Here is a 71,498-nt window from a genome sequence, read left to right as displayed (position 1 = left end):
CATACCAAATGATCATGCCCAATAAAAACTCAAAGTTTTCAAGTTCATAAGTTGCTAGACACTCAGCTTCACTTTTTGTTTTAGGATCTTCACTAGTTTTTGCTAATTGCAATAAAGCATTTCTTAACTGAGGAGCTTGGTATTTTATTGCTTTAACACTGTTAACACGACTTTCCCATCGTGTTGGAGACCATGACTTAAGTGTGAAGCCTGGTACATTGTCTTTTCCTAAATTTTCTTCTAAAATTTTCCAACGCTTTGTCGAAGAAGAGAAAATTGTGTAAATACGTTGCACAACTCTGAAAAATGAAATTGCTTTTGGACAAGAGTTACCCATATCACAAAGCACTAGATTAAGACTTGACAACCACAAAAGCGCATATACAATGCTCTAGGATTTACTTCTAATAGTCTTTTTTGTACTCCTCGTTCTTTCCCCTTCATATTAGCTCCATTATCATAGCCTTGCCCTCTTACATCATTAATATCGAGCTCAAGATTCTTTATTGCATTTGTAAGTTCATCAAAAAGTCCTTTCCCTGATGTATCATCTACTACTAAAAATTCTAAAAAGTGTTCTTCAACTTTTATCGGGATTGATGAAATATCCACACACCGTAGCACAAGAGACATCTGTTCTTGATGGCTTACATCAGGAGTACAATCAAGGATTACTGAAAAGTACTTTGCTTCCTTAATTTTTTTAACTATCATAGTTTTAACCTCAAGTGCTAATAGACTTATCAATTCATTTTGTATATTATGACCAAGATAATGAGTATGAATTTCACCATGTTGAAAACGACGAATATGTTCTTTTATTACACGATCAAACTCTGCAATCATTTCAATCATGCCTAAAAAAATTCCATTATTTTCTTCATAAAGCTTCTCATTTGTACCACGGAAAGCCAAGTTGTTTGTTGCAAGAGTTTTCACTAAGGCAATAATTCTCAATAGCACACCTCTCCAATGCTGCCTCTCTATCTCAATTTGTTCTTGTACCTTTTTATCAATTGTTTTACCTTTTTTCAATCTCTCTTTTAAATCTGCCCAAACAATCATACAGTTAACGTGTTCCGTATTTAACTCATGTCTTTGGAGACTACTACTAATATTTTTCCAATCTTTACTTCCTTTACTAGCTAATTGACTCATGCTACTGTTAGAACTAAACAATTTGCAACAAAAACAAAACACTCTATCTAAGTCTTTTGAGTAGACAAGCCATGTCCTCTCAGGCGTGCCTCGACTATTTAGTTTTTGAGCGTAATGTACTGCGGAAAAATGCCTAGCATTCTCATCTTTAGGATAATTAAAACCAAACTCCTCCCTAATTGGAGCTCTTTCAACCAAAAAATCTCTCAAGTTTGTACTAACATTTTCCCAGTGCTTTGGATCATATATATTTGAAGGTCCAAATTCTAGATTGTCATTAAGACCTTCATTTTCTTCAGGAATATGTGAACTATGCATTTCATTATCGATAATATTTTCATCTCCATCAATTTGTTCCGGGTCTTTTCGTTATTTTCTAATTGTGTTAAATTGCTTGGTGGCTCATTTACTAACTCTTGATTAGAACTACTTGGCACATTTTCTTTAGTTTTAGTGACATACTTAAGAAGAGCCCCTTTTGCGATTGAATCAATTCTTCCTCTTTTCTCTTTCTTTTGAGTTTGGTATATCCGAATCAAATTTTCTTGACATACTTACAATAAAAGGACATCAAAAAAAAATAATGAACAAGAGAAAAGAACAAAATCACCCCGATTTTTCTGAGAAAATTAGTGCCCTTTTAATTTCTTTTTAGTGTGTAACTCTATTAATAGGCGCCAAAATGCAAAGAATTTCTGAAATTGACAACAGAGAATAATATGTAAATAATAGATTCATATCAAAAAAGAAATTATCAATTTCACATTAAAGAGTATAAATTGATTACCTTCCAAATACAAAAGTATTAAATACCAATTTGTGAGATTGTGAGAATGTGATTTTAAGATATCAATGGCTTGGGAGTGAAAAATGGAAGTAGTAAGAGAGAGAGAGACGTTGAGAAAGAGATAATTAAATTTGTCTTTAATTAACTTAAGAAGAAGTGGAAAAGGTGCCATAGAATGTGGAGATTTTGCATTAACCGTGGGATTTTCTATTTCCATTTATTCTTTCCAGTTAAGAGGTCTAACTAGATGAGGACACTCCCACAAAAAATTAGACTACTACGTGTTTTTAGCCATCAGATTTGGCATATAGTTTTGAGATACAAATTATGTAGTGGACCACTGGATATTATTTCCTTTAAACCAATTCAATTCCCGAAATTTAGTGCGGTGGGGAGAATTGGAAAAAACAAATAGACGACATTGTCCTTTTTTGTGTTTTGTTTGCCTTTTAAAAAAATGGTAATATCAAACATGTGCAAAGAGAAACAAGGAAATTTTGAGGCCTTCCAAATCTAAGGCCTTAGGCGGCCGCCTAACTCGCCTAATGGATGAGCCGGCACTGAGATCAGATAACTGGCCATTTATTTAGTAACCTGTATCGCAAGTCGGGATTTTCATCTTGTCCCAATTTCAGCCGACCTATATAAAGGATACAGCATAAACAAGAAAGGATATATAGCATAAAGAGAAGGAGTCAATACGGTCCGAATTTTAATTTCGCTTGCAGCAAATAAAGATTGGCCTTTGCACCAGTTTGATGTGAAGAATGCATTTCTAAATGGAAATTTGGAGGAAGAAGTATACATGGATATGCCTCCAGGTATGAAGAACCATCCTAAAGATATTGGGAAGGTGTGTAAACCGAAGAAGGCTTTGTATGGCCTGAAACAGTCTCCAAGAGCTTGGTTTGGAAGACTTACGTACACAGTCAATGACAGTTTTTGGGTACAAACAGAGTAATTCTAACCATACCTTGTTTATCAAACACAAAGATGGTAAGATTACAGCTCTAATTGTATATGTTGATGACATGATCGTTACAGGGGATGATCCGAAGAAAATAAATGAATTGCAGAAGTATTTGTCGGAAGAATTTAAAATGAAGGATCTGTTGGAATCTTCATGTGTATTTCAAATACTTGTGTGTTGTTTAGTCCCACATTGGTGAACCACCACTAGGAAGTGAGGTATATGAGGTGAACCTCTAACATAAGGGCGTGCCCTTAGGGTACAAAGGCTTTTGTGTTAGGAGGGAGGACTCACCCAAAGCCACACACGCGCCCGCCCGCACCGAGCCGAGTCGTGTCGTGACGTGGGCTTGGGCTTGGGCTGTTTGTCACCACTAGGAAGTGAGGTATATGAGGTGAACCTCTAACATAAGGGCGTGCCCTTAGGGTACAAAGGCTTTTGTGTTAGGAGGGAGGACTCACCCAAAGCCACACACGCGCCCGCCCGCACCGAGCCGAGTCGTGTCGTGACGTGGGCTTGGGTAGTGGATTACCAATTGCCTAAACTTGGTTTTGCTTTTGCAACAAGTTTCGGCTAAGCTAGAGTTCTACTTCGATTTGGTTTTGTGAAACCGAATTAGAGAGGTGTCCTTCTCCATCTATGATTCGATCATACCTCTATATAAACAACTGCTTTGTGTTCATAAGAGATTAATTACTGAACGTAGAGAGAGACGCGAAGAGAGAACTCGTGTATCTGATCTTCTTTCTTCTATATATTGAGAGAGAAGACAAGTCGTCTTTGCCTCCATACACACCCGCCAATAAACAGAGGATACTCCCTTCTCTCCACCCTACACGAAACAGTTAAGTCTTCAATTACTTAAATCTTCTTCTCTTCTTCTTGTCAGCCGCCAGAGAGAGTTATATTGTCGTTCTAGAAGGTAGTCCGTTCTAGTGCAAAATCGATCGCTGTTAACCATTGAATCCTGTAAGGAAGACGCCACTGTTGCCTTTTTCCCATTGGAAGGGCTTAAATCTTTCCTTAAGGACGACTAATCCGCCTTTTGGTTATTACCTTGTTATTCTGTCCTTGTCTTCTATTGTTTTCTTTTATCGCATACAACAATCTTAAGGAAAGAACAAGATGTCTACACCGTTGACACCACGCCCGATCAAAGAAACTAATGCAGAGAGTCATGGAAGTAACTTCGTCTATGAGAGATCCTGCACCTCTACTGAATGCTCGCAATTTACCTAATGTGTCAAAGATTGAATCCTTCAACGGTTCACACTTCAAGAGATGGAGAGAAAGGGTGTTCACAGCCCTAGATGTACTCAACTATGCAAAGTATCTCACTGATACAGCACCCGTGGAGGGTTCTAATGATTTCGAAAAGAAATCAAGCTGCTTGGCTCAATGGGAATAAGGTATGTCGTCATGCTATTTTGAGTACCTTGTCCAATGAGATTTTTATATTTATTGTTCAAATAAGAATGCACATGATATATGGGAGAGTTTGAACAAGAAATACATAATAGAGGATCTTTGGTACTTTCGAAAATATGCTATTGGGAATTTTCTAAAATTCCATATGAGAGAGGATAGAGATGTAACGCTCCAATCCATGATTTTCATGTGCCGATTAATGATTTGAAAACTGAGGGTATTAATTTACCCGAATCCTTTGTTGCTGGATGTTTGATTGAGAAACTCCCCGAGTCTTGGAAACACTATAAAAATAGTATGAAGCATAAGCGTAGCGATGACTCTTGAGGATGTGATCATTCACATTCACATAGAGGAAAAGAACAAGACTTCGGGATGAGGTGTTGTATAAGGAATTTCATTCTAAAGCCAATATCGTTGAAGGTAATCCCAGCAAATCTAACAAAACCTCTAAGAAGCAGAAGTCCAACAAAAATAAGAATTTCAAGGTCAAAGGCACTTCTTTTAAAAGGAGTGGTACTGGCAATGGAAATTGTTATGTTTGTGGTAAACCTGGACATAGGGCTTTTCAGTGCAGACACAAGAAAGACACTGATGATCCTCCCAATGCTAATCTAGTTGAGGGAGATGATATTGTTGCTGCTGTCGTGTCACAAGTGTTCATAGCCACTGGGAAGAGGAACTGGGTACTAGATTCTGGTGCCACACGCCACGTCTGTGGTGATGTTGAAGCCTTCTCAGACTACATACTAGTGAAAGATGAAAAGGTCTATATGGGTGACTCTAGGTCTGTTCCTGTTGAGGGAACAGAGGCAAGGTTCTTCGAAGTTAACTTCGGGAAACCCCTTTCACTTAGTAATGTTCTTCATGTTCCCCGAGATTCGTCGAATCTGATTTCCGTGTCCCTACCGGGAAAAGTCAAGGCCAAGGTGACTTTTGAGAGTGACAAGTTTGTTCCGACAAAGAATGAGGGTTTTGTTGGTAAAGGTTATTGTAATAACAAAGGTCTTTTCATGTTGAATGTACTTGACAACATTATTATTAATAAGAATGAATCATACGCTTTATTTGCTTGACTCTTTTAATATATGGCATGGTAGACTAGGACATGTGAATGTTCAAGATATATGAAAAGGATGAAAGCATGTGGTTTATTGTCTAATATTTCTGATTTTTCTAATGATAAATGTGAAATATGTCTTTGAGACTAAAGCCACGAAGAAACCCAATAGAATCGTGTCTAGAGATAAAACCGAATTACTAACTCTTATTCATACGGTTTGGGTGAATTCAAAGTACCATGTCTAGAGGGGAAGTTTTATTATATTACATTCATAGATGACTTCTCTAGGTACACCATGGTATATTTACTTAGACACAAGCATGAGGGCAGTGAGATGTTTCTCAAGTACAAAGTCGAAGTTGAAAACCAAATTTTAACCGTAAGATTAAGAGACTTCGGTCCGATAGGGGTGGAGAATATGAGTCTAACCCCTTCCAGGACTTTTGTGACAAGAGTGGCATTATTCATGAGACTACTCCACCATACTCTCCTGAGTCTAATGGAGTAGCCGAAAGGAAAAACAGAACACTTAAAGAGATGATGAATGCTATGCTTGTAAGTTCTGGAGCTTCCCTGAACTTGTGGGGGGAAGCAATCCTATCTTTAGCAGGCTAAGCAGATACACTCATTGTCCTAGTCAGGAACATTGGAGTGCGTTAGAGAGATTAGCCAAGTACTTGAGAGGAACAATGAATTACGGCATAAGGTTTAGACAAACTCCACCTGTGATAGAGGTTATTGTGATGCAAACCGATATCCGATTCTCATGATATCAAGTCCACTAGTGGTTATATTTTCACCCTAGGTGGAGGTGCGATTAAACTTGGAAATCTTCTAAGCGGACCTTGATAGCTCGTTCAACCATGGAGTCCGAGCTTATTGCTTTAGATAAAAGCAAGTCTTTGAAAGTGAGCTTAGAAACCTCTTGGCGATCTTCCTATTGGTACAAAACCGCTTCCAAATTGCATATGCATTGTATTTGTCGGCCGCAATAGCAAAGGCAAAGAGCAAATTGTATAATGGGAAAAGCAGGCATATTCGTCTGAGACTACAGTCTATAAAGCAGCTGCTGGAATCTGGAGTTGTGGCTCTAGATTATGTGAGGTCAGAGTTAAATTTGGCCGATCCTCTGACAAAACCACTTAACAGGAGACAAGTGGTTGATACGTCGAGGGGGATGGGACTTTTGCCTTAGATAGAGGGCTTATTAATCGACGGCAACCCCACCTATGTGATTGGAGATCCCATGAAGTAGGTTCAAAGAAAAAAACAAGTCACCTCGTCGCTCTGGTATGCTATTGTCTTTATTTGAGACGTCCCACCCTATGACTAGATAGCATTATTGTATACTTTGTATAACTTGAATAGCAATGAGAAAAAGGATGAGTTATTTTACTCTTAATGGAATCCATAGTCCATTATTTTTATGAGATAGTGTATTTTAACTGCTATGTACACTTGATGGATATCCACCTACGTGAATGTAGAACTGGTCGGTTCTTATGAGTATTCGTGCAAATACTCTAGAGCATTCACATAACACGAAGCCTTGAGGGCCAAAAAAAGCAACAATCGCTTGAAACAGGCATATAATGAAGGAGCAATGTGGGTGCATGTCCTCTATTTTACTACAAGGGAATGTTGGTTCAAAGATTTTTAATCCACCACTTTCACGTATTATAAGACATGTTACCCTATGACCGTTCAAGCCCGAAAAAGCACCAAAGATCTTATGCATTGTTTTTTCGATTCTCTCGGCATTTTGTTAACCCATTTCTTTTGTAATATCCTATTCCAAAATAGTGGGGACTATAAGTATTTTGAAATAGTGGGGGATTGTTGGAATCTTCATGTGTATTTCAAATACTTGTGTGTTTGTTTAGTCCCACATTGGTGAACCACCACTAGGAAGTGAGGTATATGAGGTGAACCTCTAACATAAGGGCGTGCCCTTAGGGTACAAAGGCTTTTGTGTTAGGAGGGGAGGACTCACCCAAAGTTATTATTCCCCGCCCTCTCAAGACCAACCGAGCCGAAGTCGTGGTCGTCGTGGACGCTGGCTTGGGCTTGGGCTTGCTTTTGTCTAGTGGGTAGTGGATTACCAATTGCCTAAACTTGGTTTTGCTTTTGCAACAAGTTTCGCTAAGCTAGAGTTCTACTTCGATTTGGTTTTGTGAAACCGATTAGAGAGGTGTCCTTCTCCATCTATGATTCGATCATACCTCTATATAAACAACTGGCGTGTTCATAAGAGAGATTAATTACGTGAACGTAGAGAGAGAGCGCAGAAGAGATAACTTCGTATATCAAGTCGCCTTCTTTGCTTCTATATTGAGAGAGAAGATAGAAGTCGTCGGTTGCCTCCATACACACCAAATAAAACAGAGGATACTCCCTTCTCTCCACCCTACACCTAAAACGCTTAAGTCTTCAATTACTTAAATCTTCTTCTCTTCTTCCGTCCCGCCAGAGAGTTATATTGTCGTTCTAGAGGGTAGTCCGTTTCTAGTGCAAAGTCGACCGCTGTTAACCATTGAATCTGTGAGGAAGACGCATCATTTGCCTTCTCGCACCATTGAAGGGGCTTAAATCTTTCCTTAAGGACAGCCTAATCCGCGCCTTGGTTATTACCTGTTATTCTATCCTTGTCTTCTATTGTTTTCTTTTATCTGCATACAACAGGATCTAGGACAACTGAAGTATTTTCTGGGTATTGAAGTTGTAAGGTCTAAAAAGGGGATTTCACTCTCACAGAGGAAGTATGTCCTAGATTTGCTTGCTGAAACAGGAATGTTGGATTGCAAACCAATGGAGACACCCATTGAGATGAATCATGGACTCGTAATTCATCGTGATCAAGTTCCTACTGATAAAAGAAAGTATCAGCGTCTTGTAGGAAGGTTAATTTATCTCTCTCATACTAGACCTGATATTGCTTATGCTGTGAGTGTGGTTAGTCAGTTTATGCATTGTCCTAATGAAGAACATATGGATGCAGTCTCTCGTATCTTGAAGTATTTGAAGAAAGCACCTGGCAATGGTTTACTGTTTGGAAAGTATGATGTATTGGACATTGTCGGATACACAGATGCAGATTGGGCTGGTGATAAAACTGATAGACGTTCTACATCAGGATATTTCACTTTTGTCGGTGGAAATCTTGTAACTTGGCGTAGTAAAAAGCAGAAAGTTGTTGCCAGATCAAGTGCAGAAGCTGAATTTCGAGGTATAGCACAGGGAGTATGTGAAATGTTATGGATCCGTACTGTCTTGATGGAATTGGGCTTCAAGCTTCAAAAGCCTATAGATTTACATTGTGATAATCAAGCCGCCATTCAAATTACACATAACCCAGTTCAGCATGATCGAACAAAACATATGGAAGTTGATCGTCATTTTATTAAAGAAAATCTTGACAGGAAAGTTATTCATTTTCCTTTCGTAACCTCAGAGAAGCAATTAGCTGATGTTCTTACCAAAAGTGTATCCCACAAAGTGTTTGACAGCTCAGTTGACAAGTTGGGCATGATTGATATCTATATGCACCAACTTGAAAGGGAGTGTAGAAAGTTGTATGTTATTTTTCATGTATAGAGTGCGACCCGCGCTCAGATAAAATAATGATGGAGCGCGACCTGCACCTCAGGCATGACCGAGGTCCAGTAGCTAGAGCGCGACCTGCGCTCTTCTCCAGCACAAACAGAGTGCGACCCGCGCCCTGTGTTTCTCAAGCCACCAACTGTTTTGTTTCTTTGTTTTGTAACCTCTATATAAACACTTGTAACCCCTTTATAATTCAATCAAGTAAATATACAACTGAATTGAATTGAATCTTTTAGTTCTACACAAAGTGTCATCCTTCCTTCAAAGAGGGAGGGATATCAGGCTATCCGCTATGAGTCTATACAACAAAGGTAAAGGCTTATTGTTAACAGCATATCCTGAAAGCAATCATCAAAGCTTCGCAAAGAAAGGTTTCCTCTTTGGAACATGAGCTGAAACTTCTTCGTTTAAGTCATCAGAGAGAAGCATTGCAGAATTCCATGTAGCTATATAATCCAACCCACCCCTGATCTGTAGTTATTTCCCTACTTCTGAGTAATACCTCCTTTGTTCCAGTAACGTCCAGGGGTGACTTCGCTGCTATACCTGTCATTGTTTCCTCTGTGTTAGTACCAAACGATAAACCAAATATCATAATAGAATTCTAGTTAGTCAATTTATGAATTTCTTGGGAGAGATGATGTGGGATTATCTAAAATTTGAACTTTCCTTTGCAGGAAATATGCATGGATGACACATGATTTTGTTTTGACATTGCGCGCGTCATTTGCAGATACTGACTGAATTTTCAACATTGTTTCATCCTAAATTTGGAACTACATGTGACAGAGGATCCGAAGATGCTTGAACATCAGAATAGCTCCATTGCATACGAGTACGAGATAATCAAAGATAAAAAACCTTAGATTCACCGCAACTTAAATCTATTTTTCTTTTTATCAGCAAAACAAGATAGATATAACTATTAGTGATAACGATGCAGTGTGAGAGATTCACTCTGTAGTGTAAGCCTCAATCACAGCATCCCGCCTAAATACAAGTTCTTCCAACTTCAAACCCCTACAATTGGGTAAATAGAACTCTGAATCCAACCCTAATGACTTGCATTTAACAATAAACTACTGGACATCATCACTAGAAGAATACAAAATTTTGTTCAGAACTCATCCGTTGTTTACAGAAATCCAAATTCTTATGTAGCTTTCAGTATATAAAAATATCACAGATCATCTTCGACTCAACACATGACACTGTTTGTAACTCCACCAACAAAGAAGCCGATATACATTTAAAGAGTGAGCATGTCAAATCCCTACTACAAAGCATCAAATTTGTAATTACGAAAGAACTCTACAAACAACTGTGTTTCCCCATTCAAGACTACAGAGTCGATGCCCATGGACATGTGATTATCCACAAGGTACATCTGCTCACTAGGCATCTATTGCAAGCAAAGTACAGTACATCACTTGTGGAGCGAAGATTCCTGGCTCCAGGAATCAAGGGGGAGCGAATGTTACCAAACGAAAAGTTACTTAAGAAATTATGTGACCATAACCTAGTTTTCATTTTATCTCCAAACTGTGAAGTGGTTCACAATACCCAAAAGGGTAGAGCATATGTTTATGAAAGAAAAATGTCGGTTCGACGGTCTAAAATCCTCACAAAAACCCAAAGAAGCGTTGGCTTGGCTTGGCCTGGCCTGGCCGCTGATTTGATATCCAAATACTGTAGTCACATACATAACTACCTAACTACCACATATTGACTCCAATGGCTACTCCCCTTCCCTGAACTTTAACAAGATGAACACGGATGGCTCAGTCAAAGGAATCCCTGGGCCTGCAGGTATTGGAGTCATTTTAAGAGATGAAAATGCACGAGTATTGGGAACTGTTAGGCTGTTAAAAAAGGCATCCAACCAACTACAAGCTTCATGAATGGGTGTTATGCTATAGTTGAAGGTGCTGAAAGAGCCGTAAATGAGGGGCAGCTGAACCTATGGATAGAAGCAGACTCTACTGCTGCAATTCATGCTTTTGGTTGTAAGGAGATCCCTTAGAAGCTAAGCAGCAGATGGAATCATGTTCTTGGATGAGTTGGATCCTTGAGTCACGTTGTCATTTCTTCTTCATGGAGGGAGGTCAACTTTTCAGCTGATGCTCTAGCCAATTGTGGGGTCATTCTAGGGCCGAACAATAGTGAAGGTTCTTTTTGGTAGGCATCCACTATTATATAAAGTAAAGGACTCCCAAATGATCTACGTTAGATTGAAGAACCAGTAATTAGGGGGCCCTGTAGGCATTCTACAATTTTTTCTTTGTTCTTTACCCCTTATATTCTTTAAGTCCTCTTTATCCATTAATAGAATAGTACCATTCTGGTTATATTTTTCTGACTGAATTAGATTTCCACCCCCAGCAACTTTGCCAATTAGACTTCCACCCCTAGTTTTTCGATTATTAGACTTCCACCCCCAATTTCACAGCATGACCAAGTCAATTCTCTTTGACTAGATTCTGTCTGTTTCGTGTTTGTGCAATGTCAAATCTACCCTTCACTATGTAAAATGTCTAAAATACCCATGGACTCTTCCAAGACCAAGATCATTCCAATTGCCACGTGTCATCATCTTATCCATTTAATCCAACGTACACCAAAAAAATTCTTAAATGACACCCACTACCCTTGCTTACCAAAATTTACCGAAATGCCCTCACTCATGTTTACCTCTTCTTCCACGTGTCATCATCGTAACAGGCATCTTAAGTTAGTAAACCAACATCTCAAACCACTCTATCAGCTATATAATAAAAAATACAACATAACATAAGAACAAAAGTACTGTTCATCTTCTCCATCTCTCCCCCACCTATGTGATAGTCGGAGGTTATGTGTATAAATAAATTTAATGATCTATATACTCTAAGTCTCTAATACTCTTTTGAACTTGCCTTAGCAACTTGAACTTCTCTACAAGAAGTATCAATACATACTACTGGATAACAACATGAAGACCTTAGGTATGGTGTCTTGAATCCTGATCACACGAACGCAATCTCCACCAAGTCAGCATTCATCACTGTGACCCGAATTCAGAAACACCACCACCAAGTACAAACTATGAAGTTTTGCATCTGCATTAGAACAATTTAGCTTCTTAATAATTCAACAACACGAGTTGTAATGAGAACACTCTTACAAGTTCACTGAATTTTAGACAAACAACAAATAAAAATAGAGAGTCGACAACCCTAACTCACTTCCCCTTCCAGCATCTCTGCATCTCACAATCTGTTGTGCATCCACTGATGAAGTATTCCAGAAGTATTTCAGCTTTCTCATTCCCGAAAAGCAATGAAAATGTCACACAAAAGTCAGAAAATTACAAAAGTCCAAGATAACCCAAGACTTTATGCACATTATGGGTAATGAAGTATATATAATACCTGTTTATTAAGAAACTTCTCTAACCTTTATTTCTAGTTCAGTTTAGTATTTCTGAACTCTTTTATTAGCAACTTTGTATTGAATTTGAACATAGACCTGCAAATGATTGTGTTACTTACTTCAGCTAAGAAGACTACATATGTAGAAGTGGGAATTGAAGTAGGAACCTTCAAATGGGATTCCAGAATAAGTAAAAGGGCTTCGACAAGATTTAGTACTAGAACACATAAAACTGGTTTTCGATTATTAACAAGGTCAACGCCCTGAATTTCGGTATCATAGCTCACAAGTTTGCTTACAATCTTAAAATTATGTTCCACCTTCTTTTCCTGGATAATCCACATATAACCAGTAGTTCTTACAAAACAGACTTCGGTTATGTTCTCAAGAGGAAGAAGGCCAAGAGGGAGTCCAAATTCTTTAAGAAGAGCAATGACCATTTTTGTGCCCTCTTCATGTCCCTTCTTGACAATTCCTCCTTCCTTCTCTGCCATGTCTGATAACTTTAGTTTGTGTGAGTGTTTACTTTGGAAGATTGATTTACACAATGGGTGAAGGTGCGATCCATTTATACTTTGGAAATAAGTATGTGGACAAATATAAGAGATACCCAATTATTTGGGTTTCATGATTTGGATTGTAACTTGTTTATTTGGAGTGAAATCATTTTAACTTTTGTAGATCATTATCTTGTGAAGAGATGAATTTGAACTTGAAATTCGTTAGTAATCAAGAATTTTGTGGGGGTAGATCATTAAATTTATTTATACAGATGACCTCCGACCATAACATAGGTGGGGGAGAGAGAGGAAGATGAACAATACTTTTGTTCTTACATTGTATTTTTTATTATATTATCTTTGAAAAGAAAAGCTGATAGAGTGGTTTGAGATGTTGGCTTACTAACTTAAGATGCCTGTTAGGATGATGACACGTGGCAGAGGGGGGGGGGGGTTTTAAACATGAGTGAGGGTAGTTCGGTAATATTTGGTAAGCAAGGGTAGTAGGTGTCATTTAAGAATTTTTTTGGTGTACGTTGGATTAAATAGATAGGATGATGACACGTGGCAATTTGAATGATTTTGGTCTTGGAAGAGTCAATGGGTATTTTTGACCTTTTACATGGTGAAGGGTAGATTTGACATTGTACAAGCACAAAACAGACGGAATCTAGTCAAAGAGAGTTGATTTGGTCATGCTGTGAAATTGGGGGCGGAAGTCTAATAATCGAAAAACTGGGGGTGGAAGTCTAATTGGCAAAGTTGCTGGGGGTGGAAATCTAAACTGCTATTTTTCTTGCTAAAGAACTAAAAACAAGTTGAGCTAAACTGCTAAAGTTTAAAGGAATTCAAATCTACATATCTATGTATGATTAGTACAAATCAATATTCCTTTAAAGAACATTATGTAGGACAATTACGGTCAAGTCATTATACAAAGGGTTACAGAAAATTGATTTTATCAAAAGAACTCTCTGATGCACATACAAAAACTTGGTAAGGCTGTCTGTGGGGTCTAAATTTCAGGGATAATTTGTGACTCGCAAGTTCTTCTACTACGGAAGTATGCAAGACAAGGAGGGGCATAAAACTAACACAAATCAACCATTTCAACCCATTCACACTATCAGAACTTCCTTGCACACTCTGGCGTCTATTTTCTTGCCAAATCTCTCCCCCCCCCCCCAAAAAAAAAACCCCATATGCTTCTTTTGTTTGAGTGAGCGGAGGGGGTCCAGAATGTCAATTGGTTGGTGTTCGTCTGACTGTCCTCAAAACTCAATCTCTCTCCTCTTCTTCGCCAAACCCCACCCCCCCCAAAACGCACCCTCTGTCGCTCTCCCCACTGCCTAGCAGTTATTCTAGTTATCTACTTGATCAATACATCATTTCATTTTTCAGTCACGAGTCATGAATAATACCAATGTATAACTTGCAGTCATGAATAATAAACCCAAAATTTGGAAAAACAAATTCATAAATCATACAATTATAATAATCATACATGACGCAAAATAATAAAAATCTTCAAAGTAGTAAAACAAACATACCCTCAGCAACAGCTTCAAGTTGTTAGCCATGAGATGCTCCTCCTCAAAATGCTTGAAGTTGATATGCCCAGGAATTTATATTGGCACGTCACAAAATTGTCAATTCCATGCAACTGACGTATTTCGAAGAAGTACTAGTAGAGTTTCTCACAGTTCTGTGTTTTTTACTTTTGAAGAAGCGTACCAGTAGAGTATTTCACTGTTCTTTGTTTTTCTGACATCTAGTTTGTTTCACTTGTATTATGTAAGGATGTAACATCTCTATCACCATCTCTAGAATCTACATTTCAATTATAATTTCGAAGACTGTACTTGGACGGTTGGTTTGGTGCCGAACGATAAGTAAAATTTCTTGTGTCAGCGGAATGAGATATGGAAAGAAGACACTTTCCACTTTCCAGCCATTATTCTCGTTTTTCACATGCACATCACGGAAAAAGCAATGCAAGTGATGCATAGGGTGGAATCACTTTCCACTTCCAACCATGTCATGCGATTTCAAGTATTGGTGATCAGTATTCTTATTTCCTCTACAAATTAATAGTTGATAACATGTCAATCACCCAAATATACTGATCTCAACACAAAACACTCAAGAAACATCTAAAGATCAGATTACTGGCCAATCATTCAGTAACCTGTATAGCAATTCGGGATTTTTATCTGGTCCCAATTTACGATACAGCATAAAGAAGAAAAGATATATAGCATAGAGAAAGGGAGTCAAACAGGAAAAATGTGCCAGCCATCACATGCGTGACTGATTTTATTAATACAAGATCGGTCCAAAGGTGCCTGATTTTATTATTACAAGATCAGTGCAAAAGTGCATCCCCCCTTGAAGTGGAAATGTGCAAAAGGGATATCAGGTTATCAGCTATCCACTGAGTCTATACAACAAAGGTAAAGGCTTATTGCTAACAGCATATCCTGAAAGCAATCATCAAAGCTTCGCAAAGAAAGGTTTCCTCTTTTGAACATGAGCTGAAATTGCTTCGTTTAAGTCATCAGAGAGAAGCATTGCAGAATTCCATGTAGCTATATAATCCAACCCCTGATCTGTAGTTATTTCCCTACTTCTGAGTAATACCTCCTTTGTTCCAGTAACGGCCAGGGGTGACTTTGCTGCTATACCTGTCATTGTTTCCTCTGTGTTAGTACCAAACGATAAACCAGATATCATAGTAGAGTTCTAGTTAGTCTATTTATGAATTTTTTGGGAGAGATGGTGTGGAGTTATCTACATTTTGAACTTTACGATGCAGGTAATATGCATGGGTCACACATGATTTTGTTTTGACATTGAGTCGTTTGCAGATACTGAATTTTCAACATTGTTTCATCCTAAATTTGGAACTACATGTGAGAGAAGATCCGAAGAGGCTTTAACATCCGAATAGCTCCATTGCATAAGAGTACGAGATAATTGAAGATAAAAAACCTTAGAATCATTGCAACTTAAATCTGTTTTTATTTTTATCAGCAAAACAAGATATTATATATTATATTAATGATAATGATGCAGTGTGAGAGATTCACTCGGCACAGCAGTGTAAGCCTCAATCACAGCATCCCACCTAAATACAAGTTCTTCCAATTTCAAACCCTACAATTGGGTAAATGGAACTCGGAATCCAACATTAATGACTTGCATTTCACAATAAGCTACTGGTCATCATCACTAGAAGAATACAAAATTTTGTTACTCGTAAGTTGTTTACAGGAATCCAAATTCTTATGTAGCTTTCAGTATATAAAATCATATAACAGATCATCTTCGACTCAACACATCACAATGTTTGTAACTCCACCAACAAAGAAGCCCATATATGCATTTAAAGAATGAGCATGTCAGATCCATACTACAACTATCTAATTTGTAATTACGAAAGAACTCTAAAAACAACAGTGTTTCCCCATACAAGACTGCAGAGTCGATGCCCATGGACATGTGATTATATCTGCTCACTAGATATCATCACCGTCTATTGCAAGCAAAGTACAGCACATCACTTGCGGAGTGAAGATTCCTGGCTCCAGGAATCAAGGGGGAATGAAACTTACCAAACGAAAAGTTACTTAAGAAATTCTGTGACCATAACCTAGTTTGAATTTATCTCCAAACTGTGAAGTGGTGGACAAAACCAAAAGGGTCGAGCATGTGTTTATGAAAGAAAAATGTCGGTTCAACGGTCTAAAAACCTCACTAAAACCACAAAGAATCGTTGGCTTGGCTTGGCTGCTGATTCAATATCCAAATACTGTAGTCACATACGTAACTACCTAACATATTGACTCCAATGGCTACCCCCTTCCCTGAACTTTATCAAGATGAACACGGATGGCTCAGTCAAAGGAAACCCTGGGCCTGCAGGTATTGGAGTCATTTTAAGAGATGAAAATGCACAAGTATTGGGAACTGTTACCAAAGGCAGCCAACCAAATACAAGTTTCATGAATGAGTGTTATGCTATAGTTGAAGGTGCTGAAAGAGCTGTAAATGAGGGGCAGCTGAACCTATGGATAGAAGTCGACTCTACTGCTGTAATTCATGGTTTTGGTTGTAAGGAGATCCCTTAGAAGCTAAGGAGCAGATGGAGTCATGTTCTTGGATGAGTTGGATCCTTGCCTCATGTTGTCATTTCTTCTACATGGAGGGAGGTCAACTTTTCGGCTGATGCGCTAGCCAATTGTGGAGTCATTTTAGGGCCAAACAATAGGGAAGGTTCTTCTTGGTAGGCATCCTACAATTTTTCTTTTGTTCTTTACCCCTTGTATTCTTTGTTAACGTGTGTATGAAGGTTGGCACAGCAAGCTGTAGATCTTGTTGTATACTTAGCCAGTTGTATATCGTACGTAGATACTCTATAGTTGGATATAACTCTTGTGTAGATATTTACTTTCTTTCCATACTTTGTATTGCATACATTTGAGAAAGATCTTCCTCAACTGGATGAAGACTTTCCATCTACTGCACCGTTTATCTATATAATACAATCAAAAGAGTCTCTCTAAAGTAATTTGGAGGTAGACATCAAAACACTCTTAATTCTAACTTTAGATGGTATCGGAGCATTCCGATTCTATTATATAGTTTTTTGTTTTGTTCCCCTCCTCCCTCCCAAATGACGACTCCTAACGACAACACTAATGGCTCTCCTGACAGTCTAACCATTGATCCCTATTTCATCCATCATTCAGACAGCCCAACTGTTGTTCTTGTTACGCCTCATCTTTCAGGCGATAACTATTCATCGTGGCATCGTGCTATCACTAAAGCTCTCAACGCCAAGAACAAACTTGGTTTTGTTGATAATTCGATCAAAAAACCCGATGACAAAGACACCAAAAGCTTACGCCAATGGGAACGATGCAATGACCTTGTGGGGTCTTGGATTCTCAATTCAGTATCTACCGATATCCGTGGTAGTATTCTCTATGCAGACACTGCAAGAGAAATTTGGGTTGATCTTGCTGAGCGGTTCTCACAAACCAATGCTCCAAAAATCTACCAGTTGAAGCATCTATTTCTTCTTCTTTTTTTTGCTGGGATTTTGCAGATCCCCATCTGTATTATATAACCTCTCATAAATTTCAGTTACATCTTCCTCTACTATAGAACTTAATCTATTTCTTCTTTGAAACAAGACGATATGTCTGTTTCGGCGTACTATACTAAACTCAAATCGTTATGGGATGAACTCAATTCCTTTAACACATTACAGCCATGTACTTGTGGTGGTGGAAAGGCACTCTCTGGTCGACTTCATCAAGACAGAGCAATGGAGTTTTTGCAGGGTCTCCATGATCGCTTTTCAGCTCCCCTCAGTTAGATCTTGTTAATGGATCCATTTCCTAATGCGACTAAAATTTACTCTCTCATCAGGCAAGAAGAGAAGCAGCAAGAAATTCATTCTCTTTCATTCCCTATCACTGAAGGAGCAGCACTAACCACACTCATTCAAATACGAATCCTTGTCGTCCCGTTCATAATGGGTTTCGCCAGAACAACAACAATAATAATCGTGGCAAGCCACATTATCATTGTGATCACTGTGGAATTGATGGTCATAGTAAAGAACGGTGCTTCAAACTTAATGGCTATCCGCCCAAGACTAAACCACCGGCTTTTACAAAGGAACAACATAGTAAGTTATTAGCTATGATGGCTTCAGGTAACATTTACTCTGGCACCTCTGGGCTCACAGGTATTGCTCTTTCTGGTCCTCCAAATTCCATGCTTCAAACCATATGTGCACTCCATTAACCTTATTCACCTCTTACAAAGCATGTCAAAAGCCATATTTTGTTCAACTACGTGATGGAACTAAAGCCCCTATTCTACATGTTGGCGATGTCATTCTTTCATCTTATTGTAATATTAGTCCTATTGGGCCTATACTTGGGCCCAACCTATGTACATTGTAACTCTGTTATTATAAATAGAAGATAGGTCTCACTTTGAGACCCAACTTTTATTGTCTCTCTTTCTACATGGTATCAGAAAAAACAGGAAGAGAGAAGTAAGGAGATCGAACCCTAGCCACCACCCTAGCCGCCACCCCTTTCTTTCTTCATGGCCCGGGCAGCGACGCATGTTGCACCTGACCTGTGCCAATGAGCGGCTCATCTGAGCGCCTGACTTGTGCTGCCTCCTACTGTTTTCCGGTAGGTTTCTGGCGTTTATCACAGTTTTCCGATATGTTTCCGGCGTTTATCACTTTTTTCCGGCAGGTTTCCGGCGATTATAACTTTTTTCTCACATCAAGGTACTATTCTTTGCACTATATCCCTTATCATGACAGATAAAGATTCTAAAGGTACAGATGATGTCTCCTTGTTGAATAATTTCTCTTCTTGAAAAAATTACTTTGCTCTTCTTCTTAATGGGCGGAATTTCCTCTTGGGCTCGCTACGTTTCGGCTTATTTTTTGGGGGCCAAAGGGAAGATGGATTGGCTTGTTCCCAACAAGATGATTTGTCCAATTAATACAAACCCTACCTACAATAGTTGGTCCATGACCAATTGTATGATTCTAAGTTGGTTGTTCAACTCTATGGAGTCTGATGTCTATGAGATGTTTACCTTTTATGAGACTGTTGATGGTTTGTGGGCTGCTCTCTCCGAAATGTATGCTACTACGAACAATGAGGTTCGAATTTATGAGCTCTACCGTGAGTTGGGTCAGGCTACACAGGGGGCTCTTTATGTCTTAGCTTACTTTGGGTACTTGAAGAAGCGCTAGGAGGAGCTTTCTGCTTACACTTCCCTATCCAGTATTACTAATATGACACCGACTATTATGGCCGCTCTTCAGAAGCGTGAGGAGAAGCAGAGAGTTCATCAGTTCCTTATTGGTCTTCACTCTGATTTTGAAGCCATTCGCACTCAAGTTCTCAATACTGCACCTCTTCCATCTCTTGGTGAGGCGTATGCCGTTATTGAGAAACATGAGCGTCGTGTTCGGATTACTTCTTCTCCAGTGGTTTCTGATGCACCGTCTTCTGCTGATCAGATGGCGTTTGTTGCTACTACTCGACCCCAGGGGTCTTCTGTTGGCTTTCGTTCTACTGTTCCATCCGGAACACTTCGTGGGCAGCTTTTGTGATCATTGCAAGGGCAGTGGCCACCTTATTGACAGTTGCTATCAGTTGCATCCAGAGCTTCGTCCCAAGAGGGGGTCGAGGGGCTTAGGAGGCAGCAAGCCTCGTATTGCAGCTATTGCTGATATTTCTGGTAGTCATCATTCAAGGGGAGTTTCTGAGGATTCTGGGACTTTTACCCAAAGACAAATTGATCAGCTTATGCATGCTATGTCTCTACGTGAGGGGACATCTAGTACTTCGCCATGGCTCGCGCCACGGTGTACATCTATCGCTCCATGTTCGTCCCGCCTCCATCCGGTTTGGGTCCTTGATTCCGGGCAAATGATCATATGGTTGGTGAGTCTAGATGATTGTCGATAGCACACCCTTTTCACATCCGTCACCGCTATGGGATGGCTCATACATCACTATTACCCGTAAGGGTACTATTCAGTTATCCCCTGCTATCTCTTTAGAGTCAGTCTTACATGTTCCTCACTTAGCACTTAGCATGTTATCTGTTAGTCGTCTTGCCAAAGATTATCACTGTTCTGTTGTTTTCTTACCCCATTCTTGTTATCTTCAGAACCTGAGTACGAGGCAGATTTTTGGCAGGGGCTATGAGCATGTGGGACTATACTACTTTGGAAATCCCCCCCTTGTTCCAGTACCTGTTCCACCAGTATCGAGTTTGTATGCTAGTGTGTTGCCTGTGTTAGGTCGTTATTTGTTTTCTGTTGAGTCTTTGAAAAGTTGGCATGCTCGGTTGGGCCATGTCAATTTCAAGTATCTATGTACTTTATTTCCTGAATTAATAACAGCATGCAAAAATACTCTTTTTCATTGTGATACTTGTTCTTTGTCTAAACATGTGCGTAATTCTTATATTCCTCGCATTTCTAGATCTCCTTGTATGTTTGATGTGATTCATACGGATGTTTGGGCCCCTTCTCCTGTGACTACCCTCTCTGGCCATAGGTACTACATGACCTTTATAGATGACCATACTCGGTGTACTTGGATCTATTTACTTCGCAAGAAATCTGAGGTTCTCCCTGTTTTCGAAAAGTTGGCATGCTCGGTTGGGCCATGTCAATTTCAAGTATCTATGTACTTTATTTCCTGAATTAATAACAGCATGCAAAAATACTATTTTTCATTGTGATACTTGTTCTTTGTCTAAACATGTGCGTAATTCTTATATTCCTCGCATTTCTAGATCTCCTTGTATGTTTGATGTGATTCATACGGATGTTTGGGCCCCTTCTCCTGTGACTACCCTCTCTGGCCATAGGTACTACGTGACCTTTATAGATGACCATACCCGGTGTACTTGGATCTATTTACTTCGCAAGAAATCTGAGGTTCTCCCTGTTTTCACTCGGTTTCTCCAGCTCATTAAAACTCAGTTCAAATATTGTGGTTCACAGACTTCGGTCTGATAATGCGAAGGAGTATGTTTCCAACGAATTTGTCGCCGGTCTTAACCAACAGGGTATCCTTCAGCAACTGACCTGTCCTTATACACCTAAGCAAAATGGTGTTGCTAAACGAAAAAATCGGAGTCTATGGATGTAGTTCGGTGTTTGTTGCAAGGTATGCATGTTCCTCAGTCCTATTGGCATTATGCGGTTCTTACCGCTGCCTACCTTCAAAACCGCACACCCAGTAGAGTTCTTAATGGTAAGGCCCCTCTTCAAGTTGTATACCCCAGTCGTGTTCTGTTTCCCATTATTCCCCGGGTGTTTGGCTGTGTTTGCTATGTTCATGATAAGAGTCCTACGCGGACCAAATTGGATGATAAATCCATTTGGTGTCTTTCTAGGGTATTCCCCTATGTCCAAGGGGTATCGTTGTTATCATCCACCTAGTCGTCGCCTCTATCATACCTTGGATATCACATTTGTTGAGCATAGTGCATATTTTGGTCCTTATACATCTGTGCAGGAACCTTTGTCCTCTCCAGAGGAGGCGTCTTCCGTTGTTTATCCTGTTCTTGTCTTTGATACTCCTCTGGTGGTCCCTCCTACTAAACCATTCAGGTGTATACTAAATCGCGACTTCTACTCATGCTTTCATGCTCGCCCCGGCGCCTCGGGTACATTCCTTCACCTTCTAGTGATCTACCTACTGTGATTGCTTGCTCCTACTGTTGACTCCCCTATGATTGCTCCTGTTGATTCTCCTGTTGTTGAGCCCCCTCGATTTTCTTCCAGGACTAGGCATCCCCCAGACAAATACGGTTTTCCCACTAACCATCCTATTGCGCAATTTGTCTCTTGTCAGGGTGTATCTCTTTCCTATCAGACATATCTAACTGCGGTTTCCTCCATTCGGATACCGCAATCAGTTTCTAAGGCTCTGTCAGATCCACATTGGGTAGCCGCTATGCAGGCTGAGATGACAGCCCTTGAGCAGAATCAGACTTGGGAAATGGTTGCTTTACCTCCCAAGACTTGCTCTGTTGGGTGCAAATGGGTTTTTACAGTAAAGTACTTGGCAGATGGTATAGTTGAACGATATAAGGCCCGTTTGGTTGCTAAGGGATTTACACAGGTACCTGGACGTGACTTTGGTGCGACCTTTGCTCCGGTAGCCAAGTTAAAATCTGTTCGACTTCTTATTTCCCTGGCTACCTCTTATGATTGGCCTCTTCATCAGTTGGATGTGAAGAATGCCTTCCTTCACGGAGATCTGGCCGAGACGATTTACATGGATCCCCCACTAGGCTTTCGTGGTGAGGGAATATGCTGGGAAAGTTTGTCGACTCCGTAAGTCTTTATATGGGCTTAAGCAAATACCACGAGGCCCGGTTCATGAAATTCAAATGAGGTTGTCTTCTGATATGGATTTACCGGGTGCCACTTTCGGACCATACATTGTTTGTTCGGGGAACTCGGGGGCGCGACTTATCTGCTTGTATATGTGGACGACATTATTATTACAGGAGACGATACATCAGGCATTGTACAAATTAAGGAATCCCTTGGGAAGTCTTTTGAGATTAAAAACTTGGGTCATCTACGTTACTTTCTTGGCATTGAGATTGCACGTAGTCCCAAGGGAATCTCCTTATCTCAGTGAAAGTATGTTCTAGATCTTCTGACTGATACAGGGATGCTAGCTTGTCGACCAGTTTCTACTCCTATGGTGCCTAACAGCCGGTTAGTTGCAGACAAGGGACCATTACTGTCAGATCCATCAGCTTATCAGCGCCTTGTTGGGCGTCTTATTTATCTAGTTAATACTAGACCAGACATTGCCTATGCTGTGAGCAGAGTTAGTCAGTTCATGCATGCTCCACGTCAATCTCATATGGATGCAGTGGAACATATTTTGAAATACCTAAAGTCTTGCCCTGGCTTAGGTCTCTTCTATGTAGCCGGTTCACAGGGTCCCTTAGAATGCTATACTGATTCTGATTATGGAGGTTTTATTGACAGTCGTTCCACTACCGGCTTATGTGCTTTTCATAGGAATCACCTTATCTCATGGAAAAGCCATAAGCAGTTTGTTGCCTCCAGATCATCTGCTGAAGCTGAGTATCGTGCCCTAGCTTTGGGCACTTGTGAGATTATGTGGTTGCGATCTATTTTGGGAGAGCTTGGTTTTGCACGCCCGATCATCATCAGACTTCATTTGTGACAATTAAGTTCATCCATTTAGTTTAACCAGATTGATCCTACATGAAATGGACTAAGCACATAGAGATTGATGTGAATTTTTTGCGGGAGAAGTTCGTTCTGGGATTGTCTCCCCGTCCTTTGTTAGGACTAAGTCACAGATTGTTAATACTCTTACCAAACCAGTGGGACCTGCTGATCTTCACTCTTCCATTGGCAAGTTGGGTCTATTGGATATCTTCGCACCAGCTTGAGGGGGAGTATTGTAATATTAGTCCTATTGGGTCTATACTTGGGCCCAACCTATGTACATTGTAACTCTGTTATTATAAATAGAGGACAGGTCTCACTTTGAGACCCAACTTTTACTGTCTCTCTTTCTACACATCTAATATCCATCTCAAAAATGTCTTTCATATACCATCCTTTAAATTCAATTTATTATCTGTCAGTCAACTAGCAAAAATTAATAACTTGTCACTATTATTTACTCCCACCGCTTGTTTCTTTCAGGACCAGTCAATGAGGAAGACGATTGGGTAAGGGAGCATCCATGATGGCCTATATTACTATGAGTCTTCCCAAACAGCCTTAGCAGTTGTTGCACCTCCTACAATCGGATCTCTGGCATCGACATTTAGGCCATCTTTCTTTTCGTTCATTAAAAGGTTTAGTTAAACAGTTTGCTTCTATTTCTAGTCCAAATAATCACTTCTATGACATTTGCCCCCAAGCTAAGTAAGGCAGGTTGCCTTTTTATTCTAGTACTATTACTTCCAATAAAGCATTTCAATTAATTCATTGTGACATTTGGGGCCCTTTTACTCAACCTTCACTTAATGGTTCACGTTATTTTTTTTACTATTGTTGATGATTTCACTATATGCACTTGGATTTTTTTGATGTCTGTCAAATCTCAAACTCAAAGTTTGTTCAAATATTTTTTTGCCATGATAAAAAGACAATATCAATCAGAAGTGCATTCTATTTCGTCTGGTAATGGAGACAAATTTTTCAAAGAAATCCAAAAAGTTCAATCTGATAATGGGTCTGAATTTACACCTAAAGAAATGCATCAATTTTTTTCTCAAAATGGCATTAGTGTTGGGATTCCTCAACAAAATGGCGTCGTAGAATGCAAACATCGTCATGTTCTCGAAGTAGAACGTGCTATTCTTTTCCAAGCGCATTTACCCTTAAAATTTTGGGGTGAAAGTGTTCTTGTTGCTGTGTACCTCATTAATAAAATGCTTTTTTCTATCCTTTCGGGTCGATCCCCTCATGAATTATTATTTAGTTCTATGCCAAGTTATTATCATCTTCACACTTTTGGATGTTTATGCTATGCCCGAAATGCAAATGTAAAACATAAATTTGATCAGCGTCTAAACCCAGCTTTTTTGTCAGATATCCTCATGGCCAAAAAGGATATCACATATTTGATATTGATTCTAACTCTATATATACATCTCTCGATGTCGTTTTTTACGAAGATATTTTTCCTTTAGCTAGGATATCTACAGTCAACCCATCTCATGTGACTCCTTTGCCAATTGAGGACACTGGCACTTTTGAATTTCCGCTCGCACAACCACATCCTCACCTACCACTTGCTGAACTCAACAATCCTACACCATCAATATCCCCACCAACCAATTTGCCATCCCCTATCTCTAACACCACTCCTCCATCTCCAGTAACCGCTCCACCCCCTCCTATTATTCCTCCTCCGGTGTATGTCCATCCAACCCGCAAACGTGCTCGCCCTTCTGCCTTGAATGACTATGTTTGTTCGGTTCTTACTCATGGATGCTCACCTACCTCGTTGGATTCGGAATTGCAAGGTACTCCCTACCCACTTCACAAATACATTAATACTTCAAATTATTCTGTTACACATTCTAGTTTTCTATCTACTATTGCCTACTACGGATGATCCTCGAACCTTTTCTCAAGCCGTCAAATTACCACATTGGCGATGATGCAATCGTCCGAAATTACCGCGACTCGAAAAGAATGATACATGGAGCCTTGTGTCTCTTCCTCCGCACACAAAAAACCCATTCCTTGTAAATGGGTATTCATAACTAAATTCCATTCAGATGCTATTGTGGAACGCCCCAAAGCACATTTAGTAGCAAAAGGCTGTTATAAATTGAAGGGCTTGATTATCATGACACCTTCGCTTTTGTTGCCAAACTTGTGACGATTCGAGCCCTTATTTCTCTTCTTTGCTATCCATGGGTGGTCACTTCATCAAATGGATGTGAACAATGCTTTTTGCATGGTGATTTGAATGAAGATGTTTATATGTCAACGCCTCCTAGCTTTGCTTTCGACAAGGGGAGACGAGGGTTTGTCGCCTCAATAAATCCATTTACGGTTTGAAACAAGCATCGACAATGGTTTGTTGAGTTATCCTCGGTTCTTTTGGATCTTGGTTTTTGTCAATCCAAGGCTGATTATTCCCTCTTTATTCTTCGCGAAGGCACCTCCAAAACCTTCGTACTAATATATGTTGATGATATCATCGTTTCAGGCAATGATGATGTAGCAATTACACGCGTCAAACGCTTCTTAGAGACCAAATTTTCTATCGGATCTTGGCAAGCTCAAATATTTTTTGGGCATTGAAGTGGCTCATTCATCACAGGGCATTTTTCTTTCACAACAGAAATATACCCTTGACATTTGTAGAAAGAGAGACAGTAAAAGTTAGGTCTCAAAGGGAGACCCATCCTCTATTTATAATAACAGAGTTACAGTGTACATAAGTTGGGCCCAAGTATAGGCCCAGTAGGACTAATATTACAATACTCCCCTCAAGGTGGTGCGAAGATATCCAATAGACCCAACTTGCCAATGGAAGAGCGAAGATCAGCAGGTCCCACTGGTTTGGTAAGAGTATCGGCAATCTGTGCCTTAGTCCTAACAAAGGACGGGGAGACAATCCCAAAGATTTAACTTTCTCCGCAAAAATGCACATCAATCTCTATGTGCTTAGTCCGCTCATGTAGGACTGAATCACGAGTTAAATGGATGGCGGCAGTTGTCACGATGAAGTCACGGATGATCCGTTTGTCAGATCGGCAAAACCAAGCTCTCCCAAAATAGATCGCAACCACATAATCTCACAAGTGCGAAAAGCTGGGGCCGCGATGCTAAACGGCTTCGGCCGATGATCCGGAGACAACAGATCGCTACGGCTTTTCCATGAGATAAGGTGATTCCCACGAAAAGCACATAAGCCCGGTAGTGGAACGATTCGTCAATAGAACCTCCATAATCGAGAATCGATTAAAGCATTCTAGGGACCACGTGAACCGGTTGCGATAGAAGAGACCTAAGCCATGGCAAGACTTTAGGTATTTTCGGAATATGCTCCATTTGCATCCATATGAGATTGGCGTGGAGCATGCATGAACCGACTAACTCGCTCCACGGCATAAAGCGATGTCCGGTCTAGTATTAACTAGATAAATAAGGCGTCCAACAAAGTGACGATAAGGCGATGGATCTGACAATAATGGTCCATCGTCTGCAACTAACCGGCTGTTAGGCACCATAGGAGTAGAAATTGGTCGACAACCCAGCATCCCTGTATCAGTCAGAAGATCTAGAACATACTTTCGTTGAGATAAAGAAATTCCCTTGGGACTACGTGCAATCTCAATGCCAAGAAAGTAACGTAGAAGACCCAAGTTTTTAACCTCAAAAGACTTCCCAAGGGATTCCTTAATTTGTACAATGCCTGATGCATCGTCTCCTGTAATAATAATGTCGTCCACATATACAAGCGGATAAGTCGCGCCCCCGAGTTCAATAGAACAAACAATGTATGGTCCGAGTGGCACCCGGTAAATCCATCTTGTAAAGCACAACCTCGGCCAATCCATCAACCGGGCTCGTGGTATTGCTTAAGCCCATATAAGGACTTACGAGTCGACAAACTTTCCTAGCATACTCCCCTACCACGAAAAGCCCGGTGGGGATCCATGTAAATCGTCTGGCCCGGATCTCCTCGTGAAGGAAGGCATTCTTCACATCCAACTGATGAAGAGGCCAATCATAAGAGGCAACCAGGGAAATAAGAAGTCGAACAGATTTTAACTTGGCTACCGGAACAAAGGTCGCACCAAAGTCACATCCAAGTACCTGTGTAAATCCCTTAGCAACCAAACGGGCCTTATATCGTTCAACTGTACCATCTGCCAAGTACTTCACTGTAAAAACCCATTTGCATCCAACAGGGCGAGTCTTGGGAGGTAAAGCAACCATTTCCCAAAGTCCGATCTTTGCTTCGAGGTCATCATCATCTCGGCGCGATAAATCTACTACCGATGTGGATCCGACAGAGCCTCGAACCGATCGCGGTATCCGAATGGAGGAAACCGAAGTCAGATATGTCTGATAGGAAGCAGATACACCCTGATAAAAGACAAACTGCGCAATAGGATGGTTAGTAGGAAAACCGTATTTGTCTGGGGGATGCCTGGTCCTGGAAGGAAATCGAGGGGGCTCAACAACGGGAGAATCAATAGGAGCAATCATAGGGAGTCAACGGTAGGAGCAATCCGCGATGGGTAGATCACTAGAAGGTGAAGGAATGTTACCCGAAATTAAAATAGGCGAGCATGAGCATGAGGAGAAGGTCGGACGAGTATACACCAGTAAAGGTTTAGTAGGAGGGACCACCGTAAGAGTATCAAAGATAGGAATAGGATAAACAATGAGAAGACGCCTCCTGGGGAAGACAAAGGTTCCTACCACGATGTATAAGGACCAAAATATGCACTATGCTTTCGACAAATGTGACATCCAAGGTATGATAGAAGCGACGACTAGGTGGATGATAACAACGATACCCCGGACATAGGGAATACCTAGAAAAAGACACACCGAATGGATTTATCATCCAATTTGGTTCGCGATAGGACTTTTATCATGAACATAGCAAACCGCGACCAAACACCCGGGAATAATGGGAAACGAACACGGTAATCGTATCTGACTTGAAGAGGGGCCTTACCATTAAGAACTTCTACTTGGGTGTCGCGGTTTTGAAGGTAGGCGGCCGTAAGAACCGCGATAATGCCGATGGGATCGAGGAACATGCATACCTTGCAACAAACACCGAACTACATCCATAAGACTCCGATTTTTTCGTTCGGCAACACCATTTTGCTCAGGTGTATAAGGACAATTCGATTCTTTGAAGGATACCCTGTTGGTTAAGACGGGCGACAAATTCGTTGGAAACATACTCCTTCGCATTATCAGACCGAAGTCCGCGAACCACGATATTGAACTGAGTTTTAATGAGTTGGAGAAACTGAGTGAAAACGGGGAGAACTTGATTTCTTTGCGAAGTAAATAGATCCAAGTACACCGAAGTATGGTCATCTATAAAGGTCCGCGTAGTACTATGGCGGAGAGGGTAGTCCGCGGAGAAGGGCCCCAAACATCCGTATGAATCACATCAAACATACAAGGAGATCTAGAAATCACGAGGAATATAAGAATTACGCACATGTTTAGACAAAGAACAAGTATCACAATGAAAAAGAGTATTTTTGCATGCTTTTATTAATTCAGGAAATAAAGTACATAGATACTTGAAGTTGACATGGCCCAACCGAGCATGCCAACTTTTCAAAGACTCAGCAGAAAACAAATAACGGCCCGACCACGGGCAACTCACTAGCATGCAAACTTCGATCTTGGTGGAATCGTGCTTTTGGGACAAGGGGGGATCTCCAAAGTAGTATAGTCCGCGATGCTTTCATAGCCCCGCCAAAAATCTGCCTCATTACTCGGGTTCAAGATAACAAGAATGGGGTAAGAAAACAACGAATCAGTTGATAATCTTTAGCAAGGCGACTAACGGATAGCAACTAAAGTGCTAAGTGAGGAACATGTAAGGCCGACTCTAAAGAGATAGCGGGGATAATCGAACAAGACCGCTACGGGTAATAGTGGTGTATGAGCCATCCATGCGCGGACATGATGTGAAAAGGGTGTGCTATCGAATGATAATCTAGACTTCACCAAATATATGATCATTTTCCCTAATCAAGGACCCAACCGGATGGAGGGGGAAACGAATATGGAACGCAAAGGGTGTACGTGGCGGCGATCATGGCAAAAGTAACTAGATGTCCCCACGTAGAGACATAGCATGCATAAGTTCGTCCAATCTGTCTTTGGGTAAAAGTCCCGGAATCCCGAAAAACCCCCCGAATGATAACTACCGAGAAATATCGCCAATAGGCGCAATCACGAGGCTTCTTTGCCTCTAAGCCCTCGAAGAGAAAAATATTCAACAAGGAGACATCATCCGCACCTTTAGAGTCGTTATCCGTCATGATAAGGGATATAGTGCAAAAATAGTACCTTGATGTGAGAAAAAAAAGTTATAATCGTAGGAAACCTGCGGGAAAAATGTGATAAACGCCGAAACCTACCGGAAAAAAGCGTGATAAACGCCGAAAACCTACCGGAAAAAACGGTAGGAGGCAACACAAGTCGGTATTTCGGATGAAGCGGACTCGATAGCACAGTCGGTATGATATCGTCATTTTGCGAGGCGAGGAAGAAGGAAGGGGTGGCGGGGCGGGTAGGGTGGTGGCTAAGGGTGGTGACTAGGGTTTGATCTCTTTACTTCTCTTCCCCTGTTTTTTACGATACCATGTAGAAAGAGACATAAAAAGTTAGGTCTCAAAGGGAGACCCATCCTCTATTTATAATAACAGAGTTACAGTGTACATAAGTTGGGCCCAAATATAGGCCCAATAGGACTAATATTACAATAACATTCTCTAAGACACTGGTCTTATTGGTGGCCGAATCTCTCTCTTTCCTATGGAAATTATCACCAAATGATGGCACTTTATTACCTGATCACACTCCTTATCAGCGGCTTGTGGGTTGCCTCATATATCTCATTGTCACACGACCTGACATAAACTATGTGGTTCATGTACTCAGCCAATTTATGTACTCTCCACAAAGTACCCATTTAGAAGCTACTCACCGCTTAGTTCGGTACTTAAAAGGATTTGTTGGCAAAGGATTTTTTTTTCTCTGCTTCTAGTACACCTTCTTTGCGTGGTTTTGTGACTCTGATTGGGCAGGTTGTCCCCAAACCCATAGTTCAACAGCCGGCAATTGTGTTTTTTCGGGTTCATGTCTTATATCCTGGAAAAGTAAGAAGCAAAGCATTGTCTCCCAATCTTCCGCCGAAGCTGAATACAAAGCTCTAGCCACTTTAACATCAGAGTTACAATGGTTACGTTTTTTATTTGATGACCTTGGTTATATTGATCGTTCTCCTATGGCAGTCTACTGCGACAATAATGCCGCTCTACACATTGCAAACAATCCCGTTTTCCATGAACGGACCAAGCACATTGAAATTGATTGTCATTTTGTTCGTGAAAGAATACAATCCAAGCTCATTGCACCGCGTTATGTTCCTTCATCTGCACATCTGCACAGTTAGCTGATGTTCTTACCAAACCATTAGGCAAGGATCCTTTCCAAAACTTGATTTCCAAGATGGGCGTTATTCATATACACACTCCACCTTGAAGGGGAGTGTTAACATGTGTATGAAGGTTGGCACAGCTAACTGTAGATCTTGTTGTATACTTAGCTAGTTGTATATCTTACGTAGATACTCTATAGTTGGATATAACTCTTGTGTAGATATTTACTTTCTCTCCATACTTTGTATTGCATATATTTGAGAAAGATCTTCCTAAACTTGATGAAGACTTTCCATCTACTATACCGTTTATCTATATAATACAATCAAACGAGTCTCTCCAAAGTAATTTGGAGGTAGACATCAAAACACTCTTAGTTCTAACTTTACATGGTATCGGAGCATTCCGATTCTATTATATAGTTTTTTTTTTGTTCCCCTCCTCCCTCCCAAATGACTACTCCTAACAGCAACACTAATGCCTCTCCTGACAATCTAACCATTGATCCCTATTTCATCCACCATTCAGACAGCCCAACTGTTGTTCTTGTTATGCCTCATCTTTCAGGCGATAACTATCCATCGTGGCATCGTGCTATCACTAAAGCTCTCAACGCCAAGAACAAACTTGGTTTGTTGATAATTCGATCAAAAAACCCGATGACAAAGATACCAAAAGCTTACGCCAATAGGAACGATGCAATGACCTTGTGGGGTCTTGGATTCTCAATTCAGTATCTACCGATATCCGTGGTAGCATTCTCTATCGCATTAACCTTTGCAAAAATTTGGGTTGATCTTCTTTGGTTCTCACAAACCAATGCTCCAAAAATCTACCAGTTGAAGCAATCTATTTCTTCTTGAGGATGCAGAAGGTAGTACCGTAGTAATGATAATGCAGTTGTTCAAGCAAGGGAATTAGAACCTCAGGTAGAAGAAAAAGCAGAAAAAGGATCTGAGGGAAAAACAAAACCTAGATCCGAATATTTAGGGAATCAAGAAAACCCTAATTAATCATCGTGGGCTGACATTCTTGGCCGCAACTCAGTGGGAAAAAAGGATCTGAAATATATTCCACCAACTATGGTGGATGGAAGGGTTGTGGTTCATGTGAAATCTACTCAATTTGCGCACGCGAAAAAGAAGTACGAGAAGCTTATAGTCGACAGTTTCGTGGGGAAGAAACCTGGTTTCATGTATGTAAAAGAAATAGTTACCAGGTCATGGCATCTGAAAAACAAATTCATCATGAAAATGTATGGAGACAACATGTTTACGTTTGAATTTGAATCTGAGGAAGGCAGACTAGCTATGTTAGATATAGGGAGCTTTCACATAACAAGTCAGTTGTTCGTGGTGACGCCTTGGAAGTTGTTCGTGGAAGCAGACTCGAGGGAGTTAACAAACATACCTATTTAGATAATAATGAAGAACTTTCCATTGGAGATGTGGGGATCTGAAGGTTTCAGTCAGGTGGCAAGTGCTGTTGGGGTGCCTATGTTTACCGATAAACCTATAGAGGATATGACAAGAACGACATACGCGCGAATATGTGTTGAAATCGATGTGGAGTGGAAATTTCAAAGTGAGGTTCCAGTGGTGATAGACCAGGTGAGAGCAATCAAGATTACTATTGAATATAACTGGAAGCCACCCCTTTGTTCATATTGCAAGGTATTTGGGCATTTGGATGCCAAGTGCCCAAAGACAGTAAAAGAGAGTAAAGAGATGAATCCACAGGTTTGGTTACAAAAGAAACAAGAGAAACAAAGTTCTGAGAAGCCATTACAAATCCAGACCTTGGAAGCCCAAGAAGTTGTGGTAGTTGAAATTTCAGAAAAAGGAAAAGAAAATGAAGGATGGGAATCACCGACCAGGAAGCATTCAATGAGAGCGAGATCTGAACATCGAATGGTGAGTCCATCAAGTCAGGCTGGAGAAGAAGGTCAGTTAAGTGGAGGGAAAAGTTTGAAATTAAATGGGTCTGACCTAAGTGTTAGTAAGGAACCTCTAACTAACAAGAATAAGCATATTGAAAACCCGAGAACTCAAGGTACTGGAGTGAAGGAGGGGATGAATAGTGGGGCTCAGGGAGCAGCGTCAAAACCAGCTACTGGAAACACTAGTTATGCATCTAAAACTAGTAATAAAGACCAATCAAGGTACAGCAACTTAACTTCTCATAAACATAAATGATGAATACAGCTTGTTGGAATATGAGAGGGCTGAATATGGAGTTTAAACAGTGTGAAGTTAAAGATATGATTAGGAAGTTAGACATAAGCTTGTTTGGCCTTGTTGAAACAAGAGTGAAACAACAGAACATGAATGCTATTATTAATAGAATGTGCCAAGGCTGGACGGCTGTTCATAATTATGACATCAGTGATATGGGAAGGATTTGGGTTTATGTGGATCCTACAGTGTCTACAGTTATAAGGGTGCAAAAGGAGATGCAGTACATTAGTTTGGATTTCGCTATGCAAAATGGGAAGACACTTGTTGTAACGGTGATTTATGCAAGCACAAATTATAGAACAAGGACTTTGTGGAATGAACTTATTGATATGTCGAATGTTATACAGGTCCCTTGGCTTGTTCTTGGTGACTTCAATTCAATAATGAGTCCACATGAGAAGAAAGGGGGCAGGCCTGTGAAACCTCATCACTTTGCGGATCTGTTAGAATGTACATCTCTTGCAGGATTGGTAGATCTTAAATATAGAGGGAATTATCTAACATGGAATAACAAACAGGATGTCAGAGTTTGGTCTAAGTTAGATAGGGTGATGGTTAATAATGAGTGGATAGATGAATGCAATGATTATGAGGCAGAATTCTTCAATCCAGAGGCAGTATCTGACCTCTCAGCAATGGTGATGTATTCACTAGCACAAAAGCATAAAAGGAAAAAAAAATTTAGATATTTCAACTTCTGGGCAAAGGAAGACAGGCTATATGGACAGAGTACAACATGCATGGTCCACTCCGGTGGTAGGTAACCCTATGTACAGGTTTATGAAGAGATTGAAGTATGTTAAGGTAACTTTAATTGAGTGGAATCGAGAAACAATGGGTAATGTAACAGTGAGACTTGAAAGAGAGAAAAAAAGATTGAATGATGTTCAGAACCAATTGCAACAGCAGCCATTAAATGAGGTATTGATTACAGAAGAAAGGAAGGCTATACAGGAGTTTGTCAAAGCAACTTTGCATGAAGAAGCCATAAGTAGAAATCAAGAGACAAGGTGATAACACTTGGAGATGACAACACAACCTATTTTTTCAAATCCATGCAAACAAGAAGAATGATGAACAAGATAACATGCATAAGAGATGGGGCTGATGCTATCATGGAGGAGTCAGATGACATTGGTAGAGAGTGTGTGGAATTTTATAAGAATTTGTATAGCCCAACGAACCTTACTACTCTGGATTTCTCTATATTCACAGATGTGCATCCGAGGTATCAGTTGACTGAGGGCATGAAAGAGAAACTAGAAAGGGAGGTATCGAGAGATGAGATCATTGAAGCTTTGTCCGGTATTGATAGTGACAAGGCTCCTGGTAGTGATGGCTTCAGCTCACATTTCTTTAAATCTGCATGGAGTATTATTGGTGATGATTTTGTGAGAGCAATCCGGAATTTCTTTACTTCAAGTATGTTACTGAGGGAAGTGAACTCTACTTGTGTGACACTAGTACCTAAAACTCTCAGCCCAAATTCCCTCAATGATTATAGACCTATCTCATGTTGTGGTGTGGTTTATAAATGTATAACAAAGATCATGACCATTCGAATAAAGGAAATTATGCATTTTATTGTAAAACATATGATTCAGTGAGGTGGGAAACAGTTGAATTTGTTCTTAAAAGGATAGGATTTCCTATAAAATTCATTGCATGGGTAATGACATGCATTCAGTCCCCTTACTTCTTCATCATGATCAATGGGTCACCATATGGATACTTCAAAGGGAAGAGGGGGATAAGACAAGGGGATCCCATGTCACCTTATCTATTTGTATTAGTCATGGAACTTTTCACTGATATTATGTTGCATAGTGTTACAGAGGGGGACTATAAGCTTCATTATAGATGTCATGATCCAGTAATTACTCATCTATCATTTGCGGATGATCTTATAGCTTTTATGCATGGAGATTTGGCTACTATCATGACATTAAGGGCAAATCTAAATGGATTCAGGGAGTGCTCTGGGCTTAAGGTCAATGTGCAAAAGAGCCAGTTGTTCTGTACAGGGATGAATGAAAGGTTGTGTGATGAAGCAAGACAGTGTATTCAGTTCTCTCAAGGATCATTACCAGTTAAGTATTTGGGAATGCCTCTCATTACTACTAGACTGTCACACTCAGATTGTCTGCCCTTAATTACTAAGGTAGCTAACATAATCCAGAGTTGGAGGGGTAAATTCCTTTCTTATGTAGGAAGACTACAGCTACTCAAGTCAGTGCTTAACAACTTGAGTATATATTGGCTATCTATATTTATAATTCCACATAGAACCATTGATGAGAATAACAGGCTCTATAGGAACTTTCTATGGATGGGACCAGATGGAGGGACCTCACATGTTCTCATCAGCTGGGAAGATGTTTGTGTACCTTTTGAGGAGGGAGGGCTTGGCATAAGGAATTTAGAAACAATGAACCATGCGGCCAATATGAGACATATATGGAACATCATCAATAACAAGAACACAATATGGGTACAATGGATACAAAGGACCTTGATAAAAGGAAGGAATTTTTGGACTCTTAATATTCCACAAAATTGCTCCTGGAGCTGGAAGCAAATACTGAAAGACAGAAAAGAGGCAAAAGGTATCGCGATGCATCAAATCGGGGATGGCCAGAATACTAGCTTATGGTATGACCCATGGCACCCGACTGGAACCACCGACATTGTTATATAGCTCAAGATGTGGCAGGAGTGCAAAGGTTGCGAGTTTGATAGAAGATGGGAAATGGCAGCTTCCAAACCAGTTTCGAGTACATTGTCCTGAATTGGTAGATGGCATAGAGGAGGAGGTGAAACTGTATACTGGTGAGGATGAGGTGATATGGTCAGCTACCTTATGTGGAGATTTTGAGCTGAAAGAAACATATGAGTACATGAGACCGATAAGGTAGAAAATAAACTGGAAAAATATGGTGTGGTTTTCTAATCGGATACCACGCTTCTCTTTTATCAGCTGGTTATGCTTGAGTGATGGGTTGAAGACGTTGCAGAGAATGAAAGAGTGGAAAAACGTGGAGGATGACAAGTGTATCTTATGCAATGGAGGAGTAGAAACAGAAGAGCACTTGTTCTTTCAGTGTGTATTTGGCCAAGATATATGTGGAGAGAATTACTGAAGGCAGCTGGTTATAACAAAGCTCGAGATCAGACATGGCAACAAGAGATGGAATGGATACAAGACAAATGCAAAGGAAAGGGAGGTTACCAAGATGCGTTACGACTTCTCTTTACTGGATTCATTTATTGGACATGGAGAGAGCGGAATGCAAGGATTTTCAAGCAAAAAAATTCTACAGCAAACCAAGTGAAAGAACTGATTCTCAGGGATGTGTGTACAAAACTTCATGCCACTACAGTGAGAATGAGAGAAGGGCCCAAGCGAGAGAGGTTTACAAAGCTATGGAATAAGGAAACAAAACTGGTGCAAAACAAGGAGATTCGATGTAAGTGGAAGAAGGCAGAAGAACACAATCACTCATTAAACACAGATGGTAGCATTCAAGCAAGAGGTCAATGGGCAGCAGTCATTAGAACAAGTGAAGGTAGTGGCAGCAGCAGCACATGGGGTATCGGATTATGATACTATAGCAATGGTGGAACTACAAGGGCTCGAGCAAGGACTGAGATTGGCAGCAAGGCATGGCATCCAAAGAATAGAAGCACAAACAGACTCGGAGAATGTGGTGTCGTTTGTAAACAAGCAAAGGTTCCCATGGCAAGTGGAAGAAGATGATGAATAGTATCAGGAAGATGAGAGATGAACTTTTGTATTTTTCTTTAGAGCATGTCTATAGAGAAACAAATAAATTGGCAGATGCATTAGCTGCAAACTGCCCGAGTGTTAGATGTTTTGATATAATACCTAGCTCATTTGCTGAGGATGTGAGGAAGATTTCATATGAAGATGCATTAGGGAAAGAGTATGTAAGAATGTAATGAACAAGCTATGATTTTTATTATTGAGAATGGGTAGGGGACCTCGTTAACAACCACGCTTACCAACCAAAAAATAAAATAAAAATAATAAAATAATAAAAAAATCTATTTCTTCTTTGAAACAAGACGATATGTCTGTTTCGGCGTACTATACTAAACTCAATTCCTTTAACACATTACAGCCATGTACTTGTGGTGGCGGAAAGGCACTCTCTGATCGACTTCATCAAGACAGAGCAATGGAGTTTTTGCAGGGTCTCCATGATCGCTTTTCAGCTCTCCGCAGTCAGATCTTGTTAATGGATCAATTTCCTAATGCGACTAAAATTTACTCTCTTATCAGGCAAGAAGAGAAGCAGCAAGAAATCCATTCTCTTTCATTCCCTATCACTTAAGGAGCAACACTAACCAGCACTCATTCAAATACGAATCCTTGTCGTCTAATTCATAATGGGTTTTGCCAGAACAACAACAATAATAATGTGGCAAGCCACATTATCATTGTGATTACTGTGGAATTGATGGTCATAGTAAAGAACGGTCCTACAAACTTAATGGCCATCCGCCCAAGACTAAACCACCGGCTTATACAAGGAACATCATAGTAAGTTTTTAGCTATGATGGCTTCAGGTAACATTTACTCTGGCAACTCTGGGCTCGCAGGTATTGCTCTTTCTGCTCCTCCAAATTCCATGTGGATTATTGATACTGGTGCTTCAAACCATATGTGCACTTCACTAACCTTATTCACCTCTTACAAAGCATGTCAAAAGCCATATTTTGTTCAACTACCCGATGGAACTAAAGCCCCTATTTAACATGTTGGCGATGTCATTCTTTCATCTAATATCCATCTCAAAAATGTCTTTCATATACCATCCTTTAAATTCAATTTATTATCCATCAGTCTACTAGCAAAAAGGCACTGTTCTAAAAATCGGTCTAGGCGGCCACGTAGGCGGTCTCTAGGTGCTAGGCGGTGCCCAACCAACTCGCCTAGGCCCTAGTCGTTTAAAAAATCGGTGGACTGACTAGGCGGGTCTAGGCGGTCCAGTCAAGTTTTTTTTTTTTTGAATGATTAAATGTTGAAAAATAAAGGCCCATGTAGGCTTAAGATTTGAATGAGTTTAAAAAACTTAAGTCTAATGTAAATTATATGTCACTATAACAAAGAGTGTTTTTATATGAAGTCAATATTCCTTAACTATTACGCATTTTTGTAATAAGTGTTTTTGTTTATGTTTATTTTTTGAGTTATGGTGAATGATTTTATTTATTTTTTGTAGTATATGTGTGTATTACTATATATATTAGTAAAAAAACCGCCTAGCGCCTAGCCCGTCTAGGCACTGCCTAGAAGGCCTAGGCGCTCTCCCACCGCCCGACTACCGCCTAGCGTTTTTTAGAACACTGGCAAAAACTAATAACTTGTCACTAATATTTACTCCCACCGCTTGTTTCTTTCAGGACTAGTCAATGAGGAAGACGATTAGGCAGGGGAGCATCCATGATGGCCTATATTACTATGAGTCTTCCCAAACAGCCTTAGCAGTTGTTGCACCTCCTACAATCGATCTCTGGCATCGATGTTTACGCCATCTTTCTTTTCGTTCATTAGAAGGTTTAGTTAAACAGTTTGCTTCTATTTCCAGTCCAAATAATCACTTCTGTGACATTTGCCCCCAAGCTAAGCAAGACAGGTTTTTTTTATTCTAGTACTATTACTTCCAATAAAGCATTTCAATTAATTCATTGTGACATTTGGGGCCCTTTTACTCAACCTTCACTTAATGGTTCACATTATTTTTTGACCATTGTTGATGATTTCACTAGATGCACTTGGATTTTTTTGATGTCTGTCAAATCTCAAACTCAAGTTTGTTAAAATATTTTTTTGCCATGATAAAAACACAATATCAATCACAAGTGCATTCTATTTCGTTTGGTAATGGCGACAAATTTTTCAAAAAAATCCAAAAAGTTCAATCTAATAATGGATTTGAATTTACATCCAAAGAAATGCATCAATTTTTTTTCTCAAAATGGCATTATGCATCAAAGGAGTTGTGTTGGGACTCCTCAACAAAATGGGGTCGTAGAACGCAAACATCGTCGTATTCTCGAAGTAGCACGTGCTCTTCTTTTCCAAGCGCATTTACCCTTAAAATTTTGAGGTGAAAGTGTTCTTGTTGCTGTGTACCTCATTAATAAAAATGCCTTCTTCTATCCTTTCAGGTCGATCCCCTCATGAATTATTATTTAGTTCTATGCCAAGTTATTATCATCTTTGCACTTTTGGATATGCTATGCCCGAAATGCAAATGTAAAACATAAATTTGATCAGCGTACTAAACCCGGCATTTTTGTCGGATATCCTCACGGCCAAAAAGGATATCGCATATTTGATATTGATTCTAACTCTATATATACATCTCTCGATGTCGTTTTTTACGAAGATATTTTTCCTTTTGCTAGCATATCAACAGTCAACCCATCTCATGTGACTCCTTTGCCAATTGAGGTCACTGGCACTTTTGAATTTCCGCTCGCACAACCACATCCTCACCTACCACTTGCTGAACTCAACAATCCTACACCATCAATATCCCCACCAACCAATTTGCTATCCCCTATCTCTAACACCACTCCTCCATCTCCAGTAACCGCTCCACCCCCTCCTATTATTCCTCCGGTGTATGTCCATCCAACCCGCAAACGTGCTCGCCCTTCTGCCTTGAATGACTATGTTTGTTCGGTTCTTACTCATGGATGCTCACCTACCTCGTTGGATTCGGAATTGCAAGGTACTCCCTACCCACTTTACAAATACATTAATACTTCTAATTATTCTGTTACACATTCTGGTTTTCTATCTACTATTGCTTCTACAGATGATCCTCGAACCTTTTCTCAAGCCGTCAAATTACCACATTGGCGTGATGCAATGTCCGCTGAAATTACCGCACTCGAAAAGAATGATACATGGAGCCTTGTGTCTCTTCCCGCACACAAAAAACCCATTCCTTGTAAATGGGTATTCATAACTAAATTCCATTCAGATGCGATTGTGGAACGCCCCAAAGCACATTTAGTAGCAAAAGGCTATTCGCAAATTGAAGGGCTTGATTATCATGACACCTTTGCACCTGTTGCCAAACTTGTGACAGTTCGAGCCCTTATTTCTCTTGCTGCTATCCATGGGTGGTCACTTCATCAAATGGATGTGAACAATGCTTTTTTGCATGGTGATTTGAATGAAGATGTTTATATGTCACTGCCTCCTGGCTTTGCTCGACAAGGGGAGACGCGGGTTTGTCGTCTCAATAAATCCATTTACGGTTTGAAACAAGCATCCTGACAATGGTTTGCTGAGTTATCCTCAGTTCTTTTGGATGCTGGTTTTTGTCAATCCAAGGCTGATTATTCCCTCTTTATTCTTTGCGAAGGCACCTCCAAAACCTTCGTACTAATATATGTTGATGATATCATCGTTTCAGGCAATGATGATGTAGCAATTACACACGTGGAGACCAAATTTTCTATCAAAGATCTTGGCAAACCCAAATATTTTTTGGGCATTGAAGTGGCTCGTTCATCACAGGGCATTTTTCTTTCACAACAGAAATATACCCTTGACATTCTCAAAGACACTGATCTTATTGGTGGCCGAATCTCTCTCTTTCCTATGGAACAGCATCTTTGATTATCACCAAATGATTGCGCTTTATTACCTGATCCCACTCCTTATCGGCGGCTTGTGGATCGCCTCATTTATCTCACTGTCACACGACCTGGCATCAACTATGTGGTTCATGTACTCAGCCAATTTATGCACTCTCCACGAAGTACCCATTTAGAAGTTGTTCACCGCTTAGTTCGGTACTTAAAAGGTTTTGTTGGCAAAGGAATTTTTTTCTCTGCTTCTAGTACACCTTCTCTGCGTGGATTTTGTGACTCTGATTGGGCAGGTTGTCCCCATACCAGTCGTTCAACGACCGGCTATTGTGTTTGTTTGGGTTCATGTCTTATATCCTGGAAAAGTAAGAAGCAAAGCACTGTCTCCCGATCTTCTGCTGAAGCTGAATACAGAGCTCTAGCCACTTTAACATCAGAGTTACAATGGTTACGTTTTTTATTTGATGACCTTGGTTATATTTATTGTTCTCCTACGGCAGTCTACTGCGACAATAATGCCGCTCTACACATTGCAAACAATCCCGTTTTCCATGAACGGACCAAGCACTTTGAAATTGACTGTCATTTTGTTCGTGAAAGAATACAGTCCAAGCTCATTGCACCGTGTTATGTTCCTTCATCTGCACAGTTAGCTCATGTTCTTACCAAACCATAAGGCAAGGATCCTTTCCAAAACTTGATTTCCAAGATGGGCGTTATTCATATACACGCTCCACCTTAAAGGGGAGTGTTAACGTGTGTATGAAGGTTGGCACAGCTAGCTGTAGATCTTGTTGTATACGTAGTTAGTTGTATATCTTACGTAGATACTCTATAGTTGGATATAACTCTTGTGTAGATATTTACTTTCTCTCCATACTTTGTATTGCATATATTTGAGAAAGATCTTCCTAAACTGGATGAAGACTTTCCATCTACTGTACCGTTTATCTATATAATACAATCAAAAGAGTCTCTCCAAAGTAATTTGGAGGTAGACATCAAAACACTCTTAGTTCTAACTTTACATTATTTATGTCCTCTTTATTCTTTAATAGAATAGTAATTTATCACAGAAAACCCTCACGCTTTGCCATTTCTGTTTACATTTTTCTTGCTAAAGAACTAAAAACAAGTTGAGCTAAACTATTCAAGTGTCAAGGAAATCAATTCTGTATGATTAATAGAAATCAATATTCCTCTAAAGAACATTATGTAGGACAATTACAGTCAGCTCATCATTAAAAGGTTACTGAAAATTGATTTCATGAAAAGAACTCTTAAGAAACTACAGAAGAAAAACATTTCACATACTCCCTTACTTTGAATTCAGAACTCTGATGCAGAACGAAAAGCTAGGTAAAGCTGTCTGTGGGTTCTACATTTCACGGAGAATTTATGCCACAAGTTCTTCAACTCCGAAAGTATGCAAGACAAGGATAACAAGCATTTCAACTCATTTGCACTATCAGAACTTCCTTGCACACTTTGGCATCTACTTTCTTGCAAAATCTCACCCCCACACACACAGCTTCCCTCCAAACCCCCAAATGATTCTATTGTTTTATTATTTACTTGTTCAACATATCCTTTCATTATCCTATTAACTAGTCAAAATGCGTAAAATATCAACACATAGTTAACCTTGTTCAACTCTCCAATAATCATACCAATCACCAATGAATAACTTAGCAGGCAATTATCATAGACCCAAAATTTAGAACAACAAATGCTTAAATCATACAATTATAACAATCATATATGACACAAAATACTAAAAATCTAAGAAAGTAATAAAACAAACATACCCTCAGCAACAGCTCTTACTTCCTCATCCATGACCTCCTTATTACCAAAAACCCTAGACACCAACCCCAGACTCTTCGCTTCCAAACCCGAAAACCTCCTCGCAGTCAACGCCAACTCAATCGCATTTCCATACCCCACAATCCTAGGTAACCTCTGAAGTGTCCCTAAATCAGCAGTAATCCCCAAATCAACTTCCTTGACAGTAAAAAAAGCATCCTCAGTACAATACCTTATATCACAAGCAGTAATTATATCAATCCCACCTCCAATACACCCACCATGTACTGAAACAATCACCGGCTTCCTACACTTCTCTATCGCGCTAATCGCGTCTTGTAAACCCTTTATTTCTCTTCTAACACGTTCTCTTACTCGACCCTGGTCATTGGTTTGAGAGTTTGTGATTGAGTTGAGTGTTTTGAGGTCAATTCCGGAACAGAAATGGGTGCCTTGACCAGCAAGTATGATAACTCTGACGTTGGGATTTTGGTCTAGAGATGATAAGGCTTTGGGGAATTCGATGAAGAAGTCGCCAGAAAGTGCATTTTTTAGAGATGGCCTGTTCAGGTATAGGTAAAATATTGACGAATTTGGTGTGGATTGAATGATTTGCAAACACTTGTATTCTGCCATTTTTCAAAATCTCCAAGTTTGAAAAGTGAATCAGAGATAACGTTCGTTTATATTTCGAGATTTTTTGAAATTTTGACGGAATGTTTGGAATTTTATAGCCGAATAACTAAAAAAATTGAGTTCACTTCGAAAAACAAGTCCATTAAGATAGTGGACAAGGATATACATTTTTTTTGATTGGAAGTACTCGTACTCTTTCCTTGAGCATTTATATGTTATATTTAGACACTTATTATGAGTGGACCATTAATTGAGTATGCTTTTGGATTTTGAGTGAACCATTGGGAATGCTATCTCAACCTATCTAATTGACTCTTTTGCAAACTTTATTTGTTAAAATAGTGAATTGCCAAGAGAAGTAACTCACCCCCCTCAAAACAAACACTAGTTAAGAATGATGACACGATTTTCAAGAACACGGCTGAGCATACAAATTTAGTTTGTAGCTAGCGCAATACAAGTGCGTACTAAAGCATATGGGTATAGTGAGAAGTGACACATAAGAGTGGACGTGGGGAGAAGAAATGAGCGGAGGTTGGATTAAGAAAGAAACAGCTAAAATAAGTATAAGAGAGTGGTAGGTTCACGTGAAGGTGCATTACAACATGAAAACTTCCCGGAATGTGAGTAACGTAAACAACATTTTGTAGTTTATTGAAAATAAAAATAAAAAAAAGTAAAACAACATTTTGTTGTGATTGAGGAATGATTTTATCCTACACCACCTAATCATTCCAATTCCCATCTATTTATTGTGTTGGTGTCATCTATAATGTCCTTCACTTTTTAGCCTCACCATTCTCCTTTTAATGAGAGGAATTGAAGTTGGTAGGAAAGAAAAACAGTGCTTCAGTTCGCCTTTTTAACTCTGCTTCAATTTTCCTCGTAGGCAGAGAGAGTGTGCATACATACGTGCATGTGTGTGTGAACTGTGAAGTGACTTAATCAGCTATACTTGAAGAAATGGCCATCTCACCAATTCATCACCCATTGGCTTTTAGTTTTGGTGTCTTAGGTAGAGGCAAATACTTTTGAATTCTTGGTCGTCTTTTCGATCTTACAGTCATTGAAACAATTTTTGATCTTTGATATTTACTCTGTTATTTATAAATATGTAAGGCACTGAGTTCTTGCTTAGCTTCTTTGTCTCCCCGGCCTATCTAGTCCCCTTTGCAATTTCTCTATTAATTTTGACTTCTTTATCTTCTTGCTGATTTCGCATTATTTTTCTTCTTACTATACACGCACAAACTTTCTTTTTTCAAATAATCTCCTTGGCTATGGTAGAATAAGTACTGCAATAATATATCATGCATTCATGCTACTTCATCTTCTTTCTCTTCACATAGTGTTTAATGTATCTCTTTTCCTTTTCTGTACGTGATATAAGAGTTTGAAGTTATTATGAGTTAGTAGGAACTAGCAAGCCTACTATACATACGGGTAGTAATGCAGAAATATATAGTTTAGATCTACCTCTTCTTCGATGTGATCTCCATAAAATGGTTCTTACTTCTTAATAATTAGTATACTTAAGGAAAGTAATACATCTCAATATACGTATGATGTGAACTTAGATTTCTTTCTTCACATAATTCGTTCACTAAATTACCCAAAAAATTGGTAACACATCATGATTTGTATCATTACATTACTAGCTAAACGCAGCTTGTTTACTACTAAATGGTGCACGCACCAATCTTGTAACAAGATGAACTATATAATTATGAACAATTCTACAATAATCCTTAAGAAACTTTCTATAAGAAAAACATGTCTGAACCTCCTTATGTTGTACCTTAAATGTGTTCCAACTACTTGTTCTAAACCTAATTATCGCCAAAAAAGAAATAATATTGTTATTTTTCTTTTTTCTTTTCAAGTAGTTGTAGAAACTTTTCATAGTACATTTTCTCATGCTGAGTGGTGTACTGGTGTTGTTTATTATACTTGTACTTGATTGAAACTGGACGTACGTGTAAGATCTTCCTAGTTTTTGTTATACAATTAAAATTTAGTAATGCTGTTTTGCAATTGATATGATGATATGTAGGTAACCTAATCTCACTCATGGTGTATCTTGCTCCGCTGTAAGTCTCTTTTTCCACTTCATTCGATCTCTTCAATTCCTTGGGACCTTTTTTGGACTACTTCAACTCTTCAAGTTTGCTGCTAGAGCAACTAAGTATAGCCTAAGATCATATTTGCAGGCCAACCTTTTATCGGGTATACAAGAAAAAATCAACGGAAGGATTTCAGTCAGTACCATACGTGGTTGCGTTATTCAGTTCCATGTTATGGATATATTACGCATTTCTCAAGTCTGAAGCATACCTCCTTATCACTATCAACTCAGTTGGATGTGTAATAGAAACAATCTACCTTGCCTTGTACATGATCTATGCTCCAAGGAAGGCAAAGGTACATGAAATTCTAATAATCCAATTTTACTTCTTTTGGAATGGTAACTATTCTGAATACTTACTGTTAAATGTAGGAACAATTTGTTAATATGATTTGTAACAGCTCTTTTGGTTTGGTGTATATTATATTGCAGCTCCTGACAGCCAAGCTTCTACTATTACTGAACCTGGGCTTGTTCTGTTTGATTTTTCTACTAACATTTTTGCTTGCAAAAGGACCAAATCGTGTCCAAATTCTTGGATGGCTTTGTGTTGCCTTCTCTACGAGTGTTTTCGCAGCTCCCTTAAGCATTATGGTGAGAATTACATAAGGATATACAAGTATCTTTACAATGCAACTTTCCACATTCCTGATTTTGATATATATTGATTTTCTTGTTTCCAATATCACAGAGGTTGGTCATACGCACTAGGAGTGTGGAATTCATGCCATTTTCCTTGTCATTCTTCCTCACATTGAGTGCTATTGTGTGGTTTTCATATGGATTACTATTGAAGGACGTCTACATTGTTGTAAGTAGGCAGTAGCTTGCACCTCAACATGACCATTTTTTATCACATTAACTTTGTCCGTTAACTGACCTGATTGCTTTTATGCCATAATATTTTACTTCGAGCAGCTTCCGAACATATTGGGCTTCATCCTTGGAGTACTTCAGATGGCTCTCTACATGATATACAAGAATACCAAGAAATTAAATGCAGACGAGAAGCAACTTGAACATGTTATCAATGTCGCTAAACTTTGTACAATAACGAATAGTGAGATACATCCGATTGAGACACAGGTGGTAGAGAATGAAATTAGCATGTGTAAAGATCAAAAGGTTCATGAACAAACAGATCAAAATGAGAAAAGCAGGGGAGCCCAAAATGAGGTCTAACTGAATCAATTTGAAGTTTGAGTTTACATCTAGTGTTTGTCAGCACAATGGGCTTACACCGAAGTTCTGATCAGAACTTTGCTTGTTTTTGTGTTGTATGCATGTTGCCATTACCTTTCTTGTTTTACGCATCTCTTTGATGTGATCAATATGATGATAAACTTTATACTAAAAACACTTTTCAATTCCTTGTAAGAACCAAACATTTGTTTAGAGAACTAAACTCCTTGTCAGGATTCTCTCATAAAATTTGATTGCCGATGACTACTTTGGAATGCCAACCGTTCTTAATATTTCATACTTGTCACGCTTAATCAAGTGAGTTGAGCTTCTACTTTCATTTGCTCTGCAGGACTGCAGAAGAAATTCTTGTAAACGATGTCCATTCTGTTCGATCTCAGGTAGTATACTGAACACGGACGTGTGTAAATAGACATAGCCTCTGCCCCTACCCTGACCACAGTAGTCCTCCCAAGTCCCAGTTACAATAGACATAATCTTTTCCAGTAGGAAACTGAAGTCTAGCACCCTAGATCTTGTTAAAACATTAGGGAGTCACAAATACTAATCGATAAGACTCATGGTTTATCAAGAAAAACGCCGAACGCTCTAACACCGCAGTAAAAGCCCAAAGAAGCTTCGGCTTGGCTTGGCGTAATTTCTGATTGTAGTTTTCTTGGTAAATCGAATCTACATATACGTGCATGATCAATACAAATCAATATTCCTTTAAACAACATTATGTAGCCCATTTACATCAAGATCATCTAACCATGGTTACTTAAAAAAAAAGGTATTATGAAAAAGAACTCTTTAAGAAACTGTTGAAGAGAAAACATGTTTTATACATCATCTATCAAAATTTCTTCAAACTTCAAACAGACTCGAGAGAACATGCTGTTAGACCTTAATACACCATTAATATTCTATCTGCTCGGGGACGAAATGTACACTCAATTCAACTATGCTTTTCTTCACCTTCTACATAAAATTAAGGTAAAAAAAGAAAAAACATTTCACACGCTCCCTTACTATGAGATCGGTTCTCTGATGCACAAAGAAAAGCTTGTAAAGCTGTCTTCAACTCTGCGTCAACCTTTCACAGAGAACTTACGTCTCAGAAGTTTCTTCTACTCTGGAAGTATGCAAGACAAGGTGGGACATAAAACCCAACACAAATCAAATATTTCTAGCCATTTGTACCATCAAAACTGCCTTGCGCTTGTCGTCTCTTTTCTCGCCAATTCTCACCCCACATTTTGGCCTCGGCAACAGCTTTTTCTCTATCCAAGTCCCTGTTCAGCATCCTTGCAGTTTCCTTGGGAGAATCATCTTTCTCAGAACCCTCCAGGTCCCCCCACTTGCGCCCAGACCCTCCCCCTTCTTCATTCTTCAAGATCCTTATGCCTTTTTCCTCTAACCCACCACCACTTCTCCTCCTATCATCCTTGTCTCCAAGAGCTCTGTTAGCTGCATTGGGATCGTATGCTTGATTTGCCAAGTAGGAAAGGGCAGTTACCACATCTCCAATAAGAGGGCGGGTGGCAGACTGTTCTTGGATACACATGGAAGCCACAGCTAGAGCCTGGTACAGCCCACGCATGGGATACCGACCTTGCAGCCGTGGGTCTGCCAGTTTCGGAAATTTTCGACGGTCGTTGAACATGGGGCGTGCCTGCAAAGTATCAAAAGTGACTGAGAATTTGTAGTCTATATAGCAGGTGGCATCTTAGAAATACCAGTGACTGTACAGAGGGCGATTATTTTAACATATTTTCCAAATTGCACATATCTTAAAACATGGGAGCAAAAAATAAAAAATAAATAAAAATAATAAACATAAAAAAATAATGGTTCAAGAGAATTTAAAAATCTCATGCAGTTATTAAGACAACTACTACTATTATAAAATTGAGTGAATGGGACACCAATACATCAACCTAAGCCCCATGCATGTGTGCTCCTCTGGATACATTGTCTTATGGTCGCTAGAATGGACACCAATGTTAGAGGCTAATTCAGTTGGTAAAACTTGTTGGGGTTTGTTACCACAGACCAAGGTTTTATACCCACCTGCACCAGGGGGGGGGTGCCAAGGAAAGAAGTATTAGACGCCAAAGTTAAAGGAAAATATTGAGGAACTTAGATCCGAACTAAGAGTGCAAGGCCTAGAATTGCCAAAAGATCTGATTTCCTCCAAAAGATCAATCCAAGGAGAATAGTGTAGAAAATGATAACCATAACACCGCGTGCATTTTCGCTTTGTTGCTACAGAAATTCCAAGTACAGTAAAACCATAATTGATAATTGTACCTCATAATTAGCAAAGTTATGCATGTGGACCGCTTCAAGGGTTAGGATCTCCCAATTAATGGGCCAGATAGTCAAACCTTTGAGATCTTCAAGGTGAAAAAATATATCAATTAAGCAAATCAATGTAACTGATCTATAGACATCTCCATGGATTTTGCACAGCTATAAGGGAAAACATGGTTTGGTGTATTATTAGAGTGGACCTTTTGAACGGTCGATTCTACAGTCATTAGTAAGTCCTATGAACATGATTTTACAAGTATGGTTATGCCCCACAATACCAAACCCAACCACCATGACTATAAGAGAAAGGAAAAAAAAATTGGCAACAATAAGTAGGTCTAGAAGGATTACCCATGTAACAAGGTTCTGTTCTCCATGAGGGTTGGTGCTGTCGATGGCCTTACGTCCAGTAATCAACTCTAAGAAGACAACCCCAAAACTGTAGACATCAGACTTTACTGTCAACTGTCCTGTCATGGCATACTCAGGAGCACAATAGCCATAAGTTCCCATAACCCTGGTAGATACATGCGACTTATCACCAGTTGGACCTAGCTTTGCAAGACCAAAGTCAGACAGCTTTGGATGGAAACCTTCACCCAAGAGTATGTTGGATGATTTGAAGTCCCTGTAGATGACTGGGGGATTTGCTTTATCATGCAAGTATTCCAACCCTTTGGCTGCACCAGCTGCTATCTTCATCCTTGTATTCCAATCAAGTGATTCCTTATCAAGCGGAAGATCTATGCAAAGAAAGTTGTGAATAAATGGAATTTAGATGCGCCCTATGAGATAGTAAGAAAATATAACAACAAAAAGAAAACGTCTGCACTAACTCATTTGTATATTGAATGATTCTATAAAAAATCGACGACTCAAAATGGCAACAAGCACAAGTACAGCCAGCATTTGTTGGAAGAAATTGTAAAAGACTATAAATATGATGTACAATGTTTTACTTCAAAAAACATGATCAACCTTCAAGACATTATTATCAACTTTATATGTGAATCTAAATGTATTTAGTATTTCAATTGTTTTCATTTTTCCATGTAGACTTAAATTCCCAAGATGAGCAAATTTACACAACAGAATGGAAACACTTCCTACTTTGGGGGAAAAGAAACTTACGGAAACTAATTATACATAAATTTCATTCGTCATAAAACACGAAAATGTTGATGCATCGGTATCCTTCTTGTAGTCCAAAGATACCTTCAAGTTTAACAAATCAGAAGTCCACCCAAGTGGAACATCACCTATTGATGGGACTTGGGAGTATGCAATAAGTCTGGACCAAACTCCCTCTGGATCTTCCCACTATCTGCTCATATGATAGTGCTGTGGAGAAAATTAATATAGATCTGAAACTACTTCTCAGTTACGCTAAAATTACTAAATTTAAACGATTCTTATAGCTCGATTAAATATAGATCTGGAACTACTTTTCAGTCATGCTGAAAGTACTAAATTTATTGACTCTTATAGCTCAACACCTGCCAAAGGTCTAATTGAACTCCAACATATCGCTCTCATGAACAATTACGAGTTCCATTCTGCATATACGAATAGCTGTGACTATTTCATTACACAGGTTAACGTACTTAACACGTACAAGACACAAGAGACATTAGGGTGTCCCATTTGACATATGATAGAATCTTGTTTAAGCTCGTTGGCTAAGGTGTGTAACATATTATTTTAGCCTCGACTGTATCAAATTTTCCCTTGTTTTTATCCACCTTGACCACTTTGTGCCCAATACGAATCCAATACAGCAACCTACAACTACATACAAGTTGAAAGCAGTACATCCATGATCTAGAAGAACTCACAACCGAATTGCACATTCAGTAGTCTTCCTGCCATTAAGTACTAGAACACTTTGCTCAGAAAATGATAAACAGATTGTGTATCAAGTGTCAGCATAACCCTGAAACCGAGTACGAACACAAATAATGTACAATGTGTTTGGAATGTTCCAAATTCATTTCTTAGCAGTCTCCCGATTCAACCTTGGGTTCTTTTACTTCGACAACAGATGCAGAGCAAAACCCTGAGAAGAACTGCGATAAAAGTGTCATGTAAAAAGTTCAAGAAAAGACGCATCCCTTCTTTGTTGTGACAATTTTGTTATAGTTGTAATTTGTAAATGAGGAAGGAAATACAGGACTTCTGAAGGAGAAAAAGCAAAAAAAAACAATATGGGGGTTTGGAAGCTCACGATTTTCTCCTCCTACCCACTATGATATTTAGCCTGTGTTGCATGGGTACAGGACGGAGTGTCTGGTTTGGACACGGGTACGACGATTTGGACACGGCGAGATCTGAGAATTAGGGTCTGTTTTGCTTGTGTCCGGGTGTCCGTACCAGTGTCCGCAGGACACGGGTACGCGATACAGAGGAAATTAGGGCGTACCCATGCAACAGAGTATTTAGCTGTTTCTGATTGAGATTGCTGCCGCTGGTAGGGTAGATATAGTAGTATAGGACCAACCCATCCTGAAGATGAGAATATATTGTTATAACGTACCAGAAAAAGTTGATTTAACTTTAAGTGCTCTATATTGCTCAACTCAAAGTTATTTCTAGACCTCAGAATTTCAAAATGATGGGCCACTTCAGTTTACTCAATAATGCTATGACCGCCTGAAAATTGACAAAATTCTAATTACAAGCCTGACAGCAAGATGCCAATCTCAGGCTTCTTAGAAGTATGGTGATTGTTTACCTCTTTCTAGTCATCAGTGATGTGCAACTAAACTCAAGGTTCAGTTTAGTTTAATAGCTTGACCAGTAACCTCAGATGATACTGCAATCTCTGTCACAAATTGTTGATCGCTTTCCCAGACAAACTGCAATCTTTGTTGCAGTAACTTCAGATGATATGTCTAGTCATCATGTAGTTCGGCCTTGCTAAATTTTACTTTGCCAGCTCTTGAACTACAATAATATGAATGCTAAATATGCATCTTGATTTACTTTTGAGGCCTTTAAGTATCTAACTTGCAAATGTGATTACAATAAATACTACTGAAACAAAGTGAGAGAGTAAACGTTAAGTCTTCATTTTCAGAAGAATAAGAAGGGAGAAAAATTATATAGCCACGAACCACCAACACTGGACATAAGAGAACCAGAATGCATCTTTCAGATATCTCTGCTCCTACATTTCCCTAAAATGTGGTTTCAAACAATAATCCATGGACTTACTTTGATCGTTTCAGGAATGTATGCCTCCCCAACATTATTTCAGATTGTGCCGTCAACATTTAGACTCCTATCACATACTCTGATAAATTCACACGTGACTACTCTCGTCTTTCATATTTTGAACTTCACAACACAACTAAAGTGCTTATGAGTCACAATCGTTCCTACTTTAGACATTCAAGATACAAACAGAAAAGTGGGGATATAGCATCTTACCATGCAAATGATCTTCCAAGGAACCCAAGGGCATGAATTCATAGACAAGAAGACGCTGGTCACCATCAGCACAATAACCAATCAGACTCACGAGGTTAGTGTGATGTAGAAGACTAAGCATGAGAACTTCCACCAGAAATTCTCTGTTCCCTTGAAGCCCATCTCTATCCAGTTGCTTAACAGCCACAGCCTGCAGAGAAGAAGCAATCATTTGTTAAACTAAAATAAACCTTCAAATTAAATAAATACGAAGAATCAGATTGAACAGTCAAATTTTATAACATATCTACCTGACCGGTGCTCTCTAATCGACCTTTATAAACCCGTCCAAATCCACCTTCCCCTAGCATACACTCCGGTCTGAAATTCTTGGTTGCTAATGCAAGTTCTCTAAAGGTGAATGTCTGAGCAGCAATATGAACATCAGGTCCATCTTTTGGACCTGATGAATCTCTTTTTGATCCCCCTAGAGCGCTTCTTGATTTCAAACGGTCTGCTCCTGCAAACTCCAATGAACAAGCAATAGACCAGATCTATAAGTAAACATGCCAAACTATAATCTCAAAACAATCCATTCCATATACTACTAAGATTCTAAATATCCTTAATATGTCATTAAACAAACTTGATACTAAAAACCTCTGTAGTGTATAGGTTTAAATACTTGGCAATCCAAATCTAATCAAATGAGTAAAAGAAATAATCTTTATGAAGCAGTGAACTGAATTCCAATCAAACTGAAGAAAATAAACAACAAGAACAGACCTGAAGACAATCTGGAAATATTAGTATTAAGACTTCTCTCAACTTCTCTTCTCTCGTCTCTAACTTTAACTGGATTCAACTTCTCTTCTTCCCTTGAATCAAAACATGGAAAACAACCCATATTTCTTCTTTACTATCAATCTATATTCTTCTTCAAAAAAAAAAAAAAAAAAAAACTGTTTCAAAACATGTTCTTGTGTCTCTAAAATTCCATCAAACTTGATAGTTTTCAGATCTTTACTATAAAACAAGAACAAAAGAACAGAGAAACAGAACAAAAAGAAGTAAACGCAAAGTTAAAGAAATGGAAACGCTTTGGTTTCAAACCAAAGTGATGATTTTTTTTTTTTTTGTATACAACAGACACAGAGCCGGCCTCATTTTTTGTTCCTCTGCCTCACTTTATATACGAATCTCTTTGTAGTAAAAAAAATGATATTTTTACTAAACTTGCTGTAGTAACAGCCACAATCAATATTCCAATGCACGTCACTAAATAGAGTTTGCTGTAGTAACATGTGTGCTGTTAGTAGTGCATTGAGATGCCCCCATGATTGTAACATTTATGCATCCCAATGCACATTGCTAAATAGAGTGAGAGTGGATGTTGGTTTAGAGATTAGAGTATTTAGACTTGAATTTTAATTTCTGATTAAGGAAATTGAACGGTTGCAAGACGAGTACAAGTATTTTAATGGAAATTGGGCAGTTTTTTATTTATGGATTGATTGGGTGGATAACACGTGTTTGGAACTTTGGTTTTATAATTTTACTATTTATGGTCCTTTGTGAAATACTTTACCAGTTAATGACATCTGAGTAAAAGATAAAAGATAAAAGATAAGATAAGGTGAGATGATGGAACGTGGAGGAAACTTCAACAAAGAGATAAATAATAGAGATATGTTTTCATTTTTTTTGTCTGATGATTTTATCTACTTCAGCAACTCGATCGTGTTAGCTAAAGTTGGTCAACAATTCATTACCATATATATATATATATATGCAGTGTAGAAGGGTATATATATATGTACGCTTTCTTATATGAGGGAATTTCAAAAGTGAAAAAACACAGTCAGAACTGTTCGATTGAATGGCATTGTACATTTGTACAAGTGTACATGCAAATCCTGATATCTGATCCATGTATCAAAGTTTCATTGTTTTCATTTCCCAATTATAACTAATCTAGATGTCAACTTTGTTTCGGCACATGTAAATGTCACCTTTAGCATTCTAATCATCTAATGACACGATCGAACTGTAACAGTTTGTTGTTTAGTGCAGGTTTAGTAAGTGATAGTGCAATGACATTATTACTTTCTTTTTCATTTGTACACTTCTCGAATTGCCGTTTGAAGCCCAGCATGGTTTCAGCACGCTGTCTACTTTCTAGTTACACATTTAGTCGTATATTATGACACTGGTCGGACGCACAGTGAGGCTGTTACGTTCAAGCAAGTCTTTCACAATCTAAATATTCTTGGCATTGTTTAGTGATGTTTTAGATTTTTGTAGCTGCCCTTTTCATTCTAGATCTAATTTTTAGCAACTTTTTCTGAGTCGAACTAAATCAATTTTTATGGCAATTCAGCTGGAGCATTCTTCATCCTAGTGCCAAATCTCTAATTCCTTTCATAGCAAAATATCAGATTTCGTTCAGACACCCTTTTCAGCTTTTAGAGCTCCCTTTCTAGTATACAAGGCTATTTGTTAGTTTTTGGGATTTCGGGTGTTTATTACGTACGTACAATAATTTGATGGAACTAGAAGTCCACCAGCCACCTACCAATCATACAAATGTCCAAGCACGCACCATTTTTTAGTTTGGGTGTACTTGGGTTTCCCTTGAGATTTGGTATTAAATTTTCTGTTAAGGACTATGGTGATTGGTCATTTTCATAAACGGTCCATACTGTTGGGGACAACAATACCAATCGATTCCCACAAAAATATAAACTTTCACTACAACCAACAACAAGCCCAACCTTCTAAGCAATCAAAAACTATTACAAACAAGTAATAATAATGTAAAGAAAGTAAAGCATACCACAACACAAGATGTAACATAGTTCGGCCAATGATGTCTATTTTCACAATAGTTAATCATTTTATAAATGTAGATGTTTGTGTTTACTGGACAACGACCTGATGATTTGGATGATAGGGAATTGCTGCACTCTTCTCGGGATAAGAGTTGCCTACGTATCAAGTTTCTTAGGGTAAACTTGAATCAAGTCTTACGTAGTTCATCTCTCTCTATTTATAGATGTTTGAACTGACATTCCATATTTATTTTGGACTGTTATGAAGCGTAGATCTACCTTGTGTGTTATCTTGATGATTCGTCATTACTATGCTGTTATAAAGTTAATGTCTCCTTGATTATTGCGCGTAGATGTTTTGCTTCCATAAATGGTTGTAACTGATGTTGTGGACGACCTGGGTGTTGGGCCGTGGGGTATGATCTGATGGTGTGGGACGAGTTGAAGGAGGACGACCTGGCATGTGGACACGTGTACTGTAGTGTGGAACGGAGGGTACCTTATACATAGCCCACTTTATTTATTTTTATCCGTTCTTTGGACAATTGTTGGGTGGAAAAAGGACGGTTTAAAAAATAAAGTCTGAAAACACGTGTCTGACAGCTATTTGTTTTGAATTTAGGTTTCAGAAAATGTGTGGGAACAGTTGGGTTTTGAAACCTGGGTCCAAATCACGGCGATTTTGTGGGCTAGTCATGATTATGCTTGCGTGAGAAACTGAAACGATTTGTATTTTCTCGAGGTTCTGGGCAGGTAAGGGTTTTGGTTTTGTGAAAGGTTTTTGTCTGTTTATTCTTCAAGCAAAGGAAAAAAACAGAGCGAAAGAAAGAAAAAAAAAACTTTCTTTTCCTTTGCTATCAGGTGCGTGCTTTTCAACTTAAAAATTTGATCTTTTCTTCTTTATTTGAATTTGCAATGTCTATGACTAGTGATAGTTTGAGTGGTGAAGTTGAAATTGATGAATGGAGAGAGAGAACAGTAAGTGATAAAGAGGAAGATATTGAAGTTAGGTATCGTAGTGGTGATGAAGCTTCGTCGTCTCCACTGTTGGAGACAAGGGCTGAGGATGCGAGAAGGCCTAGGTCGGAAGATTGTTATGCTTCTCTGAGGGAGGAGTTTGGTTGGGTGAAGGCCGACCTGGCCATATACGACCTGAGGGGGGGAGAGGAATTTGTTTAATAGTGACTGCGTTCCTTGGGGTGGAGGAGTAGTTATTTGTTATGGACAGTTGAAGGCTGGGATGAGGTTGCCTCTATCCCGTCTTACTGTGGAGGTGCTAAATTATTTGGGAAAAGTCCCTTGTCAGTTCGTAGGGAATAGTTGGAGGATTTTCCATGTGTTGGATCTGTTGAATGATAGGGGTTATAACATCTGTTTAACTGATGTGTTGGAGCACTTTGTTGTGAGGAGGTCGGGTGCTCTGAATTTCAGTTTTCAGGTCGGTAAGGGGAAATCTCCTGTTATCTTGGGGGTGAGTAAGGAAGAATGGAGTCGTAGGCCGTTGTTGGTTGTGGGTAGATATTGTCCTCCTCGTTTGGAGTTGGCCAATCGTGTTGTACAGTTTGCTGGTAGGTCGGTTATTTTAGGTCGTAATGTGTGTATGATATATTATGATTTGGACGTTCTGACTTATTTGTTTTGTTTTTGCAGAGGTTTCTATTCGTGGTCGTACCAAGACCGGTGTTATAGAAAGGTTTGCTTGTTTGAGCTAGGAGGAAAAGCGAGCTTTGTTGGGGGAGGTTGCTCATTATTTTAAGAGGCGTGGAGGAGAAAAGATTAATCGTAAGAAGTTGGAGCAAAAAAAAAGGGCTCGCAAGGCTGTCGTTGTTCTTTCTGATTCTAACTCGGAGTCTTCTATGGAGAGGGAGAGCCAAAAGAAAGCACCTATTTCTAGAATTAGAAAGGTTGGAGGGGTTGGTGATAGCCGTTCTGGGGTAGCTAGGACGAGTGGCGTGGTTGCTGATAGTCGTTCTGCATCCAGATGTTCTGAGGTGGGTGTTGTGGATCGTTTGCCATCCCAACGTTCTAAACTGGGGGATGGAGGATGCTTTGCATCCAACCGCTTCTCCTCTGGTGATGCAGATCGTTCTACATCCACCCATTCTGAATCGGGTGCTGGAAGTGCTGGTGGTCTTGTTGTTGATAATGCTGGTGGAAGTGCTGGTAGAGATGGTGATGCTCCCACTTCGTTCTGGAGGCCTAATCTGAAGAGGCGCTCCGAAGTGGTTGAGACGGAGGGGGCTAAGAGGTCCCCAACTGAATCTGAGGAACGACCTAGTACTGTGAAAGGTTGTACTTCTTCAGGTTGGGTACCTTTGAAGAAGATGAACCTGAGTGAGTTGGTCGTTGACGCTGGGGTAGCTGAGGCCCGTGGTAAGAAGAAGGTTGTTGATGGTGAGCTTGCTTCTCAGCAGTGCAAAGGGTCAGGGAGTGCGGCCCCAAGTGAAAAGAGTGGAGATGACGTTCTGAGCAGGCTTGTCATGTATGAGGACCCTGCTAGTAGGCTGAGGAAGTTTGTGAAGAATGGTGACAGCAGTTTTAAGTCCACATTGGTTGCTGGAGAGCATTATTCTTGATGGAGATAGGCATAAGCTGGATGGTAAGAGTCTGGAGGTGAACTTGAAGGAGATAGATCGGTCGTTGTGCTTTGTGAGTGTTCTTCCGTTCTGAGTTTGTTCTCTTTTGGCTTTGTCAATATTCGTTCGATCTAATCTTAATTTGTTATTTGTCAGGTTCTGGCCATGTACAGGAAGTTGAGGGAGATGGCAGCTATCTCTAATATGTACAAGAAGGAGTTGGATGCCACCAAAAAGGCCTATGGCAAGCTGGTGGCCGAGCAACAGGTGGAGAGGGCTGAGGTCGTAGGGTTGAGGACTAAGGTGCAAGAGCTTGGTGGGAAAGTGGCTTTGTTGCAACCCTCTCTTGACTTTTCGAGGCTGGAGGTTCAAAGAAATGGGTTCTTGAAGTGGAAGAAGGCGCCGATTTATTCTTTGAACGAAATGAAGTCCGAATATAACAACTTGGTGGATTTGGTGGAGGGTGGTGATACTTACGTTCTGGTAGACGATTTTTTGGAGCTAGATTGTAAGTATCAGCTCCTCAAGATGTTAGTTGAACGTGGGGCTACAACAATGTCTGCTGAAGAGACTGGTACAGATGCTAGTAGACGATCTGACCTGCCATCTGATCTAGGTGCTGCTCCAGCTACCTCTCCTGATGATGTTGTCAAAGATGTGTCGAATGTTGGTGATGATCCAATAATGTTAAGTCTTTGTCTGAGTGGCAAATGATGATCCTTTGAATGTTGATCAAGTTTCTCCTGTTGTTTTGTATTGAGCTTCTTCTGGTTTGATTTTTGGTTGGCTGTTTCTTTGAACAATCTTGAAATACTTGTGCTCTTGCTACTGATAAACAATATTTTTGATGATGGGGATACTGGGGTCGTTTTCCTGGGATGATCTGGGGGCTTCCAGTATCTAACCGAATTTGGTATTTAAGTAAAAATATTTAAATTACTTACTTGTTGAGATTGTGCTTGAGGTTTACATGCATGTGATTGCTTTTGTTGTCATTGTTTGTTGTTTGACGACCTATGTTGTATTGCAGTAGCATTGATGAACTGCTGAACTTTAGTAGGTCGTCTGATTGTAACAGGTCGTAGGGCTTTTGTGTATGACCTGGGAGATTTGCGTAGTTGACACCTAGGCTTTGCCATATTTAGGTGTGTGTAAGTCGTTCCGTTTGGGGGAACCTGCTATAATTAGCCTTTGAATGGTCATTATAGTTGAGTCTAACTTAAACCATTCCGAGGTCGTAAGTTGACTTGGGGTCCTTTTGGGGGTCCCCTAGATTGTATTTGTCTGATAATTGGTCTTTGAGTGACAATTACAGTTGAATCATACTTAACCCTGGCATTGGTGTTAAGTTGATTTAGGGTCCTTTTGGGGGACCTTGGTTTGAATTGATTAATAATTGACCACTGTGTGGCTGTTGTATTTGAGTCGTTCTTGGCTTCTTCTTTGATGTATGACCTGACATTGTGATGTCCTAGGTCGGGTTATGTAGTGCAAAATGCATGGTACTCATGTAATGCAAAAAATGACATTTGTACTCAAAATGTTGATGAAATCTTATTCATATCGACCTACATATATGGAGAAAAACTTATTGATAAAATCGCTTTAGGAGAGCTGTATTCCAAGGTCGGGGAAGTATGTCACCGAGCTGAGTTTTGATCCAGTACACTCCGTTTCCATCGACTCTGTCAACTATGTATGGTCCCTCCTAAGTTGGGTCGAGTTTGGCTGGTGCTAAAGTCTTTTTGAGGACTAGTTCGCCAGCTTTGAAGGATCTTGGGACGACCTTCTTGTTGTATGATCGTTGGATTGTCTGGTGGTACCGAGCTAGGGATATTACAGTTGTTTTTCTTCGCTCTTCTAGGAGATCAACTTCTTTGGCTAAGATGTTGTCATTGTCTCCTGATTCGACGTGTCTGAGCGTGTGGTTGTGATTGTGAGCTCTGATGGTATTACTGCTTCTGTTCTGAAGAAAGTGTGAAAGGAGACTCATTGATACTGGCTCTGGCTGTTGTTCTGTATGTCCATAGAATGTTCTTGAGCTGCTCTAGCTATTAGCTTTTCTTGCTCTCCAACTTCTTTTGGAGATTTTCTTTGATGGCTTTGTTTGTAGCCATTGCTTTGTGCATATCTAGGTGTAGAAAATGCTTGAGTGATTGCCATTTTTGTAGAAAAGTCTTGACTTCTACGCCAGCAAATTAGGTTCTGTTGTCCATGACAAGGGTGTGGGGTAGACAAAATCTTGTGATGATATTGGTCCATATGAAGTTGATGACGTTGACTTCCTTGACTTGGACTAATGGGATTGCTTCTGCCCACTTGGTGAAGTAATCTGTGGTTGCTAGGACGTATTTGAGCCCTGTTTTCTTTTATGGGATGAATGGTCCCATGATGTCTAGCCCCCACATGTGGAAAGTCCATGGGCTTGCAATATTGATCAATTCCCTTGCTGGACTTAGGTGGTTGTGGACTTGTGGCCAAATGTTTGACATTGGAGGCATTTAATAACGTACCTTTTTGTCTCGATATGCATGTCTGGCCAATAATACCCTTGGGCTATTGCTTTATGTGCCAGAGATCTTGCTCCTGCATGGTTGCCGCATTCACCTTTGTGGATTTCGTCGAAAATGAGTTGGCCTTCGCGCGGAGTTATGCACCTTAGATGGGTCCTCCTACGGATTTGCGGAACAATCGTCCATTGATTATTGTGTATCTTGGGGCTCAGAATTGTATTGCACGAGCATTCTTTGCCTCTGCCGGGAGCTCACCCTGTAAAATGTACTTCAGGAATGGGCCTATCCAAGATTGAGTGATTTCTTCTTCGGATGAGGGCTGAAGGTCGGTGAGGTTGTTGACAGTTTCTTTCTGGTATGCGGGCCTTTCCAGGATGTCAATGTAGAGTGTGCTGGGGCAGACCTCTTGTGTCTTTGAGGCTAAGAAAGCTAGACTGTTTGCATGTCTGTTATCTTCCCTGGGAATGTGCTCCAATAAGAAAGTTTCGAACGATCTGATGAGGTCATTGACGACCTGAGCGTACTTTGACAAGTTTGCTTCATTCATGACATATTCCTTGGTGATTTGCTTGACGATTAGCTGGGAGTCGCTGTAAGCTGTAAGCTTTGGAACTTGTAGCTGTTGTGCCATGTGGAGGCCTGTGATCAATGCTTCGTACTCCACTTCATTGTTGGACGTTGCAAAATCGATCTTGATTGATTTTTGTAGCTGGGTGCCTTCTAGTGATGTTAACACAGCCCCCAGTCTACTGCCGTTGTTGTTGCACGCTCCATCTACGTAGAAGTGCCATGTGTTTGGGGTGGCTGGTTGATGGAGTGAAGTGATGGGCTCGGGTTCCCAGTTGATGTCTTCGACGGGGAAGTCCGCAAGGAAATCAGCAATGACCTGTCCTTTGCGAGACGTTCTAGGAACGAACTTTATGTGGTGCTCTTCGAGCTCTTCAACCCACTTGGCCATTCGAACGGTTTTGTTGTTGGAACTCAATACTTGCTTAATGGGTACCTTGGTGGCGACTTTAATGCTGTGAGATTGGAAGTAAGGTTGGAACTTTCGAGCTGAGTAGAGTAAAGAAAGCATCGTTTTCTCCATCAAAGAATAGTCCTTTTCTGAATCTGCCAACGTCTTGCTGGTGAAGTAGACTGGCTTTTCGACTCCTTCGTATTCGCGAAAAAGAACTGAGCTGATTACAAAGTCGGTTGTTGTAAGGTAAAGCCCCAATGTTTCTTCTTCCTCTGGTTTGGACAGGATAGGTGGCGTTGATAAGTAAGCTTTCAGGTCAGTGAAGGCTTTATGGCACTCATCTGTCCATGTGAATGTTGTGCCTTTTTTGAGTATTTGCATAAATGGTCTGCATTTATCAGATGCTCGTGAGATGAATCTGTTGAGTGTTGAAACCATGCCTGATAACTTGTGGATTTGTTACTTTGTAGTTGGTGCTGGCATTTCAAGGAGAGCTCGTATTTGTTGTGGATTTGCTTCAATGTGCCTTATTTGTGAAATGAGGTAACCTAAGAATTTTCCCGAGGCTACTCTAAATACGCATTTTGCTGGGTTAAGATTCATCTTGTTTTGGCGAAGTCGTTCAAAGGCTTCTTGCAGGCGGGAGATGTGATCGCCCGCCTTTTCGCTTTTGACCACCGTGTTGTCTATGTAGACCTCCATAGTGTATCCTAGCAAGTCTTTGAACATTTTGGTGACCATTCTTTGGTAGGTCGCACCGGCGTTCTTCAAGCCGAATGGTAGGACGTTGTAACAGAATGTTCCTTGCTCGCGGTTACAAAGGATGTCTTTTCCTGGTCTTCTTCTGCAATCGGTATTTGGTTGTATTCACTGTATGCATCCATAAATGATAAAAGCTCGTGGCCGCACGTTTGATCTACCAGTATGTCGATCCTTGGTAGGGGGAAGCTATCCTTTGGGCAGTGCTTGTTGATGTTGGTGAAGTCTATGCAAATTCGTACTTAACCGTTCTTCTTTGGAACGGTTGGAACGGCTACAATGTTGGCTAGCCTGGTCGAGTACTCGACTTCTCTAATGAATCCAACATTATTGAGCTTGTCTATCTCTTCATTGATGACTTTTTTGAAATTTGAGTGCTAGTTTCCTAGGTCGTTGTTTGATAGGCTTGACAGTTGGGTCTACATTTAACTTGTGGCAAGCGACCTGAGGATCGATTCTTGGCATATCGATACACGACCAAACAAAAACATCTTTATTGAGAGATAGAAATTTGACAAGTTGCTCCTTGAGCTTGGGGTCTAAATCAGCCCCTACATAAACAAACTTTGGGTCATCATCTGTGCCCAGATTGACTTTTTCTCCTGGTTCTATTTGAGTTTGTTTCCCTTTGAGCTTGTCTGCTGCAGTTGCTGGAAGGCTGGATGCTTAAGGATCTTGCTTTTTTGGGACGTCTTTGTGTTCGACGACCTGAGGCTTGGGTAAGGTTGTTGTGCTGACGTGATTGCATCGGTAAGCTTCTAGTTGGCTGCTTCTAAGCTCCATGATGCCTCGGGGTCTAGGGAATCGCAGGACCTGGTGTAGGGTTGATAGAATTGCTTGGATCTTGTGAATCCATCGGTGTCCTAGAATGGCTGTGTAGGACGACTTGACATCGATCACACTGAAGCGTGTTGAAGTTTTGACCATGTCTTCCTTTTCTCCAATGGAGACTGGCAGGATGACATCTCCAATGGCATCTGTGCGATCTCCGTTGAACCCATAAAGCGGTGCATTTGATTCTATCATCACCGAGTCTGGCAGGTGCATGTCCTTGTAAGTTTGATAGAAAAGTATGTTGCACGAGCTGCCTGGATCGAGGATGACTCTTTTGACTATCCACCCGTTGATTTTGACGTGCACTACCAGGGCGTCATTGTGGGGTAGGCACACCTTGTCTAGATCCTCTTCAGTGAATGAAATTGTTGTTGTTGTTTGAGGGTTGGTGGGATTGATCACCTCAGTTTTGTGTGAGAGGTGGTAGATTTCTTGAAGCACTCCCACTCTTCTGCACTTCTCCCGACCTGAGGTTTCGTCGTTTGAGGTGTTTGCAATCATGTTGATTACTTTCTCCTCATCGTGGTCGGAGGAGTGTTGTCTCCTATTGTGCCTCGACCGACCTGGAGATCGTCGGGCTGCTCTGCTCCTGCTTCTGTTGTTGGCATGTCGTTCGTTGCTACGAGCAACATCTACGTATCAAGTTTCTTGGGGTAAACTTGAATCAAGCCTTATGTAGTTCATCTCTCTCTATTTATAGATGTTTGAGCTGACCTTCCATATTTGCTTTGGACCGGTATGAAGTGTAGATCCACCTTGTGTGCTATCTTGATGATTCGCCATTACTCTGCTGTTACAAAGTTAATGTCTCCTTAATTATTGGCGTAGACGTTTTTCTTCCATAAATAGCTGTAATTGATGTTGTGGACAACCTGGGTGTTAGGTCGTGGGGTACGATCTGATGGTGTGGGACAAGTTGAAGGAGGACGACCTAGCATGTGGACACGTGTATTGTAGTGTGGAACATAGGGTACCTACAATAAGTCTCTTCACCTTACTAGATCACTCCTCTCTCCTTACAAGCTTTTCTCTTTGCGAGGGTTTTCTCTCAATTTTGGTTTCTCTCAAAATTGGGTTTCCATTCAAGACTTAGGTTTTCCAAAACCTTATTTTTGTTTTTATAGTAAACTGCAATCTCGCGGTTACTATGGAAAATAGAAACTGACGAGTTTAGACATGAGCACAGGCGCACTCTCGGCAAGGCAAAATCGAGCGCATGCGCGCTCTCTTATTTTCCTCAAAACCAAATGTCCAGTAACTTTGTTTTGTGAGAGGCTGAAAAAAAAACTATCTTCTTTTTCACGGCGGCAAGGCGGGTCATTTTAGTCCGCGACAATCGAGCAGCGTCGCGGCCGGACTTCTTCACACCTAACATTCTTGTTTCTCTCCTTCATCCTCATCCTCATGTGAGGGATAACTCCAACAATCTCCCCCTCCCGAACAATAAAAGGGGATACCTCCATGCATTCCCAAATCAACAGGAGGAGTGTGCTACCATTCCGGCGGTAGCACAACAAACATCAAACTTACCTTTCGGTAAGACTTTGGTCATCATATCCGACCTATTCTTGTCGGTATGGATCTTCTCAATACACAAATGCTTGTCTTTGAGAACTTCTCTAATCCAATGATAACGCACATGTATGTGCTTGGATCTAGAATGAAAACTCGGATTCTTGCTCAAATAGATGGCGCTCAGACTATTACATAGAACTACAAACTATTTATGCTTTAGTCCTAGTTTATCGAATAACCTCTTCATCCATAACAACTATTTGCAACACTCAGTGGCTGCAATATACTCGGCTTCTGTAGTGGAAAGGGCAACACATTTTTACAACTTAAATTGCCAAGAAACTGCTCCCCCTGCAAAAGTAAACAAATAACCGGAGGTGGACTTCATAGAGCCAACATCACCTGCCATGTCTGCATCAGTGCAGCCTTCAAGCAAGGTCTTACTTCCACCAAAACACAAACACGCTTTGGAAGTGCCCTTGAGATATCTCAATATCCACTTAACACCTTCACAATGCTCCTTCCCTGGATTTGACAGAAAACAGCTTACAACACCAACGGCGAAAGCAATATCCGGTCTTGTATACATCATTGCATACATCAAGCTGCCCACTGCGGATGCATAAGGAATCTTTTCCATTTGACTCTTCTCATGCTCACCCTTTGGACACATATCTTTGGTCATGCGGAACTAACCACCAAGCGGACAACTGACTAGTTTCGCTTGATCCATGTTGAATCTCTTCAACACCTTCTCAATGTAGTTTTCTTGAGAAAGCCACAACTTCACACTCTTTCTGTCACGAGTAATCCACATACCAAGTATCTGCTTTGCTTGACCCAAATCCTTCATCTCAAAGGACTTACTCACGTATTTCTTCAGCTTGGATAACTTGTTGATGTTCTGGCAAACTATCAACATATCATCCACATACAACAAGAGCACTATGAAATCCCCATCTGGAAATTTCTGAACAAACACACAATGATTGGAAGCGGACTTCATGTAGCCATGCTTCACCATAAAGGAATCAAACTTTATGTACCACTGTTTCGGTGCCTACTTCAACCCATGCAAACTCTTTATCAGCTTGCATATTAGGTGTTCCTTGCCTTTGACCTCAAACCCGCTGGTCCATGCAGACATCTTCTTCAAGGTCTCCATGAAGAAAAGTTATCTTGATATCTAGTTGCTCAACCTCTAGGTTCATACTTGTGGTCAGACCCAATACCACCCTAATAGAAGTCATCTTAACTACAGGAGATAAAATTTCATCAAAATCAATACCTTTCCTTTGACCGAATCCCTTCACAACAAGACGAGCTTTATGCCTTGGATGTGGATTATTCTCCTCATACTTGACTTTTTAGATCCACTTATTCTTGAGAACTTTTCTTCCTTTCGATTTCTCAACTAAGTCATAAGTGTGATTCTTATGCAAAGAATATATCTCATCATGCATGGCCGCCTTCAACCACTTCTCTTTGTCTGTACCTTCAAGAGCTTCTTGACGGTATATAGGTTCTCTACCATCAGATAGTAAAATATACATATGTGGTGGATATCTGGTTGAAGCTTGTCTCTCTCTGTCGGACCTCCTTGCCCTATCTTCTTGTGCCTCAAGAGGATACACTTCTGCTTACTCAGGTGGTGGTTCATGCACTTCATTTGCATCTTCTATATCAATAGGTTCTATTCCATCATGAGCAATAGAATCATCATCATGAGCTTCAAACCAATGGTTCTCTGCATTCTCAATGCCTTCTAGACGTTCCACAGTAGAAACTTCTAGTTCTGAATCAATAAGCTGATCATTAGTGAAAGCTTCTAGCTTCTCACCATCCTCAAAGTCTGTTATAGTTTGGTATTCCAATAACACAACATCTCGACTTCGGATTACTTTCTTGTTAATCGGATCATAAAGTTTGTAGCCAAACTTCTTATCCCTATAACCCAGAAAAATGCACTGCTTGGCTTTGTCATCAAGCTTAGATCTCTCATCCTTGGGAATATGAACAAATGTCATGCACCCAAATACCCTCAAGTATCCATAATCAACATCTCTGCCTGACCATACTCTCTCTGGATAATCACTATTTCGAGGCTTCAAAGGCGATAGGTTGATCACATGTACGGCTGTGCGCATTGCTTCTACCCAGTAATTTCTCGGTAACTTAGAGTGAGACAACATGCATCTCATCCTCTCTACAATGGTCTGGTTCATCCTCTCAGCTATACCATTGTGTTGCGGAGTCTTGGGAACGGTCTGCTCATGATGAATCCCATGACTCTTGCAATACTCTTCAAATGGCCCAATGTACTCACCCCCATTATCTGAGTGAATACACTTCAAAGGCTTCCCTATCTCTCTTTCCACCATGCTATGGAAAGTCTTGAACATGCCAAGTACTTCATCCTTGGTCTTCAGACTATATGCCCATATCTTTCTTGACGCATTATCAATGAAAGTCAAGAAGTACAAAGCTCCCCCATGGTACTTCACTTTCATAGGACCACATAAATCTATGTGTACAACCTCAAGGACATTGTCATTTCTGTGAGAGGGGAATTTTCCGAAAAACATCCTGTGTTGCTTTCCTACCAAACAGTGAGTACATCTATTTAAATGCGTACCTTTTATGTTTGGCAAGGCCTTTTGCTTAGCAATAACTTTTATGCCTTTTTCTCCCATATGGCACAATTTCTTATGCCATAGTTCGGAGGAAGCTTCTTCTTGTGCCACATTTAACTCTGTTTTACACAAATTAGCCTGTGTCTAGTAAAGCGAGCAAGTTTTCTTCCCTTTGGCTACTACAATGGAACCTATGCTCAGTTTCCATACCCTGTTCCCAAACGAGTTTTGAAACCCATCATCATCTAACTTCCCATCATAAATTAGGCTTAGCTGAATGTCAGGGACATGTCTTACATCCTTGAGTGTCAAGGTGTAGCCAACATTGGTTTCTACATGAACATCCCCAATGCCTATAATCTTTGAGACGCCACTGTTACCCATCTTTACCTCACCAAATTCACCACAACTGTAGGTAGTGAAGAATCTTCTGTGTGGTGTGACGTGATAGGATGCTCCTGTATCTATCACCCACTCTGTATCCTGGCATGAGGTACTAACACAGCACTCACCACAATCTGACACAATTCCCACTAGATCATCATCTACTAGTGCGGTAGTATCTCGACCTGTGTTTTCGTTCCTCTTTACCATGTCTTCATGTACACAGTTATTCTTCTCATCTCTCTTCAGTGTTCTACACTCATACCTGAAGTGACCATTGGTGGCACAATAGTAACATTGTCTCTCTGCCTTAGGAGTTCTAGTTTCACCCCTAGATTTGCTTCTGTCATCACCTCTAGAATGAGATGGTTTTTTGCTCTTACCTCTCCCCCATTTCTCTGTGACAAGGATCTCTGAGTGAGAGGAGCTACTTCGTGAACCCCTTCTTGTCTCCTCATTCAATAATGCCCCGGTAGCCATCTCCATAGAAATGATTCCATCCTTAGTGGCTCCGTTAAGAGAAACTGCTAACGTCTCCCAATTGTCGGGTAGAGAGTTTAATAGGAACAAAACCTTAACTTCGTCACCCATATTAATCTTCATCAAGTGCAACTGATTGATGGTATTATGTACTTCATTAAGATGCTCAGATATTGAAGATCCTTCTTTGAACTTCGTGTTAGCAAACTTCTTAATGAGCAGCACTTTGTTTCCGGCTGACTTCCTCTCATAGAGGTCTTCGAGTTTCTTACACAAGCCGAAAGTGGTAGTCTCTTGGGATACATGGTGGAAGACACTGTCGTCAATCCACTATCGAATGTACCCAATTGCTTTTCTGTCAAGCTTGGTCCACTCAGCCGCCACTATTGCGTCTGGTTTTACTTATCCATTCTCAATGGGTTGTGTCAAGTCCTTGCAATAGAGCAAGTCTTCCATCTTAGTTTTCCAAATAGTGTAGTTAGCTCTATTTAGACTAGTCATGCGAGTGTTTACAGAATGGTCCATTTCTATAAGCTATTTCAACTCAAACATTCTTTCAGGAATTTTGTCAAACACATTCTGAGCAAAATTTGGATAACAACCTAGATTAATCTAATCTGGCTATGATACCACTTGTTAGGGGATAACGATGCCAATCGATCCCCACTAAGATAACTTGCAATTGAACAAACTACTACTCCAGACAAAAATCTAAACTTTCATTACAATCAATAACAAACCCAACCTTCGAAGCAATCAACAACTATCACAAACAAGTAATAATAATGCAAAGAAAGTAAAGCATACCACAACACAATATGTAACGTGGTTCGGCCAATGATGCCTATTTTCACAAGAGCTAATCTTTTTATAAGTATGGGAAGGAAGATTACAATCACTCCTCTCAAGTCTCTCCACCTTACTAGATCACTCCTCTCTCCTTACAAGCTTTTCTCTTTGCAAGGGTCTTCTATCAATTTTGGTTTCTTTCAAAATTGGGTTTCTATTTAAGACTTAGGTTTTCCAAAACCTTGTTTCTATTTTTATAGTAAACTGCAATCTTGCGGTTACTATAGAAAATAGAAATTGACGAGTTTAGACATAAGCGCGAGCACGCTTTCAGCAAGGCAAAATCGAGTGCGTGCGCGCTCTCTTATTTTCCTCAAAACCAAATTTCCAGTAACTTTGTTTCTTGAGAGGCTGAAAAAAACTATCTTCTTTTTCACGACAAGGGCGTGGGCGCGCCTTGGTCACGACCAATCTGAGCGCGTGCGCGCTCAGACTTCTTCACACGAACAATACTATTTCTCTCATTCATCCTCATCCTCATGTGAAGGATAACTCCAACACATACATATTTTGTAGGCAACACAAAATTTAGCTAACACCCACCCCAGTTTGAACTTGAGGCATTCTTGAAACTGTTGTGCACTTTGACCAACTCAGCTAGGAGCTATTCTGCATGCATATCACTAAAACTAATGCAGCACAAATATTTGCTATGAACACCACCAACATTCCATGGTTGGCAAACGTTATATGCTTATCTTTCAAAATCCAAGAAAAAAATGAAATTGATAGCAAACTCGACCAATCATTATAACGGTAATTGTTCCAAACCATTGAAGATTGCACACATCAAGTATGTTTTTTCTTCCCCATAATAGGATGCGCAGTTGATGTAGGGTATTAACAACATTGCTTAATCACACATACATAAGAAGAAAAAAAACTAATGGTTCTAGTTTGAGTATTACTTTGAAATTCAAAGTCAATTTACGTATACAAATATACAAATATACAATGGTGCAAATGTGCACTGTCAAGAAATGAACTGAGCCACGGATACCTATATTAAAAACGTTTTTCGAGTTTCATCAAATACGAAGCTGGTATTAGCTTAAAGTGAATTGTTTATGACATATTGATATTGTTAGATAGTCCGTGGTGATGCTAGGAGAGTTGTGACATTATTATAATGATCGAGGGAAACCAAAAAGGAGAGGAATGAAGGCTGGAAAATAGGGGGAGAGAGAATACTCATACTATATCCAGAGTTTTATATATATACTTAACCTACCTTGGGTGTTAAGTTACTTTTACACATAAGAAAAAAAATATACTAGATATGGTTCAACATGACATTCCAAACTGATAGGTGCACGCCTATAAATAAGACATACATGATAGGTGCCTACCCATACCAACAGTCCACACTCCACACTTATAGAAATATAGGACAATACATACTTCAACACTCCCCCTCAAGCTGTAATTATGCAAACTATGCATATTATTGTTGGAACCACAATTTAACAATATGGGAAATTAACACAAAGTAATAAAACTTTATTGATAACAGAATAGAATACAAAGAATGTTCTTACAAAACTAAAACAAATAACGTAAAATAGATTACACTTGATGATTGAGGATTGCAAAGCAATATCCTAAAGATGAATTTTGCCCCTATCCGAGTGTTCACAGTTCTTCAAGTGTCGTCTTGCCAGGATACAACAATTAGTAACTCTAAAGTGTAGCACCACAACTTCGAAGTCTTAGCGAATCTTTGAATGGAGCTTTGTACTCTCAATGGAAAACTTAATTCAAAAAATCAATGAGGAGAAAAGAGGAAGATAATTTTCGAGTCTTTTTGAATGAAGATGACAAGGGTTTAAATAAAACGAAGTGTTTCTTCAAACAGTCACCATGTTTGTAGAAATTTGAATTTTCTAGAGTAAAAAACTGTCAAAATGAATTTCAAAAACTAAGTCCCACAAACTAAGTCACCATGGCCTCACTGTCATAGACCATATAATATTTAATATATATAGCTATGTCTATTTGCTTGGGAGTAGGTTTGAACCCTCCACATCCAACTTGGGTTTCAAAATATGTACTACTATACCAACTCAAAGCATCTTTAGTAGAGAAACCAAGAAAACACCAAAATTTTGAACCAAACCAAACACCAAACTAAAAAAATACCAACCAATTCCAAGGGAAACATCAAATATTCGACATCAAATGACACGGTTTTGGATAAATCGTGCCATATAGCCCACGCGGCTTTCTTAAAACCGCACCACTGAAGCCTATCTTAAAAGCCCAAGCCCACACGGTTTTCCAAAAACTGTGTAGTGTGTCACACATCAACTTTCTTCTTTCTTCTATTTTCAAATCTCTCGGGCAATTTTCGCAAAACCGCGCCATAGAAGCCCACTGTCTAGTCCAAGCCCATGCAATGTTCGAAAAACCATGCAGTTTTTCCAAAATGCGAGAGAGATTTGATACAACACCAAAGCTGAAATCAAATTTTGGCAGATTTGGTGTTTTCATCAACATGTGTCTCTCCTGAAGATGAAAAAACACCAAATTATTGGAAATTTGGTATTTGATGCTAAGATAGTATCTCACCTAAAGATGCTCTCAATTGAATTGATAAAGTACACCACTTTTTCTATATGGGACCACTTTCTATTCACACTTAGATTTTTCCA

The 71,498-nt window shown here is 39.8% G+C and overlaps 6 protein-coding genes and 1 long non-coding RNA gene across 7 annotated transcripts in view; 2 read left to right on the top strand and 5 right to left on the bottom strand.

Annotated features, from left to right (window-relative positions):
* Positions 1-1,476, bottom strand: part of LOC147515338 (uncharacterized) — a 2,416-nt gene extending 940 nt beyond the window's left edge. Inside the window, exons 1-2 of the mRNA XM_086592870.1 lie at positions 386-1,476; positions 1-299 (exon numbers count right to left, since the gene is read on the bottom strand). The exon at positions 1-299 is cut by the window's left edge and continues 200 nt beyond it. Coding sequence (XP_086448996.1) covers positions 1-299; positions 386-1,476 — 1,390 coding nt within the window. The remainder of the gene's footprint in view (positions 300-385) is intronic.
* A 10,436-nt stretch (positions 1,477-11,912) lies between these two features.
* LOC147515337 (uncharacterized) lies at positions 11,913-13,196 on the bottom strand. Its single transcript, XR_015210261.1, has 2 exons — positions 12,420-13,196; positions 11,913-12,306 (listed from the first exon to the last, which is right to left on the bottom strand). It is a non-coding gene; the product is annotated as an uncharacterized LOC147515337 (long non-coding RNA).
* A 2,004-nt stretch (positions 13,197-15,200) lies between these two features.
* Positions 15,201-43,649, bottom strand: DCI1 (delta(3,5),delta(2,4)-dienoyl-CoA isomerase 1). The gene is made up of 2 exons (XM_086586954.1): positions 42,848-43,649; positions 15,201-15,604 (listed from the first exon to the last, which is right to left on the bottom strand). Exons 1-2 carry the CDS (start codon positions 43,479-43,481, stop codon positions 15,414-15,416), a joined length of 825 nt encoding a protein of 274 aa, XP_086443080.1. The 5' UTR covers positions 43,482-43,649; the 3' UTR covers positions 15,201-15,413.
* LOC147515336 (uncharacterized) lies at positions 15,618-18,858 on the top strand. The gene is made up of 3 exons (XM_086595001.1): positions 15,618-18,040; positions 18,196-18,268; positions 18,410-18,858. The coding sequence occupies exons 1-3, from the start codon at positions 17,596-17,598 to the stop codon at positions 18,735-18,737; spliced, it is 846 nt and encodes a 281-aa protein (XP_086451127.1). The 5' UTR covers positions 15,618-17,595; the 3' UTR covers positions 18,738-18,858.
* A 631-nt stretch (positions 43,650-44,280) lies between the features above and the next one.
* Positions 44,281-47,061, top strand: LOC147515334 (bidirectional sugar transporter SWEET14-like). The gene is made up of 6 exons (XM_086594469.1): positions 44,281-44,496; positions 45,535-45,571; positions 45,692-45,902; positions 46,039-46,200; positions 46,298-46,417; positions 46,525-47,061. Exons 1-6 carry the CDS (start codon positions 44,445-44,447, stop codon positions 46,786-46,788), a joined length of 846 nt encoding a protein of 281 aa, XP_086450595.1. The 5' UTR covers positions 44,281-44,444; the 3' UTR covers positions 46,789-47,061.
* Positions 47,062-47,612: 551 nt separating this feature from the next.
* Positions 47,613-53,716, bottom strand: LOC147515333 (serine/threonine-protein kinase PBS1-like). Its single transcript, XM_086586942.1, has 5 exons — positions 53,299-53,716; positions 52,824-53,032; positions 52,534-52,723; positions 49,456-49,847; positions 47,613-48,463 (listed from the first exon to the last, which is right to left on the bottom strand). Exons 1-5 carry the CDS (start codon positions 53,417-53,419, stop codon positions 47,978-47,980), a joined length of 1,398 nt encoding a protein of 465 aa, XP_086443068.1. The 5' UTR covers positions 53,420-53,716; the 3' UTR covers positions 47,613-47,977.
* A 6,924-nt stretch (positions 53,717-60,640) lies between these two features.
* LOC147515332 (uncharacterized) lies at positions 60,641-61,831 on the bottom strand. The gene has a single exon (XM_086592869.1). It carries the CDS (start codon positions 61,829-61,831, stop codon positions 60,641-60,643), a length of 1,191 nt encoding a protein of 396 aa, XP_086448995.1.
* Between the last annotated feature and the right edge of the window lie 9,667 nt (positions 61,832-71,498).

Source organism: Coptis chinensis, chromosome 2 (assembly GCF_015680905.1).
Source record: "Coptis chinensis isolate HL-2020 chromosome 2, ASM1568090v1, whole genome shotgun sequence".
Lineage (NCBI taxonomy): Eukaryota > Viridiplantae > Streptophyta > Magnoliopsida > Ranunculales > Ranunculaceae > Coptis > Coptis chinensis.
The sequence above is the reverse complement of the archived record's forward strand: the minus strand, read 5'-3'. Positions and strand labels throughout refer to the sequence as shown.

Coding starts and splice junctions, on each gene's coding strand:
- LOC147515336 (XM_086595001.1), top strand. CDS start 17,596: ATGACGACTCCTAACGACAACACTAATGGCTCTCCTGACAGTCTAACC. Junction 18,041..18,195: donor GATTTTGCAGATCCCCATCT/GTATTATATAAC, acceptor AACACATTACAG/CCATGTACTTGTGGTGGTGG. Junction 18,269..18,409: donor AGCAATGGAGTTTTTGCAGG/GTCTCCATGATC, acceptor CTATCACTGAAG/GAGCAGCACTAACCACACTC.
- DCI1 (XM_086586954.1), bottom strand. CDS start 43,481: ATGGCAGAATACAAGTGTTTGCAAATCATTCAATCCACACCAAATTCG. Junction 15,605..42,847: donor AGTAAGAGCTGTTGCTGAGG/GTATGTTTGTTT, acceptor AAACAATGACAG/GTATAGCAGCAAAGTCACCC.
- LOC147515334 (XM_086594469.1), top strand. CDS start 44,445: ATGGCCATCTCACCAATTCATCACCCATTGGCTTTTAGTTTTGGTGTC. Junction 45,572..45,691: donor ATGGTGTATCTTGCTCCGCT/GTAAGTCTCTTT, acceptor TCATATTTGCAG/GCCAACCTTTTATCGGGTAT. Junction 46,201..46,297: donor CAGCTCCCTTAAGCATTATG/GTGAGAATTACA, acceptor CCAATATCACAG/AGGTTGGTCATACGCACTAG.
- LOC147515333 (XM_086586942.1), bottom strand. CDS start 53,419: ATGGGTTGTTTTCCATGTTTTGATTCAAGGGAAGAAGAGAAGTTGAAT. Junction 52,724..52,823: donor GATTAGAGAGCACCGGTCAG/GTAGATATGTTA, acceptor TCTTCTCTGCAG/GCTGTGGCTGTTAAGCAACT. Junction 49,848..52,533: donor CTTGGAAGATCATTTGCATG/GTAAGATGCTAT, acceptor TTCTTTGCATAG/ATCTTCCGCTTGATAAGGAA.
- LOC147515332 (XM_086592869.1), bottom strand. CDS start 61,831: ATGGTTTCAACACTCAACAGATTCATCTCACGAGCATCTGATAAATGC.